This window comes from Micropterus salmoides, unplaced genomic scaffold, assembly GCF_014851395.1.
Source record: "Micropterus salmoides isolate LMB-PRFRI ecotype aquatic unplaced genomic scaffold, ASM1485139v1 Ms_hic_scaffold_7, whole genome shotgun sequence".
Lineage (NCBI taxonomy): Eukaryota > Metazoa > Chordata > Actinopteri > Centrarchiformes > Centrarchidae > Micropterus > Micropterus salmoides.
In genome coordinates, this window is record NW_024044459.1 from 21,024,948 (window position 1) to 21,096,646 (window position 71,699).

The 71,699-nt window shown below is 43.8% G+C and overlaps 4 protein-coding genes across 5 annotated transcripts in view; 2 read left to right on the forward strand and 2 right to left on the reverse strand.

The window, feature by feature from the left end:
• Window positions 1–2,332: 2,332 nt before the first annotated feature.
• Window positions 2,333–46,624, reverse strand: LOC119892289 (zinc finger SWIM domain-containing protein 6). The gene is made up of 14 exons (XM_038704485.1): window positions 46,033–46,624; window positions 22,586–22,942; window positions 20,394–20,542; window positions 18,004–18,154; window positions 16,267–16,446; window positions 15,445–15,615; window positions 15,167–15,313; window positions 14,497–14,643; window positions 13,356–13,616; window positions 12,169–12,304; window positions 7,504–7,661; window positions 7,131–7,294; window positions 5,883–5,964; window positions 2,333–5,772 (listed from the first exon to the last, which is right to left on the reverse strand). Exons 1-14 carry the CDS (start codon window positions 46,463–46,465, stop codon window positions 4,907–4,909), a joined length of 3,402 nt encoding a protein of 1,133 aa, XP_038560413.1. The 5' UTR covers window positions 46,466–46,624; the 3' UTR covers window positions 2,333–4,906.
• Window positions 46,625–49,376: 2,752 nt separating this feature from the next.
• smim15 (small integral membrane protein 15) lies at window positions 49,377–51,806 on the forward strand. Of its 2 annotated transcripts, none has more exons than XM_038704490.1 (2): window positions 49,377–49,482; window positions 51,081–51,806. In XM_038704490.1, exon 2 carries the CDS (start codon window positions 51,112–51,114, stop codon window positions 51,334–51,336), a length of 225 nt encoding a protein of 74 aa, XP_038560418.1. In that variant the 5' UTR covers window positions 49,377–49,482; window positions 51,081–51,111; the 3' UTR covers window positions 51,337–51,806. The 2 variants fall into 2 exon arrangements, with proteins under 2 accessions (XP_038560418.1, XP_038560419.1); XM_038704491.1 differs by having other exon boundaries at window positions 49,421–49,441.
• Window positions 51,807–53,043: 1,237 nt separating this feature from the next.
• On the reverse strand, window positions 53,044–66,494 carry ndufaf2 (NADH:ubiquinone oxidoreductase complex assembly factor 2). Its single transcript, XM_038704489.1, has 4 exons — window positions 66,292–66,494; window positions 56,987–57,076; window positions 55,959–55,999; window positions 53,044–53,804 (listed from the first exon to the last, which is right to left on the reverse strand). Exons 1-4 carry the CDS (start codon window positions 66,404–66,406, stop codon window positions 53,568–53,570), a joined length of 483 nt encoding a protein of 160 aa, XP_038560417.1. The 5' UTR covers window positions 66,407–66,494; the 3' UTR covers window positions 53,044–53,567.
• Window positions 66,495–66,586: 92 nt separating this feature from the next.
• The window catches only part of ercc8 (excision repair cross-complementation group 8), a 16,129-nt gene continuing 11,016 nt past the window's right edge, over window positions 66,587–71,699 (forward strand). The window contains exons 1-5 of the mRNA XM_038704486.1: window positions 66,587–66,780; window positions 66,876–66,961; window positions 67,243–67,338; window positions 68,053–68,154; window positions 71,210–71,333. Of these exons, the coding sequence (XP_038560414.1) occupies window positions 66,885–66,961; window positions 67,243–67,338; window positions 68,053–68,154; window positions 71,210–71,333 (399 nt within the window). The 5' untranslated portion in view covers window positions 66,587–66,780; window positions 66,876–66,884. The remainder of the gene's footprint in view (window positions 66,781–66,875; window positions 66,962–67,242; window positions 67,339–68,052; window positions 68,155–71,209; window positions 71,334–71,699) is intronic.

Genomic DNA, 71,699 nt, shown 5'->3' on the forward strand with positions numbered 1-71,699 from the left:
GTTTTTTTCTGTCAAGATGGGGTGCTGAGTGTACATTACTGAGAAATAAAATGAACTTAGATAGATACTAGATTTTTGGAAAATGGCTGCAATGAAACAAAGAGTGAAAAATTTAAAGGGGTCTGAATACTTTCCGTACCCACTGTATGTTCCAGCAAAGAAGAAGGTGAGAACATTTTGTGGGAATTCCAAGTAAAAGGTATAGATATTTGTGAGATTATGAAAACACCTTTGAAGATGCAACCTGTTGCTTGATAATCAGTTTTCTGACAAGGTTTGCATGGGGAACGCAATGTAAATGAATCACAAAGTAACATATAGCGTGTTGGGGTCACAAATAGGCAAGGAAATTTCTCAGCAACAAACTTGAATCAACTCCTGTATTTTTATGTTGTGGAACAATAAGGATATCGTTAAAAGAATGAGAAATGAGATTTTACAGTGGAGGATAAATACAGTGCTACTCTATATATTTTACAGTGTAAGGGTCCATCGCTGTTGTCAGGGGAACTGTATAATAGCATCCCTGTCTGCAGATTATGGCTTTTAATGTAAAGATAAAATGAAAGATACACTACATTTCGCTTTGCAGCATTCGCCTGCCACTATAATCTGTTTTATGGAGCACATCAGAAACACTTTGCCTGTTTGACATGAAAATATGCATTCTGTAGGCAAAACTACAAAGAATAGTAGATCCACAGTTGTGCAAAAAACCCGTCAAGGCCTTGATGTGTTGTGAAGCCATGGCGCAGCAAATGTGTGTGACGCTGAAAGAGAGGAAGTGAATGCTCCAGATAGGAGTTTGATGGTGAGGAAGAGGGCTTTTGGCATGAAAGGGGCCAGTGTGTGATCATGATGTCATTAGGAGTATACAGTGAGACAGACCGGAGGAGGCTGCTGTACTGCGCTACACCCAAGGGACGTCATTACCAACTGGAACTGAGCCGGGACCTGAGCACAGGTCAGACACTCAGGAAGTGGTCTCACACTCACACACACACAAACAAGTGTACGCTTACTCGCATGGATGGACATATACGTGTGTGTTTTTATGCGCTGACACACACACACACACACACTATTTCTCAGGCATCCATCACATAACAAATGGACACTTCTGTCTGGCCTCTGACAGCAGAGGGGTGCTTTTGTTGCTAAACCTGACGAATTCCACAATATCTAAGTGGACACCTCTATGGACAAATGTGCCTCATTACTGAGCGCACACAGATGGACAACACACGCACACACACACAGACACGGACTGAGAGCTCGTGCTGTGCTAAGTTGCAGTGTGTATACCGGTGTAGCCGTCTGTGCTTCATTACTGTTCACACACACAGACAGTTGCAGTGTTTTTGTGTCAATGTTTAATGAGGGGCTGGGAGTCTGGGGACCTTGCTGCTGTCAGGAGCTCCTGTAGTCTGGAGCTACCACCTGTTCCCATTCGCTCCCTAAAGGCCTTAACGCACACACATATACACACACACACACACACACACACACACACACACGCAAGAAGACAGACACACGAAGACATGCAAACAAGAGGGAGCATGCACAAAAACATGTCTATACACACACACACACACACACACACACACCTGACAAACTACATACACTGATTTAGTCATCCTGTGGCACCACTGTCAGTGTTGGATGCATGTAAACAGGTTATTGTGGTTGGCTGAGCCTGGCTGCCTGACAGAAGCTACAAAGACCATGGGAATATCAATTGATACATTTCATATTCCTCGTCAGCTCGCCTGAGATGACAGCTTGAAAGCTGCTGCCAGTGAGAGTGATCCCTCTCTGCCTTTTTCTGACACCGCTGTTATATGGAGATCTGAACCATCCTGACTGATCGCCGCTCACTGATACGCCGACCAACTCACGTCTTCAAGCTCGCAGGCCCATAACGATCCATGACAGACTTTCTGAGACAAAAGTGCAGCTGTAAAAAAATAAAAGTGTCCTGTGTCAGGGAGGAAAAACAGCAGAGAACATGAATATACATTTCAAAAAACTAACTTTTATTAAAACAAAAAACAAAAAACAAACAAAAAAAAAATCAATTATTGACTCATTAACAAGATTATAAAACAGTGATTTAGTTACATAAATAAATTGATATCGGTGTATCAAATCTTAATTTCATAAGCATGTATACATGGGTCATTGTAATAAATAAAATGGGAGAGCAGAAGATTCCTACACAAAGAAAACAAAACTAAAAAACAAACAAAAAAAACAGCTAGAAAGACTCAGAGGAAATTGTTTCTGAAGAGAACAAGAGACACTGGACAACGTATTTTTTCACCAAACACACGTGAGGAATTGCTTTGTTAAAGCATGAGTTACACAGCCATTCACTTACTAATTAAGGACACTAAAGCTGGGACCAAGGTGGGTTGTCTCTCACCTCTTAGAACGCGTTTGGTTGTTAGATAGATCTCCTGTTTGGTTACTTTAAAGCGTTAAGACAAGGCAAGAGAAAAGGCTGCTTTTATCTTTAATGAACTCAAGACAGAAAAAGATGCACAGTAAAAGAAAAAAATCAGACATGTAAAGACGGTAAAAAGGCAAATAATGATAGGACAGCTGAAAGTTGCAGAGGAGACACTGGAAATTCTGCTGTGAATGAAAGGGAGAATCGAGGAGACTCGTATTTTAATCTTAGCTAGATTGAACCTGTGCATAATATGAATATGACTCTTGCTGAGTTGCACAACTACTAAGTTACTCTGATAAGGGTTATATTACTGCAAAATGAGGCAGACTTCAGCCAAGAGATGTCCTTAAATGCATGTAAGGCTAGAATACACAGAATACATGATTTTTTTTACCAGATTCATCTCCAATTACCTCCTGTATAAAGCACATTATAGTTTTTCCTCCATAGGATCACATGGAAAACTAGGCTAGTGCAACAGCTTACATGCATAATTAAGTACTTAAATCCTGTATTGTGTTTTCAAACATTTATCAACCAATGGCCTGAAGTAGTCTACCTCAATCCCCTTTCTATGCTTTCGTCAGCAGGAATGAACGACAATATTTCTCTCCGCCGTCACGATTTGACTCAACCTGCATTTCTGACGGGATCCAGCGTCTCAAGTGTGAACACATGAGGCCTTGTGAGTCCAAAAAAGCCATCAACAAGGTCAGTCTCGTCCTTCTGATATGTTCTGTTTTCAACAAAAGAGAAGGGAAAAAAAGAGAAGACAAAAGAGAGAAGGAGAGCGAGAGAGAGCGAGCAAACTACAGCGGCTTCAAGTATTTCACATTACATAGAATACTCTGTATAAATTAGTTAACATATACTTTCAGATCCTCCATATTCAGACATATACTATGGCATATATACAGAGTACAATAAATGCTCGCTCATGTTGTGTCATGTTTTTGTCTTTTTCCTGTAGTCAGTCGTTCATTTGTTCCGCCTTTTTTCCTGTGTAGAGAAATCCCTGAGAACGTTCTGGTTGACAATTACTGAAGATTCCACACAATGAACTATAACAGTAGAAAGTCTAATTTCTATGATTCACATGCACAGAGGGAAATGACACTGGCCTAGTCTGAAAATACCGTACAATGGTGGCTGTAGAGATGAGCGGGGACTGACACACTGACATATCTTGTGTGTTAGAGCCAATTTTGGGGACGGGGGGTAAGTACCGATGCCAGGGCAGTGACGTACAGCAGAGCCGAGCGCAGAAACACCTCAGCAGGAATCTGACTCCACATCTCCCCATAACCTTGGTCTCACTAGTGGATCTCCTGTTTAATTAACACTGTCAGCCATCATAGATGATAAATATCATATGATAGCAAAAAAAACAAAAAAAAACAAAAAGGGAGCAAGTTCAATACCGTATCATGAGGTAGTCGTCTCCCTCTTGGTATCTACTTCAACTAGAAAACTCAACTGTAGCGGTTATTTAGTCAATCTTCGGCTGTTAAAAATCACAGCTGTACTACATTACACTAATGTAACAATAATACTCATTATCTTTGTCTAATGTGCCATCACTGTAGCGCCTGCATATTGTCCTCTGTCTGAAACAGGTACTCATTATGGAGGTGGGGAAGATTACAACAATAACAACAACACGAGTTAGCTAAGAGCATTGTTGTTTGTAATGAAGCTAATGCCTGGGACCCCGAGAAAACTAATGGCTGCTCAAGTGCTGCTGCTACTGCTGTGTCTAAAGAAATGCTGATCGCGGCTTTCTGTCAGTGCTAACCCAAGCTGTGCCTAGCAGAGCCGGGCTAAGCTGTGCAGTGCTGCCCAGCGCCCACTGGCGAGGGCCTGGACAAAGGGAGGTGCTCTGTGTGGTTTAAAGCCTTAGTTTCTCTTTGAGGATGCCAAGACATTGTTTTTTTTCTTCTGCTTCTTGTTTTTTTGTTTTTAAATGAGCGCTATCGTAGAAGGGCTTCAGCCACTTGACAACATGTAACTCAGTTTACACTGAAAAAGGGAAAAAAAAGATGCTTTAAATCATAAAAAAAAAAAGGAACAAAATTTAAAACAAAAAAGCCATCTCACTTTTCATTTTCCTCTCGCACACATGTAGAGAAATACACACAACATTCACAACGTGACAAATTTCCTCTCTTCTGAAAAATAAAAACACTTCTGTACACATAGTAGTAATAATATTATTAATAATAATAATAGTAATGTTTATAACAATAACAACAGCAAGAACAATAATACCGCGTGTGGCTCTGTTGATTTTTTTGTCATCTTTTCCTTTCTCTTTTTGCTTCATTCTACAAGTCAGATCCCTCTTTTTACTTGTCTATTTTATAAGTCCAAAAGAAGTTCAAAAGGCAGACTCAAGTTCATAGAAAAGTACTAGAGTGGGAGGGGAGCTTTGGCGACCCCCCAGCCTCACCCTCAGCCAAACCTCTCCCTCACAAGCATCATTAGTTTCTTTTTGCCCTTGTAGATCTGTTTCAGGTTGTCTATGAACTGGGTAAACTGAATGTGTCCGTCGTGAGCCATCATGAAAGTCTCCCGGGCCTTCCCCAGGAACTCGATGAACTCGCTGTAGTGGCGCGGGCTGATGTGTGTGAGCCGTGAGTGTGTGGTGTTGATGTAGGCCCCAATGGTTGCGTCCAGCAGCTGCCTGAGCGGCGCCTTGTCCAGGGACATCAGCTTCCCAGAGTTCCTGCGGCTGTGCAGCGCTGACACCATGCCCGGCGTGGTCAGCGTGCACCGCCGCAAAATGTCCGAGAGCACGGTGGCGCACTTCACGCTCTTCACCACAAGCGGGATAACAGCAGCCAGCTCGTTTTTCCCCAACGAGTGGCTGAGCGCGCAGGCCCACAGCACGTCGTTGATGGCCGGGTGTGTGTCCTGGTTGTAACTGAGGTTCAGATGAGCCATGGCTAACGTCGCCAGCTTATACGCCCTCATCGGGTAACCGCGGTGTTCCATGTAGCGTGCTATAGTGAACAGCTGTGTGTAGCTCATCCCTGTCGCCGCTGCGTCCAGTACAATCTGGTAGGCTGTCTCGAAGGCAATGTGGTCCTTTTCACAGAGTGTAAGAGCAGAGAGGGCGCAGTTCTGGGGGTCCTTCATGGCACACTGCAGAGCGAGGGTGCGGGCGGATGAAGCCAGGTTCTCCTGCTGGTGGCAGTCCAGGTGGAGGCGGACGATAGTGCTGTTCGACATGACCGTGGTGGCCACGATACTGGTGGCTTCTGTGGGGGTGAAGAGGGTGAACCAGCTCTGCATAATGCTGTCCAGTGCATACACACCTGGCAGATACACATGGGACAGAATGAAGAGAAAAATTTGGGAGATTAAGATTATGTCAAGTACATCTTGAAACAACAAAATAAATATTTACGTTGTCAGGCTCACTCACCCACTTCAGTGGCACACGTGACTAACCAACGCACCATCTCTCTCCTCCTCCAGTTTAACGTGGACAGAGTTATTCTCATCACCTGAGGAAGATGGAAAAGAAGATGGTGGAGCAGGGGGGAATGACAGGTGAGCGAGAATACTTTAAACAACATTAATCTCTTGAACTTGTAACAACCTGCACGAGGAATCTGAAATATCTCTACCATTCCCATTGAAGACTGTTATAGATATGTTTTGTTACCTAATTCAATTGCCACTTTAAGGGCAAAGACTGCATTATGTTTTCAACAATCATGAAACACAGACTTCTTTTTGTCATCGAAGATACTGAAACCTTTATTCTGTTTCACTTCACTTGTGTTTCGTAACTTGCGAAGGGACATAGCTGCTATGAGGGTAAGAAACCCTCAAGCAAACTTTCAAAGTAAATACTAAAAATGTTGAACGTACAGGGACATTACAAGGAATGTAGTCTGACCAAGATCAGCTTGTGTTATTACAGCAGTACAGGCTGGCTTGACAAATGTCAAGTACAGATATATATTCAACAAGGTTACTTGTTCAATATGGAGCTGTACTCAACCCAACTCTCATGGGCTTCAAAAATCTGCTACTTGTGGTGGTGCTGCCATTCAGGAAGCATTTGTTTCCAACATCAACACTCAAAGTGCTCCGGAGGTGCACAAAAAATAAACCTTTTGCAAAGAAATAGTAATGTGAGTCATCTTCCACCCTTTGTCCAGACAATAATGCCACCATAGCGGTTTTAAAAAAAAGTTTCATGAACTCCAGAATAAAGTCCTTTAATGGACACAACTGATCTCAACCTAACTGAACCATTATGGCAAGTACAGTAGATTTCTTCTTCAAGAGCTGCAAGCTTTCCTGTACAAAAATGATCAAATATCTCGCTGCAGAAAGATAAGAATTAGTAGAATAACTTTAAGAATTCACACAGATTTTACACCTGTTCAGAGGACAAACAGTGGACTTGATATGAGTAGAATATTACTGTCACACATACTGAATGTAATGACTTTTTAATTAAAGGGATGTTATGGAAATTTGTTTGGTTTTGGTTATATTTCCAGACTTAGATGGTGATTCTGCTGAACTTTAAAATTAGCAAGGCCTGATTGGACACATGCATAAAATGGTACAACCTGAGCTGACAACCTTCTAAAAAGGTCCCAACACATATACTGTGGTACCCATTTTGACAAACGATATGGGCGTGTTTGCGTACCTGCAGTCCCAGCTCCAGAGAGACTTTGAGGAGTGTGATGTCAGGCAGGCTGTCCATCAGAGTGGCGATCTTGAACGCATCTTGTGCCAGTTTGAAGATGTGAGACGAGGAGTGAATGTTTTTCTGGATGGACTCCAGGACTGTCTCCAGCCTCCGACTGTCACCTAGAAAGGATTCGAACATAGGAATGCTTCAGAATAGAATAGAGAGTACTGCTGAACTTATATGTATATGTATGTTTGTGTATATGTATTTGCGTGTGTTGCTAATACTATCTCCATTAACATTGAGGGAGTTAGCAGTACAGACCTTTTTCTGTGTACAATACTTGTTTATCTCTGTTTCTTGTGTGTTTTTGCAAATATATATGCACCTTTGGCAGCAGTGAGCATCGTGGAGGCCAGCTCACACTGCTGAGACTCTATGTGGCTCAAGGTGAACCAGCGCGGGTAGCGGTTGGGCACCACGGACACGATGTGGTGGGGTCGTGACAGGTCTCCGGACGAGGCCGTCGACTCCAACACGGGCAACCTGATGGAGAAACACACGCAGAAAATGAGAGGTTGGGATAAGAAAAGACACGAGTAGCAGAGAAATGATAATCAGAGAGAGGCAGAGAGACACCAAAAGTCAACGAATCATCAAAATCACAGTGAAGTCACTTCTGTCTTTATACAGTAACAAGCGGACAGAAATACTGTACAGACAGAAAGTCTTCATTATGACGGTTTCAAAGTGACTTCAAAATGAAAATGACTTTAGTGATCACAGGGGGATTACAGTTAGCCTGTCCCTGCAATTTACTTCCAACATAGTATTTAATCACCTAGAAACCAAGGTATAATTAGTATTTTCTTCACTCTAATTGGTCATAATGAAGTCAGAGCTGTGGAACACCTGCTAGTGGATGAAGGAGCTTCACTAGTTTCTCTCTCTCATTATAATAATACTGACAGGGCCAAGTTTTCTCCACCACCGCCACGAGCACCACCACCATTACCAGTGTGGCCGGCTCATCTCCTATTCTGCTTCACTCCTCTTCCCTCCGCTTCCACCTCAGTTTCAAAGGTCTTCTTTCCTTTAGAAGACAGCACAACCTGGCCTTCTCTCAGCCAATCACAAAGCTAATTGAGTCCACGGGGAAATTAAGGAATTCACCTTCCAGCCCCGTAAGGCTGGACACACATCAAACAAATACTGACACACATGAATGAAAAGACCCCCCCCCCAACACACACACATATGAAAGCACACACACACACACACACACACACACACCTGCCCTTTGAAAACACATCAAAGCAGCCGGGTAAAAGCAATGTGATGCTAAATGCCAGTTTCAATTTCAGAGCAAAGTGCATGTGATACTGTTGCCACCTGAGTGAAGGCATGTACAAAAACAGCCTCTCCGTGACTCGTTTTTTTTTTTGCCCAAGAGGACAGGAGAGAGAAGGTGGCAAAAACCCAGCCGAGATGCGTGCGAGTGTGAACACTGACACTTGGTGTAAAATGGAGATGTTTGGAAGCCCTAGCAACTGCCGGGTTCATTCCACACACATCTAAAGAGCTGCTAAAAGCTTCCACCACACTGGGGCCTTCTGGAAGATTCCTGGGGTGTAGCAAAGCAAAAAAAAGGGCCCTGGGTAAAGATGGAGGCCTCATCAACATTCCTGTCTTTGTTTGGTTTTCACCAGAGACCCAGAGGCCTCCATTGGATAGGAGCTTGAGAGGCCTGGCCTGCTGAAAAATAACCTCCTTAAAACGTTAGGAGGAAAATCCATACTGGGCTATTGTTCCACGGGAAACAAAAAAAAAAGCATTCTCTGAAGCATTCAATCTAAGTTAAGTTTATTCCCTGCTACTGTTGCATTCTCATCGAGCACCTCGTAAACTACTGCAAAACGATGTGCACTGGCTATAAACATGATCATCTTCGTCATGCAATAACACTATACAAACTCTCAACTCAATGTCAAGTGTGCTGAAAACATCAAATTAAACCCATATTTCTTTACAGAGCTGCCATAGCTGGACACAAATGTGTGTTATCAATGATATATAAAACAACTAACAGAGTGAGCTGGAAGAGGCAATCAATCCCTGTGTGTATGGAGGGGCGGGGTGGTGTAGCTCTGGTGTCAAACGGGTCCTGTGGCAATATAGCACCCTGTCACATCTGAAAGGGAAACAGCAATACTTATTGCACCAGAAATATTCAAGTGCGGTGGTGTGGACAGAGTCTGCAAGGGACTCGTGGAAGACAGACGCCATATAATGAGAGTCAGTAATCAGATATTTAGATATCTGTATTTTTTGAAGCTTGGGAGGATTATTTATGGGATAGTAAGTAGCACACACTCACTGAATTTGCATGGTAACGTATTCAAATCCACATATACAAAGAAGAAGATGAAAAACAAGTGAAAGGGAAGAAGAAAGAATGGGACGTTGATAAAAAGCAGTCCAGTCTGGTTTTACCTAAATCTTGAGGCCCTTCTGGGTTTCTGGTCAGCATCACCATGACTACTGACCTCTCTACCACATGCTCCTTCCCCATTCTGACTGTAAACACCCTTCACTTTCATAATCTATCAAGCACACATCTATCAGCTAAGTGTCACATCCGCTGGAAGACCTCTCTATACACAAACCCAAAAGTTGGAAACCTTCACAAAGCCTGACAGGAGGGATCAAGTCATACATGACCTGAGACCTAACCCCAGACTTTAGTTCACAATCTTAAAGTGCCTCGGGTTTTTACAGTGTGGTATGGCTTTCACTTAAATAATCTAAATATTTCCTCCACTATTCTGACTATGGATTCCCTGCTGCTTAATTTGGCTTCTTCATATATGCTTGTTAAAATGATGAACAGATTCAGTAATCATTGTTATTTTCATGGGATATCAGACTGTGCTGAGCTTCGGAGTTTGACCTAACTTAAAGAAAAAAGAATGTCAGCTGCCTGGGAGTGTCCCTGGTATATCATTGTCTTAGTTTATCCTCAGACTAGACTTATGATACACAGTGCTGTATATTCAAATATTATGGATTATACAGAAGATCAAAGGTTGTGGATTACAGTGAGGTTCATTAGCACTGGAAGGAGTCATATCTCATATGGAAATCTCATATGATAACAGGCGGCTGGGATTTGTCTCTTTGGCTTCCAAAGAGTTCAGTCTCTGGAGAGGCATGCAAGCTTCTTCTTCTTCTTCTGTGGCTGCAGTCAAATTCTGGGCAGACTGTGAACCAGTAGGCAGCTCCTCTGTTTTTGTGTTGGCCGCTCACACCAAGCCATCGCACAGCATATGCTGCTCTCACACGCTTTAATTAACCTCACGCACAGTGCATAAACACAAACATACACACACAATTTCTAAATCTACTGGAACTGCATTTGCGCATGGAGGCAGACTGACGCATTAAGAATAAAAAAGCCGGATTGAGGGCAACTGAGAACGAGAAAACAAATATAGAAAGGGAGTGGAAAGTGAAAAAGTGTGTGTGTGTGTGTGTGTGTGTAAATGAGCAAGAGAGCTAGACTTTCTCTCTCTCCTTGTATCAATGATAGTGTTATAATGGGTCCATTAAAATAGCCCTGGTTCCTTTACCTCTCCCTCTATATTTAACTGTCCGCTATCCCGTGGGAGAAGGACGGTATATGCTATCATATTACACTACGCTACATTACACACATTCATTATGTGCTGAGTAGACACCCCTGGATCCCAGGAGCACCCATAAGTGGCCATATTATTCTAAATCGCCGGTTTCACACCACACGATTGAGGATGGAGAAGGTGAGGGGAGGAAACAAGGAAGGTGAAGGGAAGTAGAGAGGGAGGGAGGGGAGTAGCTGACCCAGGGAAAACAGGTTTGGGACGTGGGTTTAGAGGCAAGGAGGGGACACTCCGCGGTTGGATGTGCAACCTTGAAACCACACAAAGCCAGCCATGTTGTTTTTAGTTTTGTAAGCATGTTATTTCAATTCCTGGCGCCTCCCAACTGGTTAACTGGAGGATAGTGTGAAGGATGTACTCGTGGTCTTTTTGTTCCCCCATTTCTCCGACTGTGACACGTGATGGCATGAGCCAGAAAAACAAAAAACAAAAAAACTTCTCATTCATTCACTAATCATTTGCCAGTTTCTCAGCGCTGGACTCCTAGCTTTGTAGAAACACAACAAACATCTTCTCCACACTGCCCTCTCCCTGTTGGCCCTGCATGTGTGTGTATGTGCTTCCTCCTCATTACAGCCACACTAATTACACTCTAATTAATGTAATTAATATTCACTGATCCAGCTCCCACTAGTCACAACATCAAAACACAGCAGCGCAGACTGATTAACACACATACACATGTACGCATTGTCCACAGATGAATACACACAGGAGCGTAATGCAGAGAGATCACATGGAAAATGCAAAGTCAGACCTGCAAAAAGGACAGACCCCCCCTGCCTAAAAAAAACAAAACACAGACACACATGCGCACATAAAAACACAAGACCTTTGAATTACCATGACTCAGCCACGGTGACTGCAAAGCTTGAGGAGAGCATGCACTAGTCCGCACAACAAAGGAGTGATCACTACATGTTATCAACTAAGTTAGTTACTTTCATTGGAAGCTTCGCAATAAGACATTTTTATGAGTTTTAGAGTTGGAATCTGAATGTGATCCTCTGCTTTCAGGTGGTTACAACAACTGAAATGTAAATATGGTGAGCTTGACTGCAATCTGCAAAAGTTACTAGACAAGTGAGTCTATTTAAAGCCAGGTTACTACAATAAGGCTTTAGAAAAACAGACATAGTTTGTGAGTGACCACCCTGCGCTTATGAGTTTTCCGTTGTAATTTTTTAAAAGGCTCCATTAGTCCAAATTTGGGAGGATTTTCTTAATCCAAAGATCAGCGTTTAATTCTTCAGATGAAATTCCCTAAAATTTGATCTACAAGGTTTTGACATGATTACAGCAACACGCACACACGCACACACGCACACACACACACACACACTTAAGAGACCTACCTCATGGCTCTCAGTGCAATTTTGTACGCCAGTTCAGCGTCGTGAGGTAGGAGAGAGGTAAAGAGATAGCGGGCGAAGGTGTGCATGGGAACACTCTCTCTGTGGACGATCTCTCCAAGGCCAGAGTACGGGCCAGCTGCTCAGAAAAACACAGAAAACAATAGACACAAAAGAGGGGGGGTGGCATTTAGTAATGGAACAAAAAGGTGGAGGAATCATCAGGTCAATAAATGCTGAAGCATAGTATTAATATTTATCGTATATACAAAAAACAAGTGAATTCTTAGTTTCTTATAAATATTCTTGTATACTGAGTTGTGCTTTTTCTATAGTACTCTGAGAAGTGACTTATCTGGTCTATCCCTCCCGGCCAGGAAGAGGCAAACCAAGGCGGCATTAAAACCAACTGTGATGTCAAAAACCATATGGTCGTGTGTGCAGACTTGGCGCCCCCCCCCTCCAATTTCTTCCTGCACTTCCCCTTGTCTCTGGTGGGTTATTTTAAACCCCAATAGGCTCCTAAGCCACAGACCACATCACACGGTGGCGTGGCTGCAGGCTCCGGGGGCCCGCAGAAGGCCTCGGAGCCTGGAGCTCTATTAGTAACAGAACCAGAGGTGGGTGGTCATGGCCCAGGCCGAGGTGGCGCTGGGGTTTGGGTGGGGACTTGAGTGGAGTTAGACTGGGCAGAGCCCTTCAAGATGTGCCACCCCACCTCCTCCTCCTTCTCCTTCTCCTCCTTCTCCCTTTCCCATAACCAAAACTAATTTCTGCTCCAGCCCCCGTCCTGTATATGCACACACTGTTGTGTGTGCATGCATGTGTGTGCTGACACAATACCCCTGGTGTTACAGTGTAAAGAGCTCATTTTGGTCTGGCCCAGGGCAGCTCAGCCTCTATTTGCACCACAAAATGAAAGGATAATAAATAGTGAGACACAGTCCAATGTGTTTTTTCCTGTTTTAGAAAGACGGTGTAGGTTCTTGGTGCGTGGGAGGGAGAGAAAAGAAAAAAAGAAAGAAAGGAGGTGTGTGTGTGTGTGTGTGTGTGTGTGTGTGTGTGTGTGTGTGTGTGTGTGTGTGTGTGTGTGTGTGTGTGTGTGTGTGTGTGTGTAGGGGGGGCTGTTTGGATATCTAGTGAAATAAAAGGGCAAAAAAAGGTGAAATATTATGTGTTTGCTCTCTCACCCTCTAGCAGAAAGACGGCCTGTTTACGGAATATTTTGACCAGGGAGTCGTCCAGTTCCACTTCCTGCAGCTTGGCCAATAGCTGCTCTTCGTTACGACACACCTTCTCTTGAGCGTACAGCCCATCAGGCATCACCCTCTGCTGGCCTAAGCCAATCAGAGCCGTCTCCACCGCCAGCGCCATGTACGATTCACCGTCTCCTAGCAATCGCTGCACGGGCATCCGCTGGAGGTCTGCTCGGCTTACAACACTGGAGCAGTCTGTGAAGAAGAGAGAAAAAGGGAAGGGAAAATAGAGAGTCAGCAGGGGAGAAAGGGGGCTGAAGGAAAGGTATAAAGCAGTAGTCCTCGTCTGTGTTATCCTCTGAGGTTTTGGACACTAGATGAGTCTCTCTCCTATGGAAAGGTCTGAATCCAACGACCATCCAAAATAAAGATCAACGCCTCAGAAGCATTCCTCTGTTCACTTCCCTGCCTCAGAGGAGAGGGCTATTTCTGTGAGCAGAGGAGGCAGTGAGGGACAGAGCGGTTGTGGAGCGTAGGAGAGGAGAATTGAACAAAAACATGAGAGGAGGCATGATAAGAAGAACCAGCGGGACTGAAGGTGAATCTGCACTTAAACTATGCTTTTTTAACATCTGCATTCTAATTTAAATGAAAGACCTGAAAAATTATTATGCAACTACATAGACTAAAAATGACTCTGTTGTAGTCAATATAGCAGGGATGTAGGTATAAATTACCCATTTTGTCATCCCATAGTAAAAATCAATCATCCTGGGAATAATATACAGCATGCTGAGCACCTGTATATAAATATACAAATGTTTCATTATTACAGTCCTGTTTGTTTTGTATAATGCTATACTTATAGTATTTTATGTGGTAGTTAGGTTACCTATGTATACAGTATGTTATTATGCAGCATATATCCTATACAGTATATCATATACAAATCATAAAGTATAAGCACATGGTACTACAAAAGCATACAGAAAACATTACGGTTCGATCGATTTGGGTTTGTGTTGGCCCAGAAGGTATTGTTTCATATGTTGCCATAGAGCCAGAGATATATTTAAGCATATATTTGTGTGTATTTTTTTTATTCAGAATGCCAGTTACTGTAAGTCAGCAGCACCTGAGAGGTCTAAGCAGGTGTTGGAGCCCTCCTCTCCTACTCTTCCCGACTCCGTCAGGGTGTTGAACAGGGTACCGATGGGATCCAGAGGGTGTCCCACCCAGCCCTCCATGTTGGTTATAGAGGTGTGGCCTTTATGGAGCAACTCTAAGATGAGACAGAGCAGATAAAGATACAGTTACCACAGAGTGTCGACAAAGGGATGCTGTTAACATAATGTCAAAACCATGTCGGTAACTGACATCTCCAAAATTATTCAATGACCTTCATCAAACCTAACAGTCAGGGAAAAAAACACTATAAAAATGACCTGCAGTAGGAAAATGAATAGTTCTTAAATCAAATGACAATGACAATGAATGAAAATCAAAATGAAAAATTGACTTCTAAAGGAGAGATCATTATTTCAAATAATAAGGACAATGAATGAAAATGAAAAATCGACTTTTGAAGGAAAGAGGTTATTTCAACAACCACAAAATGTTTTGTCTCTTTGTTGAGAATTAATTTCTCCCTTGTCATTTCTGTCCACGCTCTTATTTCCCCTTGATATACAGGGTATTTATGCATGAGATGGATGTGGGACGGTGGCGTCTGTATGTACAATAAGTGAATTTGTGAGAATGGTCTGCTGATTTGTATTCTGACAATAAATAAAAACTAGCATCACCTTTCTTGTGTCGGCGGAAGTGCTCCAGCTGCCTCTGCTGTTGCCGTCGTAACGTGTTCACCACAGCGATGGCCAGTCGAAGGGCTTCTCTTGGGTAACCGTGTGAACGCAGGGCATCCACCCTGGCACAGGCTGTTGGGACATGTTCTGGGGAAGAGACACAGGTTTAACTCCAATATTCTTTCGCTGGCTACTGTACATGCTCACTCCAACGTACTGTATATAAATAACCAATCTGACACATGCTCTCTCATACGCCTATGTACATATAGACTCACCATGCCACAGGGGCCAGCCACGTGAGTCAAAGAGGGAGCCCTCTTGGTTGTCATGGTAGCAGTAGTTGGCATAGAGGTCACTAGCGATAATATGCTGGAGGTGCCGGTCCTGCCAGTGCAGGTCGCAGGCCTCAATGGCCCGTGTGAACACAGTCCTGTGGGGACGCATCTCTGCAGAAGAAGAAGAAGGAGGGGGAGAAGTGAGGAGGAGGTGTAAGAGCTTCGGGTGAACAGTAGTGTGTGTGTGTGTGTGTGTGTGTGTATGTGTGTGTGCGCACGAGCGATAGGGCTGGGAAACAAAACAATAATGATAATTATCACAATATCATTTTCCTCAATAACAATTTGAATCACAAATGAATTAGCACCTAATTTTTCTATTAAGATATTTGGTTTTGTTAAGAAAAAGGGACTGTAAAAGATTTACTAATAATATTTTTTGAAAAAAGATTTTATCATAATTGTTTTGAATGTTCTACCTCAGATTTGTGAAGTGATCCACTGTTTGTCATGTTCTGACCATAAAGAAAAGTTTAACCACACAATTAACCATCTGGTTTCTTCAATTTTCACAAAAATCATCCTTTAAACTTGAAAGAAATAATGATTTGACATTTATTGTGATAATTATTGATACCGAATGGTATAAAATGTTTTTATCGTGATAACATTTTTGGCCATATCGCGTGTCCCTAAAGTGAGAAAAGAGCTTCACTACTGATGTTCACAAATCCTACGTGTACTGTCGCACCACCTTTACAACTGTGAGATTACAAAGTACATATGTTATTGGCGGACATACAAGACATGTCAATCTCTGACCTTGGTTGCCATGGGCACCCTGAGGCAGTGAGTGGGTGAGGTTGGGCAGCTCGTTGCCGTGGTTACCGTCCTCCCAGGGGCAGACGTCCACGCTGTTCCACCTGCGCAGCTGGCGCAGCCACGATGACTTCTGCTCTGGTTTGCAGTGGGGGTTCAGTACGATGCACATCCACAGGGCACCTGGACACACACACACAAACGTAAAACACACACACACACACTTCAGTTGGCTGCCCTACTTCTCAATGTGTGACAATGATGTAAGCAATGAGTCATACAATACAGGAAGGTGTGACTTTTGAATTTAAAATCCTAAATACAGTTATCATGCAAGACTGGAAGCTGGAGGCAGTTTTCAAAGATGCGCAGCATTCATAACATTATTCCTGTTTCTGTTACTGCACATTTTGTATGCTGCCGCCATCTTGCACTGGAATACAGAAGTCTGTGAAAACAGAAAACTTAACTAGTCCCGGGGCAATGCTGACTGCGCACACATCATTTTGGAGTAAATTGGAACAAACAGAATATGAAAAGTGGCTATGTCTCTTGGGACACAAGCACATTCGGGGATTTTACTCTCAAGACTGCTGGAGATGTGTGGACTCTACAGTGTGTGCACGCGTGTGTGCGTTGTACATATGCATGTGTGTAAAGGCAAAGAGAGTTTGGGAGGAAGGACAAGGACAAGGACAGAGACAGAACATGAAGAGAGGAAAATAATACAAAAAGGTGTAGAACAGAGGGAGAGCAGAAGAAAAGGGAAACAGAAAATGAAATTGGAGCGGTGATGATTTGGACGAGTAGACATGGCTGAGGACAAGTGAATGAAGGATGGCTTTGTGTCTGAAGGAGAGGAGTAGCTGCGGCTCAAAGAGGAGAAAGACAAAAGAGTGGGGGAGAGAGAGAGATAGAAAGAGAGAGAGAGTGGTGCCGAGAGGCAGCATTCACCACACATCAGGGGGAGTGATAAGGACTTGGGAAGAAGGGTTTGAAGTGTGGACTTCAAAGAGACCGTACACACACTTCCAAAAATACGTGGGATTGAAACAGATGAGATCCCTGCGCTGTCCTCACAAAGTGCAGAACAAGACCAAAGGGAGAAAACGAACATCATCATCAACACCAACAACAGCAGCAGCAGCAACATCAACCAAGACATTAGAGGAAAACAACAAAGACAGGAGACAACACGACTGCTGTCCTGGTGACGGGCTCGTTGGTTTTGTGGTTTGTGAGAGGTGTTTTGCTGTAGGTACAGTGCATCTGTCAAAAGAACTACACACTATATCAAACCAAATGACTGCGAGGCGAGCAGCACTCTGTCACATCAACTAAATATATGATGGGAAGTGTTTGAAAACATTATGGAGGTCATAATATTTGGGGGTTTTGATGAGGCGCGATGTGCTGCATTAAACGGCTTGTAATTCACAAAGACACTCTTGCTGAGCTGCCAAACCTACATTCACAGTGAGAGGGAGAGACTGGGCTGTCAAGTGATGAGTGTGTGCGTCTGAGAGTGTGTGTCTGTGTGGGCTGTCTTGCACACAAACGACAAATAAACAAACGGGGGGGGTGTGCCTTTGTGTCAATGTCTGCATTCGATCGCCCACCTTGCTAAATCTGCCCGTGCATGCACATGCTGGGTGAGAACGGTGTGTGTGTGTGTGTGTCTGTGCGCACATTTATAGGACAGTCTGTGTGCCTGCATGTGTGCGTGTTTTCCCCCCTTACCCAGCTCGTCCCAGAGCTGTCTGTACTTGTCGGTCATGGTGGTGCCCTGCTGTCTCCACAGCGCCAGCCGAGGGTCGGCCATGAACTGCTCTGTGATCAGTGTTAACATCCTCGCTCCGTTGGAGTCACGCATCTTCAGCATCTCCCTCACCTGCAGGAGGAGAGAGGAGGAGACAGGGAGGACGGTTATGTGTGTACAACAACGGCACACACGCACAGTTTATACAAACAGATAGAGAGAAGGAACACACAAAGACACACCAAACTTAGGGACACAACCTACAGAACTACATTGGACTACAACCACAAAACAAAATGACAGCTGCACAAGCATTTGCACATTGAAAAATGCTAATCTGGGTTTATCAATTAGAAAAACAAGTGAGCACCAAACTAATTCAAGCTGTTTTTATGCTTTTGTTTTCCTTTTGTATCTTTTTATTGTTTTTAGAAATTTATAATTATTTAATAATGCATTTATTAGTAATTCAACATAAAGTTTTTTATGGTTATGGTACACTGAATCCTTTAATATCTAGTGTGTGTGTGTGATCTGTTGATATAGGTGGTGAGCTGCTGCATACAATTGTCCTTACAGTGATAAATAAAGTTGTATTGAATTGAATGGAAGGGGAAAAAAGTCTTCACATCATGCACAGTTCGACATACCTGAGACGGCACTTTCAAACTATTTTTGACCAACATTCTCAGAAAGGACATATCTACTTGCTAGGCTTATATCTATTTTCACAGTTACTGTATGTCAGTGTTCCAGACTGGGCAGCGGTTTGTTTTACTTAGAGGGCAGTGTCCAACAATTAACTTCCAACGCCAAATCAAGTTTGTCTTTAATTGGTACGAACTGTCAAAATTGAGAACATGCAGGTGGAACTGCTAATGTTCGCTCAAATCAGGTGACATGAGACCTCTCACACTGTCCTTGCGTCTGTTTATTTTTTTGTAAAATCTTGGAAGCTCAAGTACCATTCAAACTGTTTTTTATGAAATATTCTTCAAAACTCACAGGTCACAGAGAAAATCCATTACATAAATAGAACTACAAGGCACTTAAATGTCAAATATTTTCGGTATTTAGATTTTTTAAATAAATAAAGAAAAAACTGTCAGTGTTTATTGTAGTTATTCATAAAAAGGCAAAATCCAGCTCTGAAAATCCAGAATACTGCATGAAAAACTGATTTTTTCCATTTGCAATGCAAGCACTGACTTGTTTAACCATTTCTTTTTTCACTTTATGGTGCATAACCAGCAGCAGAGTTTTCTATTTATTTTCTCTTCACTTTCTCTCACTGGAAGATTTTTGGAGCTGTGCTAATCGCAACAGGGACCCGTTTATTGTAAACGATGATGGTCAGCATGTTCTAGAAGCAGGAAACACAACCACTCTCTTGTAAATATAAAATAGTTTAAACTCATCTGCTACTCTTAAAGGATTCTGGGTATTTTTTTCTGTGAAAAGCAGTGAAAACAGTGATTCTTAACTGTACTACACACACGCACACAAAACCCATGGACGTGATTCACGTGCGTGTGCACAAATGATGTGTGCTCTTTGTCTTTCTGGCAAGATGAGTGACAACATATATTCACAAACACCCTCCAAGAAAAAGCCACAGACACAGGAACACTTGTAGACACAAATCCATATACAGTACGTGTGTGTGTTTGTCATTTAAGGGCAGCTCAGTGTACGTATGAATGTGTAAGTGACTCTCAACGTGGGTGTACGTATGGACAAGCGAATATGTGGCTGTCAGTGGGGGGCTGTGGTGAAAAAGGATATAACAGGCATCAAAGAGCATGAAGCAGAGAGACATTCTAAAAGCCGGGCAGGGTGGATGATAATGGCCTTGGCTTGCAGTCTTTACATAGCACATAGCACATTAATGCTGGCCCAGCTCTGCCACTGTAATACCAGGCATCAGAGAGAACCACACATCTCTCATGTAATCGTTTAAACGAGGGTCCAGAGTAGTATATAGTGCAAGCTTTTCCTCTTTCTACTGCTCTTTCTCTCTCTTTATCCAACTCTTCCTTTCTGCAATTAGCTCTAGCTAAGAGGCAGCATGCCTTTTAATGTCAGCATGCCTTTTAATGTATGTGCCAATATATGCAAGTTGTTTTTCCTGGGATCACTTTGAGCAACTTTTCATAAGGGAATAGAAGAGAATGCAAGTGCACTAGAGAGGGGGAGAAAATATTCATTAACAGCAAGCAGAGGGAAGGATTGAGGCAAGAGCACGTAAAGGGAGAGAGGTGAAACCTACACAAGCAGGATGAACTGTGTGCTTGTGGTCGTGGTTGGTATGTGCTGTATCCGTGTTGTTATGTTCTGTATGTGGTCAAATGAATGTCGCTGGCTTCCTGACCTTGCTGAAGAGCAGGTTGAGCTGCTTGCCCGAGCCGTGGTATCCTCCCTGGGACAGGAAGAGCTTGACTTGCTCCTGAACCTGCTCCTCATCCAGATGCCAGCAGTTTTCATCGTCCACGCTGGCTCCTGCTGTGGGGTCTGGGGCCCCTATACACACACACAGACACATACATATATGTTAGGCCATTGTATTTCTATTCATACATTATTTCTTGTCCTGATAAGACAATTAATCCTCAGTTAATTAATTTAAACCCCATTCTAACCTTAACAAAAAGACCAACCATTAACTCTTAATGTGTGTAGAAGAAGACCGGCAAAATGTCTCAGCTTCAGAGGACTTAATTCCATTTTCTGCATCTATTTGTTTGTGTCCTCAGACGCTTCTACATACTGGAACACAAGCAAATACATAGCCACTATTGAGGGGCAACATATATACAAAGTACATTGAAACAATCTATTAGTTAATCAACAGAAAATTAATTGGCAACTATTAGTTTTAGTTTCTTGAAGCAAAAATGCCAAACATCCTCTGATTCCAGCTTCTCGTTTGCTTATTTTCTTTGTCGCATGTGATAGTAAGCTGAATATCTTTAGGTTTAAGAGCGTTAGTCGGACAAAGCAAGCAACGTCACCCTGGGCAAGAAATGGTGACCATTTTTAACATTAGCCGTCAGTTTAATCAATAATGAAAATTATCGTTAGCTGCAGCCCTAATGCGATGTTACTTCTGATGCGTAATCGAACACTCACTATGTGCAGTAACACGCTACATTCACAAATGTAATTGAAACAATTACTTCCTAGGCTGCTCGCACACGCACACAGAAAAGACAGCTAAGCTCTCTAACTTACAACAAAAATGTAGGAAACACCAGACAAGGTATTTTTAGCAGGTCAGAAATGTGTTAATATGTTGGTACTGTTAACCCGGGACGCATGCAGTGACAGTACCTATAGTATAGTTTTTCACATCTGAATATCGAGAGATACTGGCTTGTATGGAAGAGAAAATCTACGTTTGCAGCTGACACCTCAGCAAACTTACTCTCATGTAGTCTACCTTCTTCCATAACACCCAAGTTATTTTGCACTGTGTCCGAGTATATTTTCCAAAGCAGCCCAAAGCAAAAATAAAAAAATTATCTATTCCTCATCACAGAAAGCAATATTAACATCCCTTCATTAGGCTGAAACACTGACACATTGTGTTGCTGTTTCAACAATGCAACACATTGATTCTGTAATACCAGAATATGAGGACAGTACAGTGTGCCTGTTTCTTAATTCCTCAAAACTACTGTAATGTTGTTTCCTAGAATAAAAAAAATAAATTACTATAATTCTGAAAAAGCTTAAAAGTAAACACAATTTTCAATTTCAGTTTTCAAACACCTAAAAATTGAGGCCCAAAAGGATGAAATGAACAGGAGTAATTCCGTCTGATGCTTTAATCCAAACGTTTTAGTTTTACAGACTTATTGATGGAAACGTGACAAATCAATATGCTGTCAAAAAAAACCTCTTCATCACAGCACTCTTGTGATGAAGATCTCTCGCTCTTGTTCTCCGAGTTACATATTTATTTCTGTCCTCCATTCCCGGAAGTCTCTACTTCTGGTGTACTTTATCTCTCTATTCTTTTCATTTTCAAGTGTCTTCAAAATCCTGACTCCAAGTTTGATTCCTGTATGCCTCTAATTCGGATTTACAAACCAGTCTGACTATAACACATGCAAGCTTTTTCATGCTGTTCCCCGTTTTCACTGGTTTCTCTTTCCTTGTGTTTCTTGCCCTTCAGTTTCCAGAGAATACAGTATCGATAACAAGAGATATGCACCTTTCTTTATCTGTCTGCTAACCTCTTCGTCTCTGTATCGTTCGCGCTCTCTCTCTCTCTCTCACACACACAGGTAAATAGCAGTCTATAGTGTCGATTAGAGGCACACAGTCCCTCCTTTACTGCCTGGATCTCACTAATGAGGAACATTGATCCTGCCGCACTTTACCTTCATCACGCAGTCAATACACGGATGCATATGGAAGCAGGAATACACAAATGTGCGCTCACACACACACACACACACACACACACACACACACACACACACACACACCCCCCTGCATGATCTCGTGGTCATAAACATGCCCTTCTCCACACTCACTGACACACACACTTTCCCTCACCGTGGACCTGGTTGATCTCCGAGTTCTGCGACAGAATCTCGTCGGCCAGTTTCTGCGCAGTAGGCAACACTTCGGTGTGGTGGACTGAAATCAGATACTGGACGAACTTCTGCAGCTGGTCTCTACTCATCTGAAACAGGGTCTCTGAGATGGGCAGGTGCAGTTTGACCTGCTCGGGCTTCCGTACTCTGTAAAGCGACAGTGCCACTACATGGGCGCAGTAGAAGATGTCTTTGTTGCCACAGGTGCATGTTACCGCTGTGATTTTGCAGCGGTCGAAGCTGACGCTGACGCTGCAAACAAGCTCCGGGGATGAGGGTGTGGCGGGGTCCGTCACTGTGCCGCTGAGATGGAAACCTAAAAAAGAATGAGAAAGGAAAAGAGAAAATCGATTATCAAGAAATATGTTTTAAATGTATGTCGAGATATCCTTCCGTCAGTCCTCCCGACTCCAGCTTTCCTTTAGAGCTGAAATTATTAGTAAATCAACAGAAAATTTTGATGGTTGATCAATAATTGAATAATTTCTCAAGCAAAAATGCTAACATTTCCCTAGTTCCAGCTTTTCAAATATGACATTTCTTTCTTTAACTGAATATCTTTGGAGGGCCCTGTGAACTTGTGAGCATCACTTTCCACTATTTTCTGACATTTAATAGAGCAAACGATGAATGGACTTATCAAAATAATAATTGCGAGACTAATCGATAGTGAAAACAATCGTTGGTCGCAGCCCTACTTAACATAATTCCTTTCTTTTACTCGTTTACTAATAAACAAATACAGCCATTTTTAGTTATTGCGTTTCAACCGAAGCAACTTTGATTGTTAATACACAATCAGAGGTTTAACCAATCACCGTTAAGTAAGACAGAGATAAAATCAGGCATCTATCGTCTCCATGCAGAGCCACACCTGGAAGTTTTGCCGAAACATCTATTAAATGAGAACTGGATGACTTGCTCAACTCATTGAAGCTGCCCTTTAGTAAATTGCATTATTGAGTGAATCTCTTTAAGACTAAACACACTCAGGATGGAGATGAACAGCTAAATGAAACAGACTCAGTTGGCCAGAGTCACCTGCAAAAGGCCCAATGTTCTCTTATCATACAAGCATGATCAGGACCAGCTGCAGTCCAGTGTTAGGCTCATTTACTCTCACTCAGTCAGTCATGACAGAAACCTAGATGCAGGAACTCAGATCGGAGATCCACTGCAAGAGGAATTGAGACAGAGATGAGGAAGTGAGCCATGAGTGCGGCTGTTACGATATGAATTATACAGCCTCTTGTTTGAATATAATGTTTGATCTTATCTTGACTGCGCTATCCGGAGGCGCGGCTAGTCATTATGCAAGGATGAATATGAATGAGCAGGGCGGGGTCCCCGGCAGTGGTCTAAAACACACACTGATGAGCATATAAAAGAGAGGCACACTGAGCCGCAGCGTGAGATCATGCATTTATTAATAATGGGAGTGGTTAGGAGAGACGGAGAGTAGCTTATGAATGCATTTATGTGCTCAGGAGAGATCTCTGAAATGCATGTGTGGACCAGGCAAAGACATACATATCTCAAATATGTTTATCAAAGGGCTGAGCACTTGCATCGCTGTGATATCAAGCATGTATTAACACAAATATCAAAGCGTTTTCTGGGCCTCCATGTTAGGTAGGAAGGAAGGGGCAGGAGTTGAATATTTCATAGGATAAAGATGGAAGAGGGGTGTGGGGTACACAAGCAAGCTGAACAGAGGTCAGGTCAAAGTAGCTCTTCTTCCCTCTTGATGGTTATGGGGTTGCACGAAGAATGCATGTGAATAAGACGGAAAATAGAGAATGAAGTAAACTGGGTCACAACCCTTGCCTATAGTGTCAGGACAGACAAAAAAATAAAATAAGGTGGTTATAGGGGCCTTATATTTCTCCTCTCTTAGACGGAAGCCCACCACAATTCTATCAATCCATAATGCTCCATTAGCAAGGATACAGCTAACTTGCAATATTGCAAGAGCATCAAAACAGAAATAACAATGTTTTGTTATTGTATTGAAGCACTAAGAACCGCACATGTCTAACAGTGCAGGAGTGCAGAACATTGCCATGGAGATATGCTTTTTCCATTCTGAAAGCCAGCTGGCAGAGGAAGTACATGTTCGTTAACAGTATCCACAGAAGAGGGGTGTGGATCGAATATGGAAGCCACTTGCATCTGGAATGATCAAAGCCTATACGTCTACGGCTGTGTGTGTGTGTGTGTGTGTGTGTGTGTGTGTGTGTGTGTGTGTGTAAATGAGTGAGTGAGTGAGTGAGTGACATACTGAGTCACGCTTAAACGAGACAAAAAGGTTTACACAGTATAGCTGGTTGTAGAATGGAGAGCTCACTTATTTAGCTGTGTAACAACATGCAATGGCTTTTAATACCATTGTGTGTGTGCGCGTGTGTGCACGTGTGTGTGACACAAGCTTATGTTTCAAGTGTGGCCCCTGGTCCATAGAGGGGGGATAGAAAAAGAGAACATCAAAAACATGTGGGGCTGAGAGGGAGCTCAAAGAAAAATCAACCTCTGATACAAACACACTCTCTCTTGTACACACACACACACACACACACACACACACACACACACACACACACAGTCGTAAAAGCAGCTGCACTTTCTTTTGCAAATATTTTTCTTTTTCCCATGGGGAAAATTATCGGGGATACTTTTTTTTCAAATTCAAAACACATGGAGTTTGAAAAAACGAAATAGTGACAAATGACTTATCCTTGTTCGAAAGCAAAAGTCTGTTGCGTTTCCCCCCTGCTTTAATGGACACTCTCACTCACTCGCCTTCCAAGCCCTTTTCATGCATGCCTCCCTCCATCCACATTCCCACAGCTCTTTCTCTCTCACTCTCTGACAGATGGGTAGGTAATGAGTTTCGCCTTTCCCTGTCCAATCGTCTGGGCACCAAAAACTGCCCCCTACGCCAAAAATGCCCTTTTAATTTAGCCAAGCACTGAGTACAGGGGTATTACTGTTTAGGTACACACGCACACATGCATGCACGCACACAGACACACACACACACACACACACCTCCCATGACTCCTGGTTGGGTGGGTATGAAACCTTCAATGTCTCATGTGCTAGCTATTAAAGAGCCTGGTTTCCCCCTCACCCAGTCCACCCAGCTCCCCTCCCTGAGTGGTGCTCAGGGCTCTTTTCTGTGCATGTTCAAGAGGCCAGGGTTGGCTTTCAAAGTAACCATGGCGGCCATTTTTAGAACAAGGCCTCTGTGAGGTTGCCCTAGAAACCCCTTCTGACCGCCCTGGTGAAATCACACTTGGCCCAAAGAGCTGTGTAAGGCAGCAAGAACAGTGTGTGAAAGAGTGAGCGAGAGCTAGCGTATGTATATATATGTTGAAATCCCACAAAAGGACTGCAGACCACCCACACACTTGGGGGGACCCACATCAAAGCATTCCCCCAAATAGTCCTTCGCCCTAACTTTCTCTCTCGTTTTGAAGTTCTATAAGTGCCGATAAGCCAGCATGCGCTCTCTTGACCAGCTAGGGCCACTTCTGTCTATTCAACAACAAGGGGCCCCAGAAATACCGGACTCCTGCTCTTATTTCAGGGAGGAAAAGCACAGACTGAGACCTGCAACTTGTGATGGAAGAATGCCACCTTTATAGGCTCCATATAAAACAGGATTTAGATTCCCACATGAAGGCAGGCGGCAGGTATCGGGGCCGGGCCTGAAAGGTTTGCTTGCCTAAGCACAAAAGTGCTCAGTGTTCCAAAATCACTGGGGTAAATTAGATTGAGCAACATACATATATTTCCGCAATCAAATTAAGATTCCAAGTCAATGGAGAAAATTCTGGCTCAGCAGTGGGAAGGTCATTAAGTTTATTGGCTGGATTGGGTCATGAATGACTGTCACCTAAATCTAATATGGCACCATGCAGTTCAGACGGCGCTCATCCATTGCATTTGTGTGTGTGTGTTCGTGTGTGTGTGTGTGTGTGTGTGTGTGTGTGTGTGTGTGTGTGTGAGATTCTGAACACATGATTGATTTCAGCACAAGAAAGAAGATGAAACAAATGGGCTAGTGTGAAAGCAAAGAGGGACGAACAGAGAAAGCAAATAGATATTTAGGGCCATTCGCCTGCGCCGATTCACTTTAGCCTTGCACATTAATCAAATTACCTCATGAGCTGCAGACAGACAAAGACCAACACCTAAATCCGACTCTGCCCTTTCCAGAGCTTCTCTCATCCAGAGGGGACCACCTGCAGGAGTTGGAGCTTTAATGTGGGATCCTACTCTATGTAGACCAAAGATAGCATGCTAAAACCTCACAGAGACAAGGCTACTGGACTGGAATCCAATCCGTTTGGTTGGATTGAACTTAGAGGCCCTGCTGAAAGGAGATCTGAACCCCAACGGAAGGAAAGCAAGGCTCTGTTGCAGGTTGAGGAAGGGTCGAGAATTGTTGGGCAACCCCCACCTCTAACGCCACCTCATCCCACCCACAGCTAGGAGCATTTCCTTCATTGCGGTTTCTTGAACTGGCCCAATTAATAAGGCTACAAAGACAAACACAAGGCCTTTCAGCATCTTAGAGGGTTAGTCTGTGTGAGTAACAATGAGAACATGCCTGTGTGGTCCTATAAGGAAGCACCCATACAGAGACTATAAACGGAGATCAATGCTGTTCTGCAGGAGACCTTGCTCTAGGCATGTGTGTGTGTGTCCTAGGTGTGGGACGGGCTGGAATAACACAGCTGAGCTCCAAGGGGCGGCCATATTTATGCCTCAATCCCTCTGGTAGACCAAAAAGCCTTTTTCTCCCCGGGTGTGTTTTCATCACCCGCACATCAACACACACACACACACACACACACACGCATGCGTGCACCAACATTCATATACTATCACACAGTCTGCATGCTTATCCCAACAGACACAAATGAGCATAAATTAATGTTTTGAGATATTCTATGAATTTCAATGCTTTTACTTCCGCTTGAGATTCTGACAGCAAAATCTGCATGCTAATCATAGGGATGGGGGAGAGAATATCTGTGTGTGTGTGTGTGTGTGTGTGTGTGTGTGTGTGCGCGCATGTGTGTGTGTGTGTGTGCATTGACGGCTGTGTGGGTGATTGGAGTTGTCATCAGCTGGCGGTTGAAATGACAGTCGACTACTGGGCTGCTGCCACTTAGTTGCCATGCGGTACATCAGGAATGACTTGCAATTTTCTAACTATCACTTTCAAAATGGATTCTAATTTTGCTGGATTGGGCCTGTCAGGCAGAGCTGGTGTTACTGCTCTGCTGACTGATCCCAAAGGTTGGCGTTCAGAAGGCTGACCATTACAGAAAGACAGCGAAGCCTCTGTTCTGGGATGTGATCGACACATGTGATCGAGACAAAAAGGATACAGTGATGAGAAAATTAGTAGTGGCAGATGCAACAAACCTGAAAATTCAGGAGGTAAATCTTTGTACCTTTTTTGAGGAACTTGCTGGGGCAAGATTTCGTTAAAGAAATAGTTTGACATTTTGGGAAATAAGCAATCGCATTCTTGCCAAGAGTTAGATGAGAAGATTGATAACACTGTCATGTCTTTACAACAACTATGAAGCTGGAGCCAGTAGCTGGTTAGCTTAGCTTAGGGGCTAGCTGTTTCCCCCTGTTTCCAATAATAATGCTAAGCTGAGCTAAGCTAAGCTAACTGGCTGCTGGTAGTAGCTTCATATTCACTGTACAAATACAAGTGGTATCAATCGTCTCATCTAACTCTCAACTAGAAAGCAAATATACGTCAATATAGCTACACACCATAATGTCACAGCTCTTGATAATATCAAAAAGATGACAGCATTGTCCAATGCAGCTACTGCAACCAAATCAGCAGAAAACATTTGCAATATGTTTTTGGTTGTATAAAACGTATCTTATCTTTGTCCTACTTAACTATTTAACACTTTAGTCTAAAATTACTATAATGTGTCATTTCAGAATGGCACCTATGTGGTATTGAGTGAACTGTTCCTTTTGCCACTATTCAACAAATCTCTGTCACTGGAGAAGCCAGTAGCCAGCTAATTCCGTCTCCTGGCTGTACATTAACTATACATTATCCCAATCCATGTGCAAGGTTCATTAGTGTGAATGAAATTACAGCTGGCTGGAAATGAATGTGTGTAATTAGCAGCGGTCTGTCCCAGTAGAGCCACGCTAAGCTATAGACGGAGGTAATGGGATCCATTGAAAAGCCATTGTCTGCCACTTCACGGTTTGAATATCTTTCTAATGACAAACCCATACAGTCGAGACATTATAGTGCTAGCGTCCTTCTTCCTATGTAGGAGGCGAGTCTGGGTCGAGATGAGCCAGTCTGTTTCAGTTAAGAAGACTGTACATCGTAAAAAGAATAAGCTAAGAATATGGTGACACATGATTTTCATTGCTGCTGGAATGTGTTTGTGAAGTGTATGCCGTGTTTGTTAGGCCATACACATAATTTACATGGAGAAAGCATGCCACATTGACATTTGCACTGACTGTCAGAATTGATTACAGATGTGTTTATCTTGCTTAATTTGAACTTTGGCCTATGGATCCTTTTGTGACTTTTTGATAAAACAGCTTTCAGAAATGCGCCTTGACATCAAAGCTCAAGAACAAATAAAAGGTAAAAGCAGAACAAAATGTAGCAAAAGGATTCTGTAAAGCTGGAACAGTACAAAAAAGCCACTACTGTGGAAACTAACATGGCTGAAAGTAAAGAGAATTAATTAGCATATGAAAATAACTGGGCACTAACAGCACTGGACTGGAAACTACAGCATGACTGTGTGTGGACATGTGCGAGAATGTGTGAGCTTTTAGGTTCACTTGCCCACGCCAGGAAATAACCTTACAGTCTTTACCCTTCCCATTTCGTTTGGAAAGTCACCCAACACACTCAACCACACACACACACACACACACACACACTACCCCACCCTTTGACACACACTCATGATGCCTTCATGCATGCACGCATACTGGCTTCAGTGACTCCCTGCAGCCAACCTCCTTCTGCTCACAAACAGCCCCTCCTCTTTCCTTTTTCTCTCTCCAATATCTCCTCCCCTGTTCCCCCCTCCCATGACACACACACACACACACACACACACACACACACACACACACACACACACACACACACACAACGTTGCCTAGCCCTAAGCTGACCCGTTGTGTGTACTGACGTCACACACTAGACAAGGGGAGGAATCATTCCAGACAGACACGCACACACACACACGTGCACACACACACACACACAAACACACACACACAGGCCCCAGCCGAGGGGGAAGCTGCATTCCAGCACAGGCACACAGACACACAAACACACATCACCACGCCTGGCGGTGGGAAGCATGGGGAGCGCTCAGCTGTAGCGGGGAGGTGGGGAAGAGGGCCAGGGGAGGCGAAGGGGGGAGTTTCAGAGGAGGGAGGAGGGAGTGATGGCTCTGAGCCAGTGTTCCTCTGAGCTCAGCACTTCCCCTTTCAGCTCCAGCCAGCCGCCAGTTTGCGTAACGCAGCCCTGCCGGCTCGTGCTTAACCCCTTCCTTCCTGGAGTCACTGAGGTCACACCCACTGTTCTCTGTTTCGGCGGTGTATGCCACATCCTGCCGTAAACCCGCCCCTGCCCAACATCCCCCTGGCTCAGGCGGTCTCATTGTAGCACTGAGCACACAGGCCCACTACTCATACTTCCATATTATTACCTGACACAGATGGAAGCAGATATACACACACGCACACAAACACCACAAAGATATAATACATTTACCAGGAAAAAACCTTTTACAAGCCACTTTCTGTTCTCATTGTAGTGGCTGAACAAATCTACCCACTGTATATGTTTGTCTTTCTTCTAACATACAATAAACATTATAAATAAATCTAAATAGGTAGGTAGCCTGTCTGAGAGTGACCTGAATCAACGACAGCGACATCTCTCTTTAAGGCAGACAACACAAAAGCACTGCAGCCACACCCATTAATTAACAATTACCAAGCAATTAATAACTGCCACAGATGAATACGCAGCTCACACACTAACCAATTTAAGACAGATTTGCTTGGATTATGAAATTACAAAGAGCAGTATGTGCACTATGTGCAGTATGTGGGCATTGTATCTATTCAGCTGTATATCCATTGACCTTCCAAGAGCTTATGTAGGCCAAAGTGTCCACTCTACCCGCTGAGATGTGAGGCCTCATACATCAGACATGGCGCCTTCCCCCCTAAAAAAATCACAATGAAAAGTGTCATAGCTCACACTAACCGCAGCAGACACAGTCCACAGCAGAGGGATGAGCAGGGGAGAGGAGGGAGGGAGAGAGTGAAGGAGGAGGGGAGGTTCTCTCACATTTAATATCACTTGACACGCGTCACCCAGCATCTCTCAAACAGCCGCTGAGCCTGTGTCAAAGCCATAGCCTCGTCGAAGATGCTGCGCATGCGTATACAAGGCGCACCTTGTACACACACGAACACAAAACAAAGACAAATATCTCAGCCACCTGGCGCCGTGATCGACGGGCTGCTGCAGAGAACGGGAATAACCGGGATGAAGACAAGTGAGGGAGAGAGGAGAGAGGGAGAAGGGGGAGAGAGGGGGTGCAAGAGAAAGGTTGAATATGTCTCTGCTGAATCGTGGTGGTCGATTCTCTTGCCTGCGGGCTATTCCTGTAAATATTGACGTTGATGTTAGGACCACTCTCTTAAGGATAAGCTATAAAGCAAGGGGGTTAGATTTACTCGGTGCAAACTGTAAGCATCTGAAAACACACGCTACGCTCGGCCTTCTCAGAGGGTGTTGAGGGGAAACGGTGAGAGACTTTTACGGACTTTTAGAGCTGCAACCACATGAGGGAACTGAGCCCTCTCAGTAGGTTTACAGCTCGCTCCTCTCTCTCCCTCTCTAGATGGTTTAGATTTCCACTCTCAAGCTAAAAGCAGGCAGCTGACATCAAAACCTTCAGAGAGACCCCTATTTCCCAGAAACAGCTCTCGTTTCATGTAAATAGTGGCCTTTCATGGCTGCATTGAGATAAATTGCACCCTGCTGGACAAGATGGAGAAAATGTTCACCCCGATGCCTCTTTTGTTTATTTCTGTATGTGTTGCCATGACAACACATGTCTGCCCCAGTGCGAGTGTTTGTGTACGTGTGTGTTTGCATTCATGGGTTGTATCTGTGGGGGCACACAACTTGCATACATGTGGGCAAACACTGACGAGCACACAGGAAAGCAGGCGAGTCCACACACACACAGAAACAAAAAACACAAATGCCTCTCTCATTCTTTTGCAAACACACAAACACACACACGCTTGCAAAGAATAATACCTGAGCATGACCAAAACACTGAATCAGGTTAGACTTGCTTCCAACTACCATGTCCTCGTGGGAGGCTACAGGCAGAAACGTTTATTACTAATCATCCTCACGTTAAAAAGGGCAAAACTAATCCAACTATGACAAGACCTTTTCCAAAACCCACTAGAGGATCGTATGTGTCTGGTCAACTGGAATTAATCTGCTAGTGGGATGCAATGATGCTTGAATTCATTATAATACAAGTGGGTTAAAGAGGCCAATCCTCCTATGGGACCACCACTGCTCCACAGACCGTAGTCTCTATCCATCTAACTTTTAAAGAAATTGCTGTGATTACTCAAAACTATCTTCACATTGTTTGAGCAAATTTGCTCAAATTAGCATTTTCATAGATGACGGACGAACAATCATATCTGTATGCAATTACGCTGATTATGTCTCTTCAGAGACTTGGGAAGTGAAGGACTATGTCACCTCTGAGGCCACATGAAACAAAGGCCAACTGCTTTGTTTATATTTTACCACGTGTCTGTACTTTGGGATCCTCATTATGTTCATTTGGGATGCCAGGGTGCCGAAGGAGGCTATGACAGGGGTTTAATGGGGGAATCAAGGGAGATGTAGGGCACAACTGAGGGTACACGCCCAGCGCCATAGCAAACGTAAAGGGGGCCAAGGGTCTGCATATTAATCCTAAGGGTAGAAAAGAATGTGTGTGTGTGTGTGTGTGTGTGTGTGTGAGTGACTGAGTGAGTGAGTGAGTGAGAGAGAGAGAATCCCCTCCCGTGGGCAAGTCAGCATTCACCCATGAAGTAGGTCAGTGAAATTTGCCCAAATTAGGTCAGTGGCAGTCAATCGGTGCCATCCTGGACAAGAGAAAGAATAACAGCGAAAGAGAAAGAGAAAGAGAGAGAGAGATATGTTAAGAGAGCAGAACCAAGCGGCTTACTTCATCTTAGCTTTTGCACTTAGTTAATTACTGTTGCGCTTGTCCATACAACACACACACACACACACAAAAAAGCAGATAGTTCTTTACAACTTCAATTGGTCACTTTTTCTGTACTCAAACATCCCTGGTATCAGAATCAGTGCGCATCAAAAGCCTGTTTTGATTGAAAATGCTTTTGAAAAGCAGTCCGATTTGGTTAGAGCGCTTAGGTCTGATTATTTAGCACCCCTCCTCCTCACTCTAGCCCCTCTAGCTGTTTGGATGGTAGCTTCTTTGTCATCTGCCTCTGTTTCACCGGGCTTTTTCCCTCCCTATTATGAAGAATCCACATCGGGAGAGAGGTTGTTGTGCGTTGTTGGCAATAAACGGCGGAACACAGGAACGTTTGAAGTCGGTGGCACGTTGTGATTTGCTTTCATCGTCCCGCATCTGTCAGTCAACATGAGAAAATGTGACTCCAAAGGAAACTTTTTCTGCTCCCCCCCCGCCAATTTCCTCTCCACACATACACAGGCACACAAAACCAAAACAAAACAACAAAAAATGACAACAAAGACAGCAAGAATGACAAAGACTGTATTGGGCATTAGACAGACAAGGAGTGGGCTGAATAATAATCTGTGAGGAATTGCGAGGTGTTCTGATGTCACTTCAACTGGTGCAGACTAACTGCTTCTTCCTGCCTGGGCTTCCTTGGCCCACTTCCACACAAAGGGAACATCTGCGTGTGTGTGTGTGTGTGTGTGTGTGTGTGTGTGTGCGTCCCACTATAGCTGTGGGGTGCTCTCTGAACTTTATTCTGTCAGCCGTCTGTCGCTCATCTCAGTGCAGTTGGGTGACAGAGAGGAGGAAGAGCATTGACAGGTGTCTTCTGAGGGCAACGTCTGTTCTGGAGAGTGGTGGCGGAACCTGGGCCTGCACCTAATCACACAAGCCTACAGCCTCGCTCTGACAGCCACAGAGGTTGGAGAGAGGGGGGACAAAGGCTCCATTCCCAGGGCAGCGATCAAACTCGAGCCCCCGGCTTGCCTGGAGATGTGACAAGGCCCACATCCTCTTTCGCTGCTTTTCCCCATCCTCCCCCTGCTGCCAATCATGTGTCATATGCTTCACACTCTCGCACGATGCGCGCGTTTGTGTGCTGAGCGTATGTGTTTGTGCTTGGGCTGAGCCTGTCTATACAAGTTAAAGAGACTTACAGACATGAGCGTCGAGGAGACAAAGAGACACACGAGGATACAAAGAGCTTCGCAGGAAGTGCTGAGCCAGAGAGACGACCGAATGTACAAGCCGAACGTGGCTTGGAGTAAGGCGAGCCACAATGAGTTACAGTGACTAACGTTACTAGCCAGAGAAAGAAAGATGCCTGGCTAGAGAAGCTGGGTATAGGAGCCAGAGAACTGAACTGCAGCCAACCTGGATGAGGCGTCAGTCCAGATAAGTTGGGACAGTACCAGGGGCCCAGCTACAGCCCGTCAGAGCGGTGTGGAGGGAGGAGGGGGAGCAAGTGAATTAGCAAGAAATACAGAGTGAAAAAAAACAGCAAAGGAGAAAGAGAAAGAGAGGGCAGGCTTATGGGCAAAACAGAGAGAGAGAAAGAAAGGGGTTTTGAGGCTTTTCAGCCTGGGCTGGTGGGATGGAGGGGGATGGTTGGAGGGAACCGCTGAGAGTCAGGCAGAGCTGGAGCCGAGGCACAGAGGCAGGGCCAGGGCTGAGCTGGGGCTGCTGAGAGAGGAGCCAGGGCTAGAGGCCAGAGGAGGGAGGGAGGGATGGAGGGAAGGGGGCTGAGAATAGGAGGAGGCTGTGGCAGAGCTGGAGATGGGGCCAGGGCCAGAGCCAGGGGCCCCAGCTTTAGATTTAGTCAGCTGTTCCCTTGGCCAGCAGCTGGAAGGACGTAGGGAGAGAACGGGAGGGGAGGTAGCAGGGGAAGACGGTGCAGAGACTTCGGGGGGAGAATTTTAACAGAGAAACGGAAAAGTGAGAAGAGATGGGGTGAGAAAGTAAAAAAAATAGCACGTCGGGAGAGAAAGAAGAGAGGAGGGGGAGAGGGTAGCAGTGGAGGTTTGGAAAGAGGACAGTGGAAAAGCCATTAGATTCCTATGAGGGAGAAAACAGCGCTGAGAGCAGACACACTGACAGAAGGTGGTTAAGGCTCACTGGCTTCGCAACCACTCTTCCCTTCCTCCCTCGTTTGGTCCTCCCGCTCCCTTATTCCTCTCTTCCCTCCCTCCACGCATCCCTACATCTTCCTCCTCTCCTCCCATCACTGGTGCGCTATTCTCTGGCTACCTCCTCAACCAGTTGTGCTTCAGCAACAGCCTTGCTATTCATTACACACGACCTGCAGGCATGACCCTAAACACACACTGAGAACCCAAACAGGTGCCCACACACACACACACACACACACACACACACACACACGACTGAAGGGGGAAGGTACACAGGGAGTGTAGACAGAAGGGCCGAAGTGAGAATAGAGAGCTCTCTGTGGCTGCCTGAGAAGCACTGCAGGAGGAAGAACAAGGAAAGAGGGACGGAAAGAAGAGAACAAATTGAGAGGAGGAGGGGAAAAAACGATGTAATTAAAGCAGAGCGCGTATATGCTTTGTTTCCATAAAAGTGGTGAAATGAGATTTGGAATAGGGGAGCGAAGGGCGAGGGTTTGCCATGGGGCAAGCAGCCACTGCTAGCAAAGCACTTTATGGCCTATTATATTCCATTCAGATGGACCAGGCGTCTGGGATAAAAGCATTTAGTCTGTGTGTTAGTGAGTGACTCAGCACTTCACCAGCCTTCACAGGTGGACCCCCCCCCCCCCCCCCAACTACACAATGCATATCAATGAAGTGGCCCACTCTATGCATATGGTTCACTCACTCCCACACCTTTCCCTTCTCCTCCTCCCTCTACCTACGCCACATTTTTCCTCCTCAACCTTTCGCACCTCATTGTGGAAACACTCTTAGCTGGACTGAAGTAATTCCACCTGCTCTTCTATAGAAAAGAGTTGATCGGGGCGTTTTCCAATAAAGCAGGAAATAGGAGGAGGTGGGGTGAATGAATGGGGAGTGGTGCGCTCCGTAAATAAACAAAACATCTGACAAATGCGTCCCTTCGCACATTTCTTGCATTGCCATTCTTAAAATCGACCTTTCTTCCAAATTAGGGGGAGACATTTCTGTGCAAGGCTGGAATAGCAGCCGGCCCACCTCTTCTCCTCCTATTCCCTCCCTTTAGTGTTCAGACAGTAGACAGTCAACCCCGCACTCCACCACCACGTTCTTCAATTGCTTTCTCTCCATCACTCTCTTGTCTCTGTACGGCTCTCCCTCCACCCATCTGCCCTTTCCTCTTCGTTCTATCTCTACGCCTCTCTATCCCATTCCTCTCCTCCCCTTGGTGGTGGTTAATGGCACAGGGATCCAGCATGGAATATAGATCAGTGCGAGATGGATGGGGCACCAGGAGCTCCGGCCAGTCCCGTAAGTCCCAGACCAAAGATTAACTAAATATTAGCTGACAGGAAGAGAGAGAGGCAGGGACACAGCTGCAGCTGCTAGTGCCACTGCCAGCAGAACAAACGACAGAGACTGTTTTTAACCCCCTTTGCTCTCAGGAGAGGGAGAGACACATGCAATAAAACGCACAAGAGATGCAAAAAAATACACAACGCATCGGGGTATACATACTGCTGTGCACGCGTACACACATGCTATCAGAGGCACCCTGGGAGAAGAGGTCCACTAATCACATTCTCTCCTCCCCCTCTCTGCCCTGCCAAGGCGGATGGTGGGGGGGGGGAGGAATAAATCTTTATTAGGCGATGTGTCCCTGCTTTATCGATCGATTCGCTCCTTCCCTCCCCCCACCTCTCCACCCCCACTTTTTCTCTCCCCTCCTTTTGTTATTTTAGGCGTGTGTCTGCCATCCAGTCCAATTGAGTCAGGCTGTACATCAGAGAGGACCATTACCCATGTCTCCCTGGGCTGGCGTGTCACTGGCTGTGAGGGGGGTAGGAGGTGAGGTGATGTAGCCACCCAGGAGGGACAACTAGCCAACTAACAGTTAGCCAGACAGCCAGGCAGACAGAGAGACAGCCAGATAGTAGGTTTTGGGCAAGAATGCAGACAGACAGGGTGGCATTAACACACCGTGGCAGACAGTCATCCTCAACAATGCCAAGTAACAACAATGGCAGATCTGTACCTACACTCAAGTCCTGTATGCTTCTATGATCACAGCATGGCATAGGCACAACCTGATACATTGTGCTAATTTCCCACTAGCCACTGATCATAAATAGCTAGTCACAGTTTTTGTCTGGCAAAGGCTTACAGCAAAAGGATGTACCCCCAAATTCCCAGATTCAAACAAAGCAGCTACAGTGCTCTATAAAAACATAGGGCTGGGTGTGGTTTCAAAAATGTCATTACTAATGCTGATACCCCGGTTTTAGTGCAGACATGAAAGTAATACTTTTCCCCCCCAATACCTTACTTTGAGAAATAAAGGCATGTTTTCTACAAAATACCCTTTTTTCAAACAAAAAAGTTCTCAGATGTTCAATATTGTCTAAACACAAGAAGCCCTACAAGTACTTTGTCTAGATAAAAATGGTAAACTAAGAATAACAACAAAATAATACAAACGCATTTCGTCCCCAAACAACCAAAAAAGTACTGAGGTTCAATATCAAGCCTGAGTAAAAGATTTGATCCTGTGACTTGACACAGTCATCGAGCAAGACACTGAGCACTGAACTGCTCACTGAGTGCATCAGCTCACTGACTATAAAAAGCAATGATACCAGATGAATTTCTGAAGGGCAGAGCATGCCGAACCCTGAAAAGGTTTCTAGGATGTTTCTCAAAACATCAGGGTGAACATCATTTATAAACTTCAGAGAAAGACATCACAGCAAATAGGCCAAGTCCTGTTCCTCTCCCAATCCTAGACAGTGGTAAACAGAGAGCTTCTAAATGTAGAAACAGCGATAGCCCCTGAGGTCTGGATGTACACTGCTAGCACTGAGCAAAGCACAGAGAGTAGGAGCTAGCTAGCCAGCTAGCCAGCTAGCCTTCCTTTGGGAGTTCAGACACAGGAAACACTATGGAAACACACTGTATCTAGATAGGGGCAGTGTAAATAAGATATGAGTTTCTATTGCCTGGCTTGGGAAATCAAACTGGAAAACTGAGAAGGGGAGAAAAAGAGACCATGAGAGCTTTTAAACACAAGGAAGGAATGCATGAAAGAGGAGGAGGATAGGCACAGGTATGGATTGATTAGGAGCAGAAGGAAAAAAACAAGCAAGCGAGGAAATGAGCAAGAAAGGAAAAGAAGAAGAAAAGAACTCCTTCAAGATAAAACTCTTTAGAGGGGCAAACTAAATTCCACAGTCAGTTGAAAGCCTTGCCCTCCTTCCCTTTGAATCTCTCTCATTCTCTTTCTTTGTCTGTCTCTCCGTCTCTCATGCCTGGAGAGCCTTTCTAGCTCTATTCAGCTCTGCCACAGTGCAGTGAATGCATGTCTCACATGCCACACAGCCACGACATCGTTGGACCAGGCACAGCCAGAGGCACCTCACACTCTCAGGACCTTCTCTTCTGCATAGCTCACACGGCACTTCAGCCTGCCGGGCAAGAAGAGACAAGGGGGTAAACTCCCCCTCTCAATCCGGCTCAGATTCTCGATTGTTCCACAAAAGGGCAAAAAAAAGAAAGACAAAAGACTGGGCATATACTTTGTCCCCTCTCAGACTGATCTCTCAGGTGAGAAATTGCTTATTGGAACATGCAAAAGACACATCTACACACTCGAGCAAGCAATCTTTCCCTTTGGTCAGGTGCTGTTTATTGGAAAACAATAATGTCAGCAAGGGCCTGTCTTTCAAGCAGAGCAATCGGTCACCGGAGGGACAATCTGACCAGATTGACCTTTGACTTTAGTAAATCCCTGGGGGTCAAGTGAAGAGGTCAACATTGGGCCAGCTCAATGCTGGGGGAGGGACCAGTTGATGAGTTTACACCTCTTTCGTGGGTTTCTGTATGTGAGTGTGATAGGGGTCAGCGACAGGTAAACCCTCATCCTCTGCTGTTGTTTATTCTAAGGCGCCTAGTCCCTGGCACCACAAGACCAAGTGTGTCTCCTAAAGCATGTGCACAGGCAAGTATGTGTGCGTGCAAGAGTGGAAATGAGAGAGGGTGGGAATGGTGACAGATGGGAATGTCATCCACCCTCTTATCATTAACATGCCTCACCTTTATTCAGCCTGACACACATAGCCATAAACACACTCATTGAGCCATTAACACAAAAAGTCAAACATGCACATACTCGTATTCACACAGAGATAAAAACGGGCTGAAAGAATCTAGCTTTACTTACAATCCTGTGTAAGTATTTGGTGGGAGGTACGTTTGTCCAGGAAGCAGCTTGAAGGCGTAAATCCGTACTATTCTCTCAATCCAGCAATCATTTTAAATAAAGTTAGTTTGTCACAGCATCCTTGTGGCTTCTTTTTGGCATGCAGGGGCTATGGTAAAAGTTAGTAATGTAGACAAAGCACTACGAGCCAAAGTTATACCCTTCAGTTTTGTCTGGGATAGACAGAAAATAATTGCCCTTAATCTGGGACAACAGCAGGTAACTTTCTACTCTCTAAGCATACAGTGATTATGTGCACACACAAAATCATTTGTAGCCTTTGGGCTGATCCGAAGCTATTTGGCTTCTGGGGAGAAACAGCTGTTGACCAAACTGCACAGAGAGGCTCTGTTCTGTGACAACAGTGAAAGCATGTGTAGTCTTTAACATGTATTCTCAAACTTATGTAGGCTAGTAAATGAACACACACACACACACACACACACACGGTATACACACATTGAACCTTCCACTGCAGTAAGCAGAGTCTTGGACTGCTTTGTGCTTATTTCAGCAGCCCATTGGTGCAAAGAGGAATTCATTAAAAAGAAAAAAAGTGAAAGGGAGCATCAGATAGGAGAACGCTGAGTGCTGCATTCCCCTGTTGTTATTATTGCCAAATCGAAGAGAGAAGGGCGGCTGGTAATAAAAGTCATTAAATGAAATAGAAAAAACAGGCTTTAATAGGGCCTTGTCGTTGTGGATTTAGTAGCCTTTCTATCGCCTGCTCCCTCTGCCGTTCCCTGTGCTGACAGAGAGGAGAGGGGCAGGGGCTCTGTGGAAGGAGCACTGGATTCCTAGACAGAGTCAGCCAGCCGAGGAGCTGTGCTGACGCACACCCAGCAGCCACAGTCTGGGACAGGAGACAAGTCAAGCTGGAACGGGGACTGGGGCAGACGTTAGAAAGCTCATGCTGGAACTTTATTACGTTAGCTGGTTTATTTTAACTGGGGCAATGCCGACCTTGTACACTGAGCGCCTCTGAAAATGAGTGAGTATTAGCATGTAGGGACATTTTGAAACATGGTCTTTGAGTGTGGCAGATGCAAGGTGGCTAGTGTTGGAACAGGGAATGGTCATTTAAGAGGGACAGGAAGGAAACAGCTATGTCTGGGACCAGGAATGGGACTGGGAGGGGGAGGCTGGCTCCAGTCAGGTGGAAGGACTGGAAATAAGGCAGACACAGCTAGCTTGATATGTCTAGTGGTACATCTTGGGTACAGTCTTGGAAATGTGAAGAGCAGGAGACCGTTATGGCTGGGTGTAGACGATGGAACACGGCTGGCTAGAGGAAGTTATGGTCTGTGGTGGGAATAATCTATCTAGAGGCACATCTGAGTCTGGGACTGGGGTTGGTTAGTTTGGAGTTGGGGCTGTAACAACCACTGGGACTTTCTGGATACTTCTGATGTGCTGGGAGAACGACAGAGCTAGCAAAAGAAACAGTGGTCATCTATTACTCAATGGGTACAGCAAGGCAATATCAAGTTTTGCTTTATGGGTTCAGTCCTTCTGGGGGCCACCCAGACTGAAAACTAACTTACTGTCTGCAAGTAATCGAAGGCGGAAACTGAGCCTGTGCTGAAACTCATTATGAGTAGAATGAAAGTAATTATCACGTAAACACATTTCAGATGTACAGTGATGCTTACTCTAACTTCATCGTACATGGAAGATTTTCTATGCAGTAAGAAATAAACAAAAAATTTGTTAATCCGGGTATTATCTAACACTAAGCAACATTACATAGCAAACCATGGTGACATTAAACTGAAAACATACAAAATGTATACACATTTCACAATATTTTGCCGAACATCTGACTACACAAAGACTAAGGGCTAAGCTAATGTGTTTCCATTACGCGACAGCTGAAACGTATCCCATCTTTTTTTCCTATTCAACCAACCTATTATGACAAAGGCTAGGAATCTGCTTCTCTCAGTCTCTCAGATACACAAAGTCAGAGAGCACTTTCGCTGAAGACTCTTCACATGGATGCGGTTGCTGCCCCTCTCTCTCTCCCTCTTGGACAGCCATTTGTTTACACTAGCTCTGGGCTCAGCCATGTTTCCATGACGATACAAGCCCAGGGATAGTCACATGGCTGGGGGCAGACCTGAGGCACCGGATCCAGGATCACGGCTCCTTCAACAGTCTCACCTCAGAGCTTGGTCAAAAAAATTACATCTGATTATCTGACTTTAAGGTTTATTCTCCCAGATTCCTCAGAAAGAACCTCGACTTTTGTTGAGCCTCTTTACAAGATACCGGTTTCACATACACAACCAGCGTATTTAGAAGCGTTCCGTCTCTCTCCATCTTTGGTGGTAGGTATGTGGGCCCATTCTCGATGGGCATTGTAAAAAGATAAAGGAACTCTCTAACCTAACAGGAAAATAAAACCAGATCCACCCACATGAAAAGAAACAGCCCACACACAAACAAGAAGAATAAGCCCTCACCCACCAAAAATCCAGCTCAGCCTGATAGCGTCTCGCAGACAACATGCTCATGCAAGATTTAAGTTTGGCATCTTAAATTCTGCACCTTCGTGGACAAAATGCTTGAAATGTCTATGTGGGTTCCTCAAGAAGCCCTTTGAAAAGGCTTGTGAATTCTCAGTTCAAAAAAAAAAAGCGCAGAGTACAAAAATGTTTGTGTGTGCGTGAGAGTGTTCTTGCACAAACATGCTCAATTTTATTCCACCTTTGTAAGTGGTACAGATTTCTCCTTGGCACTTTGGCTTACTGCTTTGTCATACTAACAATAACCTACCAGTGTGTGCAAATATTCTGTGTTGATTTATCAGCCCCTTTGTTTTGTGGGTGTTGTCCGTGTCTATGCATTATATTGTTGTAAATTGTGTGTGACATAGGCGCTGTTCTGCCTGAATGCTAAGCACGGCACGTGATTTAAAGTCAATAGGAAGTGACATATGGCTCTACACCTCCTGTATTCACACACCTAGAGTGCGCTTTAGGAGAGTCTGGGTTTATGATTTTCACCATCTGTGTTACAAAAAAAGGGAACAGGTTAAAAAACAGGGAACCACCGGCCCGGTTGTTATTTCACTGTTTCATTGACATCATGACAAAAAGAAGGTGAGAGAGAGTAGATGACGCAGAAACCTAATTAAGATTCTCCAGAGCGTGAACAAATTAACCTGAGTTATGAGCATGCAGAAGCACAAGACACACACAGCAATTCGTCCTCCGAAATAGGTGGAGCATAGGAGGATGACATTCACACTCAAACAGGCAAGACTGCCATGGACATTCAGTGATATTTTAGGGTATCTAGTCCAACAACACCACCATGGAAAATACACCAAAAATAGGCTACAGGACATGCATATCTGCTTTCATTCTTATTGAATTTAAAACAGCCTCAACAAAGTATCCACCTTATCACTCAGATTTGGGGCATCAGCATGATAAAATGACACAAATTAGCCTAACAAGGAGAGCTGGATAAATAGGCTGTAGCATGTAGCCTAGGCTAATGACATTGCAGAGAGCGACATATGCCAGGCATCAGTATGTCACTCCACGGGGACATGGGGCTTACGGTAACAGGATAGTAAGAGTGAGGTGGTGTGTGCGTGTGTGTGTGCGGTGGGGGTTATGTTTTTTTTTTACCTCCTGGCACAATGCCCTGGAGGCAGACGGGGGGAAGAGGCGGGGTAGTTAGAAATACAGGGATGAGGGGTCAAAGGGAGGAGGAGCGGGACAGTACATGTCATAAATGAATGAGAAGAGAGAGGATGAACTTGACCCAGACTAGAGGACTAAAACAGGAAGGAGGGTAATGAAGTGCAAACATGCTTTGTCATGCCATGTTAGAGCCATAGGATTAGAATTCTATAATTAGAGGACGGGGCACCATAATACTAGCCTTCCTTTCAGCATGATGAGCTGCCGAGTCTAAATTACACAAGGGGGCTGGAGAACAGATGCTGTGATCAGAACAGGCAGTTCTGGAAGTTTTCTATACCAGTAAAAGATGCTCAGTTGCGGCACGGTCTGATTGACAACCAAAAGACAACGGAAATTGGGGGAGATTTGCTGATTCTTCTGTGATCATTTTCATGACAGACAACGGTTGTTACGGGACTGTTCTCCGAAGCGGCGCGCATATTTCATGTTATTTGTTTGCAGCTTATCATGTATTATTACACACAGAACCTTTTCATACAGGTTGAAGGTAGGTATGTGTCCCACTACCTGGTCAGCAGCTGACAAATTCATCACCGATCCAACAGTAGAAAGAGTGCAAGAGGGCTGACGCTGTGCTGTTATAACACCGCTATAACAGGAGGAGCAGTGGACTGCTAGGTAACACTTGCATTCATATATGAAAATTTATCTCAAAGGCTGGCATTGGAACAGATGAGCTCGCATGGGAGAAAGAACATCCCATCCATCTCACTCTCTCCCCTTCTCTGCGCTTCATTCTTTACATTCATACATCCCTTTCTCTTGCAATCACCCTTTCAATGCCTCTTTCCCTCTTTTGCATTTTCCACCCACTTTTTCCCTCTAGGCTTACCCTCTTTTTCTTGATATCACCCGATCTATTGCTCTTCCCCTTAAACGCCACCACCCCCCCCTCCTCCCATCCATTCCCTATACAGCACTGATGTATGGAAAGAGACGGAGGAAAAAAGGGAAACGCGTGTGATTAATGTCTTTGAGAAAAAGATAAATAATCACAGGAGACTGGGGGCTGGTAGTTGGCCTTAGGGGAGTAAATATGGAGAGTTTTATAGCTGCTCACTTGGGAGAGAGGGAGGTGGAGGAGGAGAGGAGAGGGGGAGGAGAGGAATACAACGACAGCAGATCCATTCGAGTATATTAGCTTTCCCCCCATAACCTCCGCATCTATCCTATTGCTCTACTGTCTTTCATCATCAACACTGAATCCCATCTCACTGACAGCACACACACAAACACACACACACACAAGAAGCCACACAAAGCCATGTATGTACGCTTGTGTGCACACACATACACACCCTGACAGCCACCCTGCACTTTTCTTCCAGGCCAGACCCACTGTATGTGTTTGATGGGCCAATACATGTGGTGTGTGATGTGGCTGACAGCCCCCTCCCATGCTGCCCTGCTTTTAAGCCCTCATCCTCCAGTGGCTGCCTGTCCCCTGGAGTAGATTGCATCTTTTATTTATCGTTTTCTCTTCCTTGGCTTTATTTTCCCCAGCTTAAAAAAATTCTGGGGCGAAAATTGCAATCAGCATAACATGCCCTCCTCCTGCTGTGTACTCGCCTGTCATCCTCCACTCTCTATGAGCATGCAGGATGAGACTGACAGCCCGTGCAGAGGAAGACACACACACACACACACATGCACAATCCCCCTCTGTGTTTATCAACCCCACCACACAGACACACATACTATTTTCTCTTTCACACACAAAAACACATGCGTGGCCAAAGAAAATGACCCAGTTACCCTCTTTGTCACTGTTTTCCAAAGCAGACACATACATATCTCCTCACTGACGCCGTACCCTGTTTTACACTGTGCTGAGTGATTTGCTTATAAAGCCCCAAAAGAGTGAGCACATAAATGAGTCTAATGCTGGGGAATCTGGTAAACAGGCCAGAGAGGGAGGGAAAGCTGCCTGTCTGTCTGCCTGCTCCATGGCTACTATTGTGCACTGCACATTCTCCGAGCCCACAAGAGGCTGAAGCCATCTCCACACAGATTCTTTGGAGGCGATAGTAAGCCAAGAAGTGAGAGAGTGTGGAGCAGGGGGGAGAGGAACAGAGAGGGTGAGGGAGGGAGGAGGAAGAAGATCATGCATAAAATCTTGTTTGCAGAATGCATTAAGATTCAGATGAACTGGGGAGGTTAATGGGATTAGAATCCTGAACCGTTTCCAAGGGTGGGGAGTTGGATTGACAGCTGAGTCTATTGCACTGACGATTGCAGTGAAATATTGTGGCTCTGGCAAAGGCAGCCAGCCAGGCAGGCAGGCAGGCAGGCAGGGGGTTGCTGAGCCTACAGCACCTCTGTTTACTTCGAGCTTTACCACAAATAATGCAGCAGAGAGAGAGGGAGAGAGAGAAAATAAATGCATCTTTGCCTTATAACCTGGGCTTTAACTGAACATTGGGAAGGCAGCAAAAAAGCTTCAGTCTGTCTCACAAAGGTGTTTGGCAAACAAAATAGAAGCACTGTGGCTTTAAATCACCGTCCCTCCCACCCTTTCTAAATATCGTCTATTTAGCCAGCGGTGAAAAGATATAGGGGGCTTTTGTCTGCGTACCCATTGGTGGGGGCATGGAGAGCTGGAAAGACATAAAAATAGGAACAAAGTGCTAAGCTTCCAATTGGGATGGCTCTGGGCAATTCAATGCGCGCCGCTCAGTGGGCAAAAACAAGGAGAAGTGAGGTAGCCTACTATTACGGGCTTATCTGAAAATAGGCTATTCTCACACAGCTATAGGGTAGACTGGTGTGGAAATACCCTGCATTGTTTATAATACACACGTCTATGGAAGGCAAACACAAGCCCTTTAAAAAAAAGTCTGGCGTGGCTCCATAGAAAAAGGCAAACAGTGCAAGTTCGATGTTTTGTTTATCATGGGCTGTTTCCCTGCATTTTTGTAACGTTATAGTCCACTCACCGACTTGCAATACGTTGTCCACCCAGCCACCCTCTAGCAGAGTGACACCCCGTAGGAAAGGCAGCTGGGTCTCGTCATTATTGTCCCCGCTAGTTCCACTTTCCTCTCCTCCGGCGTTGAAGGAGGAATACATACAGATCTCCTTCTCGCTTCTCGGGAATGACCAGTATACGATCCTCCGCTGGACGGGCTCCGGGATCCTCTCGAACCGCTCCTCCACCCTCTGGAACGGCCACTTCTCCGCGACTCTGCGCGCCGCGATGTCGAGCAACGACTCGGGGTTGTGCGTTTTTCCATTCCCCGACCCTCCAGGAGCGGACCCTGCGCCGCCACACAGGACTCCTCCAGCCCGCTGCCCCTGCCTGCATGCCGGGTTGTAGCCGGGCCTGCAGCAGAGCCGCTTGGCTGGGGGCTGCTGGACTCGCTCGGCCATGATCGCACCGCTTCCAACCTGAAGCGCAGTTCCTCTCCGATCATATAAACGGGATAAGGAAGAGAAAAGGGCAATCTCGCACCGATTGTTTGCCGTACATGGAGAGACTGCCCTTATTTGGAAAGGTAGGCGGCGCCTGCGAGTTCCGTGAAGTCCTTTGTGTTGTCAAAGTAACCGGGATGGGCGGGATCCTGGAGCGCTGCCAGCGCACGAGTGGCGCTATAAAAGGAACTGGAGGCGGAATTCCCGAACGTCGGCAAATCCTTTGTGAAGCTGTTCGGGAGCGCGAGGGCGGAGCCCCGGCGGCCGACGTCCTTTGAAGTTTCCTTCTTATTTGAGTTTAAAGGCGGGGACTTAATCCAGGGGCGGTCTCGCAGTTTCCCACAGGGGTAAAAGGGGGCAAGAAAACTGACTTTTTTCCATTGGAGCCTGTGTGCTACCACCCCGGGCTCTAGCTTCAACATGATGGTTGTTTTCGAAGCTTTAGTCCAAAGGACTTTCAGCTGTCAAAGACTTAAAGGGCGTGGGAGGAGGAACATAAAGATATGGAGCTGGACATGCTTGTCCTCTGTAGTCACTAATCAGTCATTTTGGTCAGCTGTTTGGTTTACTGTGCTGCAGCCTGCAGCCGTTAGACAATTAACCACAAACACAGTCTGAAAGACAAGATCTCTCTCACACACACAGGCATATATTCATCTTAATTTTAAAGGGTCGCTCCATGGATTTTGCACAGCTCAGTATAATTGTATATAGGCCTCTGCCGAGGGGGAGTATTTAGTCTGTGAAAACACTAGTAGGCATCTTCTGTGGCTTGGGAGGAGCTCCCTATAAGTAGCCTAGCCTATGTATAGGCTACAGGTTAAATCTGAGAAAACAGGGATTTGGATTCTGTTGGATTAGGACAGTCAAATTTGAAACAGAAACTCTGTTAGAAACTGGGGAAGGCACTTGAAAGGCACTACAATGCTTTCATTTAGCATTTTAGAGCCTCACTCACATTGGTGACTTCAGATCCAGATATTTTCGATTATATATCGATTTTGACCATTGTTTTTTATTGTCTCGCAAGTCTCCCAACTTTATGAAAAGGCACACTAAATTAGGCCTACTGGAGTAGCCTACCTTCTATAAGAGCTCTGGGTCTAGTCACATTCTCTACTCTAACTCCAGCGGTTAAGTCTATCAACTTGCAACAGAAAAAGCAGAATCAAAGGATGTTGGAAATTCCTCAAGGTCTGGTCGGCTAGTGGTTTTTCTTGTAACCACTATGACACACACTACTAGTGGAGCTGGTTAACTATAAATTGTGGTGCAGTCATTTTATGGTCCTCCTCTATGCCTGCTGATAATGTTAGTTCCATAGCTGTGTCATGAAAAGGGGGCCTACTTCTGTAGGAGTAAAATAGTCATCAGGGGTTTAGGGCGCGGCTGCATTTTCCACCCCCTGGGTTCTCCTCGCCTGATGACACATGTAGCAGAAACTAATAATTATAAGCACCAGGTTGGGGATATTTGTCTAAATTTTCTGTAAAACTTGGCTGAACCTATGGTGGTAATCCAGAATATATGTTTACAATGTGTCTGCATGTGTTCCCAGCTGCCCTTCTTCTTCTCTGTGAGTAGGTTTAAAAGGCTGGCCTTTGAACTGCTCTGAAAGTGATCCATGCCGTATGGACAGAGCAGATGTGGCCTAACCTGATTTGGTTTCAATACTTCCCCACAGGAAGTTCGCAAAGCCAGCAGGTCCTCCTTTGTTATGTTAGTCATCTTTCTCAGAGGGCCAGTGGAGCTTTTTGCTTTTTCTTTCTTTCTTTTTTTACACAGTTATTGCCTTATCGTTGGCTTTACTCTCCAGACAGAGCAGTTCCACACATGATCAGAGGTTTCAGCAACAGCTACATGTCATCTGATTCTGTAGCCAGTAACAAAGACTACATTGTGTTTTTTTTTTTCAAGATATTGTTTATCTGTTTATCTGTGCCAACCTCTACCAATGTTTGAATTTAATCATTATCTTGCAGATATTGTTTTACAGCATATTGATGACACACATATTTTAATTCTTTCTGGAACCCTGACAGTAGATCAACAGACAAGAGAGTGAGGGTTTCATATACGCAGAAACTGTCTGGTTACAGGTCTGCTCTCCTATTATTATTAAAACTGACCTGTCATTCACAAAGACACAATATTTGAATTCATTTAGCTGAAATATTTTTTATTTATTCTGCACCCCAAATTAAAAAAATCCAATCTCAAATACTTTAATTTCAGAGTAATTCAGAGTATGACTAACCCTTCCAAAGTTCTTTCAAATCACTTTATGCCACATGTTCATATTCCTAAATTAGTACTTTTACGGATAAAAGAAGAACAACAATAGACATGAGACAGGTGTTATTGTCTTTCTAAAAATTACGTATATAGTAGTTATTACTGCTATTCCCTCTTCTGCTTGTATGGTTTACTATGGGTGATCTTAAAAACCTCTGCTGTTTTTGTCAAGCAGTTAATCAATGCAGCAATGCACGTAATGGTTAGCCTGTCTTAGTAAATATTTGTATTAGCCTACCACTGTATAGATACAAATTGTACACTACAATATTACAGCCACAGCACTGCAATAAATATGCCAACTATTTCCCTATTTACAGGACACATGGCAAACTGCAAAAGTTCCAAAGATTGTGTGAGCATCACAACTAAAGCACATTGTCTATGGTGACTTTAACACAAAGTAATGCATGATGCAGCTGTGATTAATACAAAGGCTATAGTCATTCCAGAGTCACTAAAGAAGAGAGGTTTATATGCGTTTCAGTGCAGCAGCAGCACTTCATGTATTTTGATGGTTTAGAAATCTAGATTCAAAGGCTGCAGGACTACATTTCCCATGTTTAAAGGTAAACGTCATATCCAATCACGAGCGAGCAGAACCTCACCAGTTACACTTCCCGGAACAGGGAGGGGCTGGTACGTATTGCCGTGGGTATAAACACAATCTCTGCATTTTGGTGAGTTTATTTTGTGTTAGTTTTTAACGCCACTTAATTAATTTGTTAATATATTCGTTGTTGCGCTGCTTAGCCGAGAGTCACTGCTCTTGCTCCTTAAAAGTTAACGTTAGGCCGTTATAGATGGGCGGGTTAGCTAACGTTAGTGTTGCTAAGGCTAGTAGAGATGAAAATTTCGTCATCTACATCTCAGAGATTCGTATCTAACGTTAGCTTAAGCGTAGCCGCAGATACGGTGAATTTGTTTTGTGAACTTGTTTGTGTGAGATTGTAAAACATAAATAGTTTGTAACGGTTTTGTCTCTGACTGTTAAGCTAAGTATGCTAACTGCGACTCTGGTTGATGTTAGTAGTCGGGTGGTCATTAGCTATGTTATGAGTCGGAGCTATGGATGTATTACTAACGTTACTACCATGTACTAAGACTGCTATTTCACCACTTGCAGCCGTGCAGCCCAATGTGATAAGCATCAGCTGAGACACTTTTCTTTAGTTTTGCTGAGAACAGGAAGTGAATGTGATGAATATCAGTTTGGATTGGATATGACGAAATGCACTGGGATCAAATGGTTAACCCTCAGAGATTTTGGCTCACTGTTAATACAGTAATGTTATTCCTAATATTCCAGAAGTATCTCTGTGTGTATTAAGTTATTGTGGTACTGCTGCGAATCAGTGAGCAGGATCTCACTGATTCGCAGCAGCATTTATGGCAACACAGGAAGGGCAGAAAAGAGATAGACGGGAAACAAGGGAAGTGAGAGAGGGGTATGAAAGGCAGCACAACCACGACCACCAGGAAGTTACGCAATACTGCATTTTTATGTTGTTTTTTTCTTAACAACAGATAGTTCATAGACTTGTCAGGTCTTTAATAAGCCGATTAACAAGAAATCTTGTGTATGTATCTGGTTTTTAAAGACAGTTTTGGAGAGCCTTTGTCACCTTGCTTTTTTTGTGTGCCACCAATTGTCCAAAACACACATTTATTTAATGTATAATTATATGAAAGAGAGAATAGCAGTCATGCCTCACATTTGAGAAGCATGAGCCAGCAAATATTTGGTATTTTTCCTGGTGTGCTGGTGACAGTACATTTTCTGTTGATTAATTGGTTTTCCAGAAAACGCTCTATTACCTAATGTATGGTTATGAATTTGCATACACTGTGAAAGTATATTGTATCCATAACACCAACTTGCCTACTTATAATCATTGGTAGAAGGTCCTTTGTGATATCTAGATAAAAAATATATAATAATATTCAATTTTTTTATTGGCATTGCAAACTGGTATTGATATCCGACATTTTGAGATAATCAGCATCTGCCGATACCTGCACTCATGAGGCCGATATATTTTTGTACTGTAGAGAATAATGCAGTTGAATTATGTCACTTCTGACAAACTGTACCCTACTCTCCCTTAAACACAAGTCACATTTGGAAATCTATAGCCTAATCCATTGAGATATATATATATATATATATATATACATACACTAGTTGACATTCCCAAAGCAACTGTGAAAAACACTTGTACATAAACAGAAGGACTTTGCTCTGGCTATTCACTGCTTTCCCTCCCTTCACTCTCAGGTTTGATTAAGCCTCATCGTTGCTGACCAGAATGATTGACGTTCGGGAATGGGCAGAGTATGTGGTGGAGTGGGCTGCCAAAGACCCCTATGGTTTCCTCACCACTGTCATACTGGCTCTCACACCTCTCTTCATTGCCAGCGCACTGCTGTCCTGGAAACTGGCCAAGATGATCGAGGCACGTGACCGGGAACAGAAGAAAAAGCAGAAGCGTCAGGAAAACATAGCCAAGGCCAAGAGGACCAAGAAAGACTGAGCCTGTGAGGGTACAATGAGGGCATAAGAAAGGAGGAGCAACCACCATGCTCACAGCCCTCCTTACTCCAAATAATGACACAGTGCCCTTCCTTGTCCCAGCCCTACTGTCAGCACAGGGCCACTACGCCTCATGTCCGGGGTAGGAGGAGGGACACTGGCTCCACAGTGCTGAGATGGACAGTACTGCCCGGAGAAGGCTCGTCCCAGTGGGACTTCGGTCAGCAAGAGCACAGTGGTCATCTGTATGATTTTTTTCTTTAGTTTTTTTTTTTTTTTTTTTTTTTTTTTAAGAGAGGTCCGCTGATAATATTGTGCAGCTGTTGCAACACCTTGCATTCCATTGTTAGCGTCCATGTTCTGCTGAATTGACGATGTAACGAGCAATCTGGAACTTTTTCCAAGTCACTTGCAAAATATCCAAAATACTACTTTCTAATCAATAAAGTTTTCATGGTTGATAAGAAAATCGTATTTCCTCTTTGTGGATCTGATATTGGACTGGAAAAAGTATCACCAGTGTTTTTAATTCAGGGCACATAAAAAGTATTCATCCCTTTATGTTTAATTGTATTAAAACACTGAACCAGAGTGCATGTAATAAGGCTTTTATGAACTGAATGACAGAAAAGCCGTTGTCAAAATCAACAAAACTAAGCACAAAACTAGAGTAGGCAGCTGTCTTTAGAAGATGCATGAACATACCTATGTACAATAAGGGTGCCAGTTTGTAAAAAAACAGAAGACAAAGGAACATCCAAACAAGTTAGAAGAATAACATTTCCAAGGCACTGAAAATTCCTCGCAGTACAGGTAGATCAAACATAAAAAGAAAAAATATATAATTGCTGTAAAAGACCAGCTTGCTGCCAGTAGTGCCTTTTATTAAACACTGGCTTGAAGGGAGCGAACTGGAAATTGGCAGGTTTTATGTTCTGCAGAAAATTTTTGAGTTTTATATACTGCATGTTCTTAATTGAGATATATTTGAAGATTTAATTCCATTTTTTAAATTAGTATTAAAAACTAATTACATTCACTGTGATTTGTGTGAAATGAAACATTCAAAGTCCAGTTGGGCAGATATTTTTATAGGTAACAGTGATTCTAAGTACCTGAAATTTATATAAGCAGTTAAAAGTAGTTGATTCTAACAGACAGATTGAAATGATGCACATTTCTGCATAATCCTTTTCCATTTTCTTTCTCTTGAAATTGTATTCATCCTTGGGATCAGTGTACTGTCATCTCTTGCGAGCATTTAAAAAAAATTTGACTAAGTAGGAAGACCATGTTTTCAACTGCAGGATCTTAGTTCATGCTGCTCTTTTACCAAGAATCTGTAACCCTGCTGAACTCTGTGGCCAACATGCACTCTGACCTGAAGGACTACTTGCTGCGGATCAATATAATGCAACATTATTCATTCTTTTGACTGTCACAGGACCGCCTCCATAATAAAGAGGAACAGTCTTGATTTAACAATGATCTTATCTACATATTACCACAGGATTAAACATGGTTTTCTATGTTCCCCCTCAACAAACAATACTTTTCATCTCTACAATGTCAAAACATTTTCTCTGAGGGATATTGAAAAGTACTGCACACCTTCTTTGGCCCATAGCTAAATACTTGAGATCTGTTCTTCTGATTAGCATGAACTAAAACCATACTATTTATCTTTTTACTGATAGAGTCAACATCGATGTAATTAAAGCAGTCACAATTTATTGCAACTTATTTCTTACAATATACCTTATACATGATACAGTGTATTTATAGTTGCTGCACTACAACCATTTCAGTTTTTCTTTGCTTTATTAATAGACCTTCCAGCTACATCAAATCATTGCGGTCACTTTTAGTTCAGCTTCGAGATGAGGGAAGGTTATTTGTCCTGTGTATATTCAATATACACTGAGGGACTGGAAAAATAGAAACCCAATAAATAAAGTCCAATAAAACAGCCTTGAAATAAATACTTCCTCTGAAACGTATAATGCTGAATTATTTGAGACTGAGTCAGAGATGAGATGACTAAACTCAGTTAATTTCTGAGATCATAGCTTGTGATGTTGACTTGGATTGCCTTAAACTGAAAGGTGCTTCTAACATTAAATTCTCAACTTAAAGTGAAAAAGTTTCACATAAGTAGTATTTATTGCAGGTGCTTTTCTATTGGATTGTACTATACTGTACTGCAGTCTCAGTCTGTATGTGGATGTCTGTCTATTTCTTGGGCATCCAGGAGCCAGGCTGGAATGTGTTTGCAGTGCTGGTGGGGTCTTCGCTGATCTCCTGCTTGCCAAAGCTGGTGGTGGCTGCATGGCCCTTGGCCAAAGTCTTTGCAGGTGTCGCCACCAGACCTTCCTCATACTCCTTGGCCTGTAGAGCCAGATCTTTCTCCTCCACGTCCTTGGCCTTCAATTTGATCTGCTCCCTGTAAGACTCATTCTTCAGCAGCTCCTATAAAATACACAGGTGGACATACATGTATATTCAAGGTTACTGCAGTATTTACCAAATTAAGAGTTTTTAAGACCTTTTTGATACCACATAGAATGCTATTTAATCAATATTTCCTATTCATATCATTAATAGGTTAACATGACCTGGACCCAGATAAAGGCAGAAGATTGGATGAATTAACCCACTAAAAATAAAAACATTTATGTTTTTGCTACAAGTTTGATGGCACTGACTGACACTCCACAAACGGCCACCTGCGCATGCAATCCTCCGTCAAAACAATCCTACTTATAGTTTATAGATGTACAAGGTGTCCTGACAGCCTGCAACAACACACGGAAAAGTTATAACTAATGTGACTGTCAGTGGCAGGCATGAAAAAATACTTTTGTGAATGAAATTCAAGACTTTTTAATACCTTCTGAGGCCTTTTTTGTTGTTGAGGGAACCGAATTCCAGCAGATATCCTAATATTACATGTAGACTGTATATAAATAATGAGCCTTGGAGGGGGCCGGGTCTATTTTTGGTTAAAGTACAGTAAATCAATCAAATTCTTTATCATTACATTTATTCATTTTGCTGACACTTTTATCCAAAAGCGACTTACAATTGCTATTTATGTCAGAGGTTGCACACCTCTGGAGCAACTAAGGGTTAAGTATGTTGCTCTGGGACACGTTGGTGGACATGTCATAGTGGGGAGCTGAACCTGTGTCTCTCACACCAAAGGCATGCGTCTTATCCACTGTTCCATCACCACCCCCATAATACTGAGCCAACCCGGCTCATTAATTTACAACATTGCCCACTATGGCTACCCAGATATATTAAAAGGGATAGCGGGACAGACTGGACAAAGAGTATGGCAAAATCTCTGATGCTTGACAAATTTATCGGGAACCTTCAAACTGTCCTGCAAAACCCTTCCTTAATCAACTGCCTCTGTTTTGTCTTAGAGCAAGGCGCAGAAAGGCAACTGCTCACTACTCAAAAGTAGGAGAGACATGAAGTTGCAGTGGGCACCTTCCCGGAACAAATGTGTGGATCTATCGAGCATGAAGTAGGGCATTTAATAGAAAAAGAACAAGCAGGTTCAGTTAACCTATACTGGTCCAATAAACCCTGGTTAAAAATGTAGTGCTTGGAACGGATTGGTAAACTAACATGACAGGAGGCATTTGCAATATAAACACCCATTCCAGCTCATGGACACTATTATAACCTGAATACAATCCACCGGTGGAATACTTAACCACTTGAGCCACAGCTAGTGTGTCCAGTAATGTTAGCCTCTCCTAGCATGGGAAACCAGAAAGGAAGGGAGGACCGGGCATAGTGCTGTTGTGTGTTGGCAGAACTGAAGGACTGGAAAAGAGAGAGGAGAGCCCTGGCCAAAAAGCCCCGCTTTGGGGAGGGAGACAAACATACTGAGCTGCTTTTCCAGCCTGTTAATGACAGGATTTAATCCAATCAATTTATGTCGGCTTGGACCGGGAAGAGAGGGAGCGTGACAAGGGGTAGGGTAATGTGCTGGGAGTGAAGCCTTGGCCACATCAACACTGTCCAGCTGTCGATGGCAGCTATTGGGCAGACGCAAGGCAGAAAATTGGAAGAGAATGTTCTGGCAACAGAGGCAGGGGATGGCACTGGCCACTGGCAGGGAGAGAGGACAGAGAGATAGAAAGAGTGCCTGAGTACTGGCCTTCCAAGGGATTTCCTATAGACCCACATTTCAGCGGCCAAATAATTTCCAGCATTCTCACATTTAAAGAGCAATAAACCCAGTGAGAGGTACACGAGGGGAAAAACTGCACTCCTTCACCATTCCCATCTTGGAGACTGCCAGAAATAAAACACAAAAAGCCGAGATGCAGGCTTTTGCTGGGAAAAAAAAAGAAAGTAAACTAGGACATGGTGTCAGTGAGCCCCTTGTTCATAGGCTGTCTTTGCTCTCCGTCTCGCCATCAATGCACTTCAGCTGCTGTTTATTTTAACACCTGTCCCCCAAAGTTCCAGCATTCAGTTCGAAACTGTAAGATAAAACAAATAAAAGCCTTTCCTCCCCGTCTTTGCTTCTTTCCCTCCCTTGTAACCAGTCCCCCAGAGTCCAACCATCAGCACAGCGGGGAGGCTTTGGGGGGGGCGTACCTCGATGGAGGGGGGCTCCTTCCGTCTGCCTCGGATCCAAGCTGGAGGAGGAGGGAGGAGGAGGAGAGGAGGAAAAAAGAAGAGTGAGAACACCCACACAAACATACACTGCACAACAACAAAACCTGCAGTCATATTTAAAGGCTGCGGCTATAGCATCAGGTTTAGGGCACTACAGTAGCTCAGCGCAAGTACTGAGTAACCAAGCTAGTCGGGAAATGGTATCCAGGGTTTTCAGTTTGTTTTGTTTCATTTCACTAAATCAAGCTACAGGGGAAAATGCGGAATGGTAAAACATCCACGATCAACTCAAAACACTGATACCACTTTAGTCTAGGCTGAGAAGGGCCACTGAGTGTTGTGTCTCAGAAGAGAAAGCGTGGATCTGCTCTGATCTTTGAATTTGAAAGTACACACTCTGCCATTATCCATCAGCGCCTCTGTCCTTCTTTCTCCTCCTGAGCAGAACTGTGTCTGTCTGTCATCTCTTTTCATTTCTTTTTAAGGACCTCTATTTTGGCTGAGCTGCCTGTACAGCAGAACAGGTTAAAGGGAGCCAGAAAGAGGGAGAGAGAGAGAGAGATTTTCTAACTCTTCCTCCAGCTAGCGCAGGGATTCTGGGCCTCTTTTATCCCTTTCTTATTTGCATCCTGATGAAAATGCATGAGGGATGGGGCGAAGCAGGATGAGGGGTTTAAGGTGGATAAAGCCAGTCTGAGACAGAGGGAACAGTTTGTATCCAGTTGTAAGAAATTTGAAACACTATTTTATGGTACGGTTGTATAACACCAGCAGAAGGCGTCTTTGATAAACTCATGAATATGCTTTTCCCAGCCCCCATCTCGCAGTAAAAAAAAAAAAGAAGAAAGAAAATCAATGGATTAGTCTAGTCCCCAATAGATGCAGCCCTGAATTTGTTATTCCATTTTATTTGTGCAGCACTTTGTGTACTCTTTTGTTAACATTGTCATTTATTAATGATAGTGATAGTTAAAGTATGTAACTGTGACGCTGCAGTCCAGACTTACCGTCCCACTCCATGGGAATGCTGCCTTCTATGTATTCATATTCTGTAGGATTGGCTGCCACTACCATACGCTTGGCACGGACGGGCCTTCCTGGGAAACCCAAAAAAAAAAAAAGCAAGAATGAGATGGAGATGCTTAAAAATGATGCATACAAAACGCAAAGGAATACAAACAAAACACAAAGAGACGCAGACACAATGCTCCCCGTCTCCTGCTCGCAACAGACGCACAGATACAGACAGACACACAAATACACAGAGGGATGACAGCACTGTGACAGGCCATGGATGATTACCTCGTGGCCCTCGGGCCCTTCTCCTCAGATCTCGCTGAGTGGCTCCAAATCTGGGCTAAGCCTTTATGCAAATCAACGTCCCTTTAACCCAACCAACCACAGCCCCCCTCACTGACAACCTCTTCCAATCACAGCGCTCTGGCTAACAATGCCCTCCAAAATCAACATCAAGCCGAGCAGGAGACAAAAGAGGTCAGATATCACAGAGAACAGGAGAGGCACGAGCTGCGCGGAATATTAAGTGCTCCTTTCCCTATCTGTATACAGCACGACGCTCGCTAGCAGCAAGGCCACCGCCAATTATTTTGGTCGAATCTGCTGATTAGACAAGTTTGGCTGGCACACAATGACATGGAGACGGAGGTAGGGTGGGTGGTAAGGGGGGGGGGGGTCGAGAGAAATAGAGACAGAATAAGAGACGGCGAGGGAATTAAAAAGAGCCAGTTGTGTTGCATCTTTGTGTGGTGCTACAAAGCTCCATACAGTGTTCACTAATAACAAGCGCTGTGTTTCCATAGTTTCTCCTCGCAGGTAGCCGGGTGTCCATCCATCGCTCCCATCCCTCTGAGAAATGATGAGGCAAGGAAGGAGGGGGGGGGGGGGGGGAGAGAGAGAATGATGCATGGCAAACATGGCTAGGAGGAGAGAAATGGATGGGCAAGGAAAACAACACGCTCCAAAACACAGACAATCTGTCAGGATTCCATCACCGTTTCTCCGCAGCTGACTGGGCATGGACAAATGGAGGCAACCACCTCCATGCACACTGCAGACTGATGGCCTTAATGTTTACCACAGCCATAACAGATAGCTATGGCACAGGGATGGATGAATGACGGCACTCACAAGTAGCTAAGCGCATTTACGTAATAAAATTTGATGTGTTCGGTTTTATTCCACTCTTTCTATTGGAGAAAAAATCATTATGCCTTATGAGGATGATTCCTTTCCATACTTTATCCAGCCTATATAGTAATCAGGTCAGCTAATTAGGCTAGGATTGCTTTGGTTCTGCTTTGGTTCCCACTAGATTGTCACTATAGGGCCTCACAGGCTCCAGCTCTGCAGCTTTGGTTTTGTGATATCCAGGTTTGACAAAAACACTGCATTCTCTCTCCACATCTCCAAAGATGGCCCAGCAATGCGTAAAACATAATCTATGATATTCAGATTTGTGTATGTGTATGCCTTCAAATGTCTTCTAAGAAACGGTTTCCTAGAAACCCCATCACATTAGCAGAACATAAACAACTGCCAGCAAAAGACTGTTATCCAGGCAACACTAACAAATACATTTAACAGGTATGCTAATTATAACAGTTCGTATCCATATTTGCATTGGGTGTGGGTGGCAGCGGACTGAAAGGGTACAGTCCCCACAAGCAATGTGCTTAGCTACAACTAATGCCTAACTAATAAGCATAAAGTGAGGCACCCACTTTTTCTCTGTCTCGCTCTCTTCACTAGGTCGCATCTCCCGCTCTACTCTCTGTCACACTCCAACATGGCTCTCCTCTTGTCTTGTTGCTTTTGCAGCATGACTAAACCCTTTCCACCATGGCTTTTATCCTAGGATTTGAATAACAAATACAGTATGTACATATATTTATGAAACACGGCTGATCCTCCCACCACATACACATTGTAAGGAGGCTTGCCAGTCTGATTGGGGTGAATCTCGCTCTCTTGGTAATCTCTGATCTGGGACAACTGCAGAAAAAAAAAAAAAAAACAACAACACACGGGCCAAGGATGTATACCATCTACTACAAAAGTTCAAAAGAAACACACCACTTCTCTAAAAAAAATAAAAATCTAATTACCTCACAGGAGCTGATGTAAGAATGAAAAAAACAAATGTGCAAACTTAGCAACAGCAACAACCTTGCAGTTGTTCAAATCAAACAACCTACCTGATTTCAAAGCATTATTTTCTTAATTAACAATTTAATCTAATATTCCTTACTCTGTCTGACCAACAGTCAGAAAAACCCCAAAAGTAAGTTTTTGTTTTGCAATGACGGAGAAACAATGGGGAAAAGCAACAATCTAATCAGTGTTACAGCTGTTCAAATCCCAAAACAAAACAGAATGCAAACACAAAACTAGCATGAAGAGGAAAAAAAACTTTATTATTCCATTTTTATATTATTTTTCAAATTATCAGGTTAGCCATTTAGTCTCTGAAATCCAGATACCATACCGGAGTACAATGCGATGCCTTAAAACTCAACTAAAGTCATGTCAGCTTGATTAATGTCGCTTGAAATCTTCACATTAAGATTTAATGTTTTGGATTTCACTTGAAAAACATAATTCAGTTGATTATCAGCACAGTCACTACTTAATTCTTCTAATGGCCGACTAAGTGAATTATATGGTCTTATTGTTAGCTTCTTACAGTGTATGGAGAGAGATATGAAAGGTGTTAGGAGCTCTCAGCGGGCCGCCTTGTGACAGGTCTGCCTTCTCATCACTCACTAGGGGAAATCTACTTACCACACACACACACACACACACACACACACACGCGCGCTAGAGAGCAGGCAGATTAACCTGAGGGACAGGAGCGAGGACGCTGCCTCTTACCGTGAAGGACAAACTCAGCACTGCGTCTGAGAGGGGGAGGGGCCAGCGGCAGGAGGAATGAAAATCCCAGTGCATAAATATTCATGAGCCATCTCACCTGTCTGAGCACAACTCATCTGTGAGCCTAGCTGTGAAACTTGGGGGGGGAGGGGGGGCAGGGAGGCAGGGAGGCAGGATGGGTAAGGGGGTTGCCGTGGTAGCCGGATCAGCAGCCAATCCAATGGCAGGAACGCCTATCCTTCCCGTTCATTACAATAAGACGTGATGCGCTCTGAGGGCTGCTCTTTGAACCCTGAACACACCCCGCTAAACTCCATCACCTGCCTCAACACACACACACACACACACACACACACACACACACACACACACACACACGCGCGCGCAACTTCACACATCAGCTCCCAGGTGAGTACTGCTGGGGGCGACCTGAGGTTTTTCACCTCCACTATGTCATTCAGGGTGTCTTGGGCTGTCTCTCTCGCGGTGTGCACTCCTTCTTTGATTACAGATGCAGATGTCAGGGGAACACACTTCGATTGGCAACACCCAGGTACGGAGAACCCTAAAATACACAGACATGACGGCACAGAATGCATCTCTGCATCTGTCTCCCACTGGACCAATGTGTTGACAATGTCCTCGTCACCAACAGCGATGTCTGTCCTGAGAAACACCATGTTCACTTGTCTCTGAACAGACTGCACCGCTTGCAACAGCAGAGCATCCATCAACTCCAGCTCTCCCTCACAATAGACAGAGGAAAAGAGCAGCTGTTTCAGTCTTCATGGTTGTGCGAGGTAAAGCAGCGACTTTTAAGCCTGACACTGTGGTGGAACAAAAAGCCGTCCTGAAGCAGTGAGCCCCATCAGGCCTGGATTGAGCCTAGCTTATTCGTCTCCTGCTGAGCTGTGTTCTGTAGAGGGACTGGGGACCAGTACATGAATGGTAACGGACAGCTTTATGAAGACGGAGTGATCTGATAAGCATCAGCGATACAAGGGCAACCAGGTACCCTGACACCCTCTTCCTCTCTCTCTCTCTCCAATCTCTTTCCATTGAAAGAAAAATGGATGGGATGTGTGAGGCCTGTAACCATGGTTACCCATTAGCCTCGAGCCTGGTGACGCGGGATGAGGTTTAGAGGGAAAAGGCCAGCTGTTTTTTTGTTTTTTTTGTTGCATTAGTTCTGGTGAGAGGAGGAGCTTACGCATAAAGTAGGGTGCTGCTGCTGGGTTTTTTTATTCAGCCCTCATTCGGTTTGTCCCTGCCGCTGTCGATCCCGCTGAGGCTTGAGTGACTCACGGCAGAAGAGAGGAGAATAATTCATATAAAAAGTAATATCATGCTGAAAAGAATTCTATGATTTCCCCTGTGTGTTACTTACTAAATGCAGGCGTACTCGAGGGTGGAAGGGATCCTTTAGCCCCTTCCACTTAAGACCACCCATCCTCTTGAAGTCTCTTCCCTGCCCGATGGGGTATAGAAAAGGACCGTGGCGAGCCAGAAAGTCAGCGTCCTTTGTCAGGCTGTGGAGCAGTGAGCACCCCCCTCCACCGCTTCCTCCACGCTCCTCTGAGGCCCATGCTTGTGATGTCCATACACCAAGCTGTCCACCCCTTTTCCATTCACCTCCATCACTCTCATCCAACCCCCTTCCTTTTCCTTCCATTGCACCTTCAGCCCCCCCACTCTCTCTCTCTCCATTAACCTACCTCCACCTTCTCTCTCTCCCCCTCTATCTGTCTGCCTGTTCCACCCACTCATTTCACCCTCTTTCTGTCAGAAACCCTCCTTTCACTTTCATTCTCTCCATTCTTCCCCCCACTCTATAATTTCACCCCATATGTCAGCATCCCCCTTGTTCTTTGTCACTCACTTTCTATACCCCACCTTTTTTTCTCCCCACCCTCTGTGAGTCTCCCTCGGCCTTATCTCAGCTCCCTTACTCCAAGCCTTATTTCTCTCTGCCTGTCTGCTTTATTATAATATTCTGAATTGAATAAGCAGCGGTGGGCTTCAGGAGTTGTCAGTCTTTCTGGCTGACTTTCTGACAGACAAGGAGCCCCAAGGTGTCAAATCACCCCGCTGGCCATCTGACCAGAGAGAGACACAAATGCATTGGAAAGTGAATCCCATCCAGGCCAATATGTATTTGATTAATTTGTTACCGTCTTTCTGTTCGATGAATCCTCAACCCTTTATGATTGCTTACCAAACAGCGAATGCGTTTGCAGAAGGTAGGAACAAACACATTCATATAGGTTGTGAAACAGGTAGAGTCTGAAATGCATACAGATGCAGCTGTAGATAAGCAGTGTTTAACAGACCTGCAAAATGCTTAAACTACTCGTATTGGAGCTAGGCCCGTTTGTAATGTTCTGTCATAAGAAACAAATGTGCCCGTTTCCCATTTTCAGCATCTATCTTTTCAAATGCATTTTTAATGAAGTTGTTATGCCACTCCATGATGTTCCCCCACATACAAATACAGACTTGGCAATCAGTATACAGAAAGATGAGCTAAACCCACTTGGTTTCCCTGTAATGACTAAACAACCTTCACTTAAACCCTTGCATTGGAAAGCTGCTGATCAATTAACATGATTTACTGTTGCCACTCTGGACATAGGCGTTCCATGGTAAACACTGACTCGCTGTCCTACTGTAGGATAGACCTTCCTTCATCACACCCTGGGGATGACTTGTGGCAGAATAAACAGCCATTTGGACCCTCGTCTCTCTCCGCTGTGACTCTTTCCATGGAAATATGCGGCTTGAATCAACGCTCTGATGACACACAGCCATCTGTTGTTGTGTTAAGTGTGTTTGGGCATGAAGTGGAGAGAAAACACACAAACGCAGACATTTTTTTTTCGAAATACAAAGCAGATACAAATGCATGCATGCACACACACACAGTGTGTAGTTGCAATGCCACACAAACACATATACACAATCACAGATGCACACACTAGTACAAAAACAACACACGCACGCACCTCCTCTCTCAGTCCCCAGAGTCACCCATCCTGAAATAGCAGAACTGAGGCCTTTTCAGTTTTTCACTTCATAGAACAGAGCTGGGGAATCAAATAAATAATAGACAAAGAGAGAGGGATAGTGATAGGACGACAAGTCAATGCATCTTTTCTCTGCAACAGCGTGGTGCACCTCTGAAGAACCTCCGAGTCCCTTCCATTCTCCACACAGTGGAGAGGACCAATAGATTAAAACTGCATGGCACACACTGCTAAAATGAATAGCGCTAAAAATACATCCTTTTCACTGAGACATGAAAGGAAACTGCCTTTCCCCTGTCCAGTATTGAACAGCCATTGATTCCAAGACAAAGGCTACACCTCCTCAAAGAGGTAAGAAAAATAGCAATCATACAGGCAATTATTTTCAAATGTGCCTGCAGCGGCCGATAATGTCAGCGCACCTCTCTTCCTAAATAAAGGGAGGGAAGGCAGGCGTCAAAGCTGCAGGCCCACTGGTGAAGACGAATGAGCCCATCCACAGAATGCTTTGCTTTCATCTGGGCAGCATGACACGTTGCCCCATGCAGTTTGAGGCCGAGCTGGGCCTGGGGGACAAACTCATACAGAAAGAAAGAAGAATATAGATTCTCTATTCAGCTCTGTGGAGCTAACACCAAGGCAAAGACCTTCTAAAGACCAATGGCCACATTGCCATTGGCTTTCTCTTGTAGCCCTGCCATAGACAACAATCACTGGGGCTCCACAGCCTATAGCATAGTTCTCTCTATGGGGGCAGCAGCACACAGTAGGCCTCTTTAGCTGGATTCTTTCTAAAGACAGAGACAGACTTTCTCTCTCTAGGCGTGTACTTCACAATCAGGCCTTTTCATTTTGATGTGCAGCAGCATCTGAGGACAGGGGGGATAGAGAGCTCTCTGCTGGGTCTAGCCCTCCACACTGCTGAACTACTCTAATGTTGCGAATTGAAATCTTCACTGGACTGGTTTCAAAGGAGGAAAACAAGAGGCAGCAACGGAGGGGCGGGGCAAGGGAACGAAGGGTTGGAGGCATATAAAGAGGTCAACCTAAGGAGAAATCTGGGCAGTTGTTGAGATCAGATAGGACAGATTCACATAAAACGAGGAGTTTTTTTCTTTTATTGTTCTGTCTCAGCAGCCATTACCGTCCTCATACATAGCCCACCACACACGGAATTGCTTACGCCCCAGTTTTCTAAAGTTAACAGATTGAGAGAGGTAGAAAATGGGAGCAGCAAAGCATGGATAAAGGTAGAGAGGGATTGACTGAACACTAGGGATGGACAAATGAATACAAGAAAAGGGTAGAGTTGCGAAAGAGAAAGAGAGCGAGAGAGGAAGAGGAGAGAGAGTCTTCACCTACTTCAACCACTACTCATGTGCTGCAGTGGAAAGCCCTGCGGTCCATGCCTTAAGGCCCTGAGCCCACGCTCGGCCTATCAGTTTAAGATCAAAAAGAGCTCGCTTTAGCAAGACATATGGACTGAATAATGCATCTGCTTTATTTCCGCAAGGCTGGACAGGGTGAGTGGCAAATAAAAAAAGGGAAACGTGTGCGCCATATATTTGTATTTGTTTATAATGAATGTATGTTTAAGTCTGTGTATATGCATGTCTTGCCTCTATGAAGTTATTTGTTCAGAACCAGTTTTTCTACAGGCCAACTAGCCTCTCCACGGTGTCAGTCATTGCGATTGGACAGTGAATCCGGTAGCCTGTAGCGTGCAAGAAAATGGCCTTCTGTGATGTCTCATTTGAATAGTCTGACAGCCAGGGGTGGAGGAGCAGCCTTGTAATGAATTATAAATACGAGGTGGGCGCAAGTTTCCCTTGCAAACTGCTGAGAAAAGGTGAAGCACAAAGTCAAGTTCAGTCAGAAAGAAATCAGGCTTGCAAACTGCCAGAGGTCATTCCCTCTCCAGCAAAACAAAAAAATAAAACAGCCTGGTTTTGCCCTCAAAGAAAAGTACCACTGAATGTATGCAGTGTATGATATCTACTCGGCCTATGCCCGTCAAAGAAAGGCTTTTTCTAAGCTGTATGATGTGACACCAAGAGAGGGAGACAAACACAAGCATGTGTGGGCGGGATACAATTTTTCCCAGATTACTGCTGTGTAGTGCAGTTTCACAATCATGCAAACACAGTATCTGGAAAGGGAGTGAACTCTGCTCAGGCATTATCATTTTGGCAAATATCATGAGACATAACCTTTTGTTACTAATGAACCAAAAGTGAGTGGCTGGTTAACCAGCAGTATCATGTCTGGAGCAGGCAAAGGTTGTGCTCTTTGAAGTGTGACCCCTGACCTGTGGCCTATAGTCTGGGTAGGACCCCTGCTGATGAGGATGATTTAAGGAGGAAAAGGGAGGGGGAATTGGGATTTCTAGTCTGGATTCTGTTAATGAATTAAACTAGGATAGACAGGACTTACGCAAACTTTGTGCATCACTGCGTTTCCCCAAAAATGAGTTAATGTGCAGGTGTGGGTATGACACATAATTGCTGGAAATTTCCACAATGTGTTTTTGTTTGTGTTTTGTCATCTGATAAAAGTGACAGTCAGTCATGTCACCATGTCCTTCTTGTAAACACCTCACAGAAAGCATGTTGTGTTTCTCAAATTAAGAAAAGCAGCTGTGCCAAGGGCACCACCAAACCTCCTTTCCGTTTATTGACATTAGTCATCATAATGGCTGACACCTCCCCATCTTCCTGTCCTAGACACACTTCTTTAGGACACTCAGTGAGAAAGACAGGACAACTGGAGAAGGACTCACAGCAAGCCCCGGCATTGAGTGTCCAAGGCCAATGAGCACGTCCTTGGCCTTCTAACAGTCAGAGATGGTGTGAAGGAAGGACAGCAATGGCATCCCACCATGGATTGGCCTGATGACACAGTTCTACTGCTTGGCTTGAGCATTACATACTGTACCACTGCCATGTCTCAGTAGGGATATATGACCTCCTTCTAAATCCTCATCACAGACAAGTAATCATTTGGTTTGCACCAGTGGAGGGCTCTTTCCTCTTTGAAGGCCAGTGACAGTGGCGCTGCCATCATTATGCCACGTGATTTTGTCCCCCAAAATCAGTCAAATGTTTACTGCAGTAAGCTGCATTAAATATATACCAATAAATCTTATTAAATACAATAAAAAAGATAAAGTTTTTATTGAGGCGGTTGCTCCATCTAGTGGCGAGTTTTAAAAAAATACTAAAATCATATCAGCAGCAACACATTTTAGGAAGGAGGGAAGAGCGTTGGTAACGTTACATGCACAATTCAAAATACATAACGCTGGCTGGAACATCAAGATTTAAAAAGCTTTCTTCATTTGTATGCGTGGATCAAGATCATAAACGAATTCACGACTGGCTCAACGCGGCTAAACTTACCTGTCCATGTCTTCTGTTCTGGGATAAAGTAATATTTATTCCCCAAATGATCTGTCCCGACGTGGTCGCGGACTATTCCAAACGTACGCCGTAAAACGCCGGTAATCCTGCTCATCTTTACGGGATAACCCCGAAGGTTATGGGGAGTATTGTGTCTCCCTTGTTAGCTGTCTGCCCTCTCACGGGGTTGTTTATGTAAGTGTTCGTGGGGGGGAGGGGGGCAATAAACTGTTTTGTGATTGGACGGCTGTACTTCACCAGCCAATCATCGTGTCCGTCATACAATGGACATTTCGTTCCAACATGGCGGCCCATTTGTTTTGAGTTGCTGCGAAGCTTGTTGAAATGAATGTAAAATAAACAATAAATTATCAAAGTAACGTACCCTAATAGATTTAAATAGCGGATTTAGCTATTACGGAGCGGTGGGTACAACCATGCCGTGTTGGACGCCCACAAATTCAGTCTGGATCAGAAGTTTACTTCAGTGTAGGTGACATGCTCGCCTTTGAGCTAGGTTCGCTAACGGAAGATGAAATACTAGTCCTGCTTTTTTTTTTTAAAAGACCAGTTTTTTCCTTCAGGTTGAAGCAATGTTGGGATTTTTGACAGCGAGGCAGGCAGGTCTGGATGACCCTCTGCGCCTGAGACGTGCAGAGTCAACGAGAAGGTGAGAGAGAATACAAGCGTGTCTCAAATATAAACAGCATAAAGACGAAAACCAATGACATTACTGCAATCCAGGGGGCATATTCATAGTTAACTAACTCAGACAGCTCATAAAACCTGATTGGCTAACTGATTAGTCTAGTAATGGTTTCATTATTTAGCGTGTATTTGATGTCTGTTTCCTTTGCGGTGTCTTTTCCACTATTCTATCTTATTTTTATCAACAGCTTGGGCTTGAAAGGTGTGAAATGAATTTATCGAGTGTCCCCTTTCTGTACAAAGGGTCCTCAGTCTGAAGTTGAATCCTGACAGAGACGTGGACAGAGTCCATGGAAACGGCATCAATACCATTGACATTGAAGCAGTAGAGGGCCGATAGTAAGTCCAATTTGCTATTTACTGATTTATAAATCACTACTTTAAAATCCCCTTGTGCAACTGTTGTACTGTTCCTATCCTGCACAAAATGTTGTGATAAGAGCCCTGTACAATATAGATTAATTGAGACTTGGCTTGGGAACCGGAGGGCCACCGGTTTGAGTTCAGCATGGGCCACTGCCAAAGATGCCCCTAAGCAAGGCCCTGAACCCCGGCCGCTGCACAATGGCTGCCTACTCCTAATAGGGGTGGGAATCTCTGGGCACCTCACGTTTCGATTCCATTATGATTCAGAAGGCTGCGATGCAATTACAAAACGATTCTTGATGCATAATTTTTTTTTCTGTACAGGATCTCTGGATAATTACTAAGCATTTAATTTGCGCATTAAAATCCAAAAGAAACATCTCCTAATTAGCTTAAAAGGACTAGTTTGCATACCAAATTTACTAGAGTCTAGCTAGCGCTTCGCCCACCCCTAGTTTCTGATTAGGATGGGCTAAATGCAGAGAACAAATTTTGCCTTCTTTGTACTGTGTATAATTGTATGCCACATAAACATTGACAATTATTATTATTGTTCTTAAATATTTGTTCCAGTCACTTAGGGTAAGCCAGATCTTTCTGTGAAAAGTTTTATATAGACAACTGCTAGCAGTCATATGTTTGTAGAAAAAAAGTAATCTATCTGTGTCAACTCTTTCTGTTGATTAGCATGTTGTCTGGCGGAGCAGATGGCGTTATCGTCATCTATGACCTGGAGAACTACACTGGAAAACCACAGTACACCTGCAAGGCAGTCTGCACAGTGGGCAGGTCAGTGTTACTCGATTTACTCAATCTGTCCACTAGAGGGTAGCACTGCATTAAGTTCTCCCAGTACCACGTCTTTCTAAGCTTGTTCACATCCATGTCTTTTAGGCCATGTACCATAACAAGTGAATGTTTCTTCCTTCATTTGTTACTCAGGCCTGGTTTTTTAATGGTGATGTAAACACAAACATCCCACTAAACCTTATTTTGTGCACTTTTTAAAAATGTATTTATTATTTTACCCATATTTAACCAGGTAAGACCCGTTGAGATCAGTGATCCCCTTTACAGAAGCATAAAAAAAGATTACAGACAACAATTCCACAAGAAACATACAAGATACATATTTACCCATCAAATAATTTAGATTAATTAATTTTGACACACAGTGACAAGTACCAACCGAGTCATTCATCATTGTACTTATAAGTGGTTTAAAATCCAATATAGAGACCAGTTCTCACTTTAATACATGGTTCTGATTTTGATGCAGATCTAAAACTAAAAGTAAACACATTCTGATATGGCAGGTCAGACTGAAGTCACATTACCAGAAATGTGACCTCAGTCTGAATCTAACTATCATTCATGCACCTATATAGTTGAGCAGGGCTATAGGAGAATGCAGCATAAAGGTTTGTGTTGTACTGTATTTTTGTTTTGAACATAATTCAAGATTGCACATCACTGAAGAGTTAAAGCAAGAATCTGCGTCAGCAAAGTTTTGTATTACATTTTAGTTACATTTTTTATTTTGATACCAAGAGAAAATAGTTGCTGTGATGTGCAAAGTAAACTATGGCGTTTAAGGGTGGAGTGTATGACAATGACAGAGAGCTGACCTGTACTACATAGTGTAAGAACAAGATGAAAAAAAGAAGCAGCGACAATAAAAATGACAACAAATATCATTATTGCCATAATCAAGGTCGCCACCATACTACGATCTCTACTGTCACCTTATAAAACCATAAGGCAGTGCAGAGGTGCACGCCAGGAGTGTCCCTTAGTCCAGGCCCCAAGCAGCAGAGAGAGCTCCATCGGAAGGCTTTAAAGCAGGGTCAACCTTGACATTCTTTTTATTAGTTAATTTTATTATTGTTGTTTAACTTTTTAAGTGAGGGCTCAACGAAGTGTCACTTTCTTGGATTGCCCTCAGACCCATAGGAGGAGGCTTGCTCGCTGCAGGTGCCACCCTGTTATCTCGTTTGAACCACTCTCAGGCCATTCAGGAGAGAACCCGGCCATCAGTTATCATGTTTTCCTTTCATTTCTTTCCTCTTTTGGGAAACCCCATGGCTGTCATATCCAGTTTGTCAGTCTGACTCTATGAAGCTGCCAGCAATGCCCACCATGCCACGCCTCTGTGTCTTAAATGTGTAGGAGAAGAATTCTCTTTAGGATTTTAGTGTTTGGACAAAACTAGCAACCTAAAGACGTGACACGATTTGGTCAAAATTCCCTGAACAAACAATGCAAATAAATTATCTAATTAATGAACAATGACAATTATAGCAGCCCTAGTAAGTGTGTTTACACGCGCTCATGAGTACAACGTGCCATGCATGAGTATGTGTATCCAAGTTGATGTGTGATGTCTCGTACTGTTGTGCTTGTAGGAATGTACGTGGCACTAGTCCAACCTTGTTTCCACCTTTAGAGAAGCACAACAATAGGAACCATCTTGCCTTGAAAATTGTCATGTTGTCATTACGGAAAGAAGTGTTTTTTTTTTCCCATTGATGTGCATTTTAAAATTAGGTCGGTCCACCAATTTCCAGTTCAGAGGAATTGTTTTCTTGGTGACAGTTAGAGAAATAAGCAACATTTTCTTGTACTTATTTAATTGTTTTAATTTATTTCAAATTGAAATTGTTTTAATTTAAGATGAGATGCACCATCTCGTTTTCCTCATTTAAACAAAAACTAAATACATAAATAATGATAATAAATATTAAACTAAATGACACAAAACAATCAACATTGTAACATCAACTAGAACACACACATAAGCTCTCTCCCACAATCCCAAACCACACACGCTACATCTCTGTTCCAAAAGATTCATGAGAAATAAAATAAACACTGCCAGAAAAACCATGTCAAATTACTGTGTCTACCTATAAACTTCAAGTAAAAACAATCAAAAACAAGAACAAGTACAGTCTTGTAGTCATGAAAAGAAGTATTCAATCTGAGTACGTAAGGCAAATTATTCCAGTCTAATGGTGTACTACAGTACTTGATTATAATGCTGTTTTGTCACACATTTGACCTTCATCAAAAAATTGCAGCTTCTGCGATTTGGAATATATTTTGATTCATTGTGCAGCCGTACTTAAGAGCACGTCTCCTAATTTGTCTGCTAATTTCTTTAAAGATTCTAGGCACCGTAAAAAATGTGAGTATGATGATCTAAATGGAACAAAAAACTGCTAAATAAAAATGATAGACAGAGTAAATGCATTTGAAAACAAAGAGCAGCCAGTGAAAATGTTAAGAGTATAGTGGTAAACAGTTAAGTGGATCATTCAGGAAACAATGATACATGCAATAAGGGCACTTCAAGACAAAGCTACAGATATTATTGTAAACAGCATTTGTGTTTGAGAGTTTTTTTTGGTAAATGATATTCCCAAATCTATAATGGGAAATAAAACCTGTAAGACAATCTGTTTTCTTACTTGGAGAGTAAAACAATTATTGACCGATAGTAGGATAGTATTCTGGCATTTGTTTTATTTATAATAAAATCAATACAGTATGAGGCCTAAAAGAAATTCCAGACTCAATCCAAAGTCCCAAATATTTAAATGTGTCAACTTTATTAAATGGAGATCCATCAGTAAAATGAATAGCCAATACAACAGAAGAATGATTTCAATTGTATCTAGTGCCAAACCGCATACTACAATACTTGTTTAATATGAGATTGTTATTTAAAAAACATTTTTGAATAAGCGAAAATACTAAGTGAAGTGGTCGGCAGACCCAGAGTGCAGGAAAAAAAATATCTGTTGTGCCCATTGTGATATGACTTTATTTTTTTGTAATTTAGGTCCAGCCAGTATGTTCACAAATTCAGCGTGGAGACAGTCCAGTGGTATCCTTATGACACAGGCATGTTCGTCTCCAGTTCCTTTGACAAGACCATGAAAGTCTGGGACACTGAGACACTAAAGGTAGGGATGTTAAATGTGATAAACATTGAGTGACCACTTTATTAAGTACACCTTCCCCCGTGCGCAGTGTGGAAATTGAGATGGACAAAATCAGAAAGACCTTTCAATATGATGCTGTATTGGAGATTGGTTTATGAAGTAACTAGCTTACATTTGTTTTCTTATAGTTCCACCACCCTTTCTCTCTTTTTGCTCTTTTCACTATCTCTTCCCCTTTTCTTTCTTCTTTTCTGCTTCATGCTTGCTACCTTTCTATGCCACATAGTCCCATGTGGCAGGCCCTGAGCTGTGCTAGAGTTACACTGGCATCACGGTTACCTCAAAAGGTCAGGGAAAGGACACAAAATAACCCACAGACCTTTCATT

Coding starts and splice junctions, on each gene's coding strand:
- smim15 (XM_038704490.1), top strand. CDS start 51,112: ATGATTGACGTTCGGGAATGGGCAGAGTATGTGGTGGAGTGGGCTGCC.
- ndufaf2 (XM_038704489.1), bottom strand. CDS start 66,406: ATGAGCAGGATTACCGGCGTTTTACGGCGTACGTTTGGAATAGTCCGC. Junction 57,077..66,291: donor AGAACAGAAGACATGGACAG/GTAAGTTTAGCC, acceptor TGGGTTTCCCAG/GAAGGCCCGTCCGTGCCAAG. Junction 53,805..55,958: donor AGGAGCCCCCCTCCATCGAG/GTACGCCCCCCC, acceptor TGTATTTTATAG/GAGCTGCTGAAGAATGAGTC.
- LOC119892289 (XM_038704485.1), bottom strand. CDS start 46,465: ATGGCCGAGCGAGTCCAGCAGCCCCCAGCCAAGCGGCTCTGCTGCAGG. Junction 15,616..16,266: donor GGGTGCCCATGGCAACCAAG/GTCAGAGATTGA, acceptor CTTCTTCTGCAG/AGATGCGTCCCCACAGGACT. Junction 5,965..7,130: donor CTCTGGAGCTGGGACTGCAG/GTACGCAAACAC, acceptor CATCTTCCTCAG/GTGATGAGAATAACTCTGTC.